This window comes from Lissotriton vulgaris, unplaced genomic scaffold (genome assembly GCF_964263255.1).
Source record: "Lissotriton vulgaris unplaced genomic scaffold, aLisVul1.2 SCAFFOLD_1781, whole genome shotgun sequence".
Classification (NCBI taxonomy): Eukaryota; Metazoa; Chordata; class Amphibia; order Caudata; family Salamandridae; genus Lissotriton; species Lissotriton vulgaris.
Window position 1 is genome coordinate 58 of NW_028250225.1, and position 72,089 is coordinate 72,146.

Genomic DNA, 72,089 nt, shown 5'->3' on the forward strand with positions numbered 1-72,089 from the left:
TGCACACTAGTTTTGTTAGCGCATTCCGTTGGGCCAGTGATAAGTTCCATTGTTTATTATTAGGTTTTGAGGATCTTTTAGTTCTTAAACTGTTAACCGCTTCCTCGAAAACATCGATTGCATTATGTGGCATCAAGGGAATGAATTTAGATGCTGGTTTGAAATTAGTAGTAGCTCTGATTTGAGATACACCGAATTGTTCAGCTATATCTGCTAGCTCATTGATTGTTTGGTCTGAGTCACTTCTTTGGCTAGCAATGACTTGCATTAAATCCAGATCAATCATTTCCAAATCAGTGGATTGATGAACATTTCCCGATTGCGGATCCACGCTCATGACATTCTTGAGACTGTGGAACTTTTGAAGTTTTAAGAAAATGGCTCTCCGAGGTAGATAGACTTACAGTGCTTGATGCTGTACTTGTTGTGGCAGATCTCTCATCCTCCGACTGTTCTGCATCGGTCACATCCGATTCTGATGTGGCGGGTTCAGGTGTGGTTGCTTGGACCACCTTGCTTCTTAAGGTTTTTATCGGGCGTAAATATAAAACATATATAAACTTTACAGAAACACACAGTCACTGGATGATGTCATTTGAGATATCATCAGTGATGTCACTGAGCATATCATGAGTGATGTAATATGTGATGTCATCAGCCGTGCATTGCAGGGTCGCGAGTTATACTTAGCTCAACTAACTATAATTGTCGAATTTCATTGGTTTTGTACGAATGAAATGTCCAACTACCTATAATGTCCCTGAAACCAGTGAAAATATATTTATATATATATATGTATGTATACATATATATATATTCACTGAAAAAACCATAGGTTATAGACCATATATAGTTAGGAATTAGCATTTACAAAACCTTGAAAATTCACTGAAAAAACCATAGGTTATAGACCATATATAGTTAGGAATTCGCATTTACAAAACCTTATTTTACTCACACAAAACCATTGAAATTCCATATATAGTTAGTTGCACTAACTATATATCGCGCACCCGCAATCCACTGCTGATGATGTCACATATTACATCATTCATGACATGGTCAGTGACATCACTGATGACATCACTGATGACATCTCAAATGACATCACTGATGACATCACTGATGACAACATCCAGTGACTGTATGTTTCTGTAAAGTTAAAATATGTCTTACATATTGAAGAATGAGTGGATGTATAAGTGTCTGGATGAAGGATTTAGTAGGTGCATGACTGACTGTATGAGTGAGTGATTAAATGTGTCTCACTGAGTGCATGGGTTAGTGACTAAACTGTCTTAATTGGTGCATCATTATGTCTGTTGTTCTGTAAACTGTTGTATGTGTTGATAAGTAGCTATATGAGTAACTATATGGGTTATTGATTGGTTGCCCAAGTATTTGTATGGGAGACTGAGTGTGTGTGTGGGTGGCTGGGAGGTGTATGACTCTGTGCATAGATGTGTGAGCAGTTGATTCACTAGATGTATGGTTTCAAAAGTGCATGTGGAAACAGCTGTATGGGCGGTTGACTGTGTGCATGAGTGTATTGGTGAGTGAATGGATATCTCAGTGCTACATGTCAAAGTAAGTACATATGTAAAACACAGTACATGTGAGAGTTAACATATATAAATAACTGTGCATAAGAGCCAGTGAATGTGTGAGTGGCTGTATGGATCATTGTGAACTTGTATCAGGGCTTGTATAAGAGAGTAAATATGTGTTAGTATATGTTTGAATAAGTAAAGTTTGTATAACTGTATAGTTGAGGAAATGGAGGTGTGATTGATTCTTTGCATGACTGACTAGGTGTGTGAGTAACTCCATGGATGAGTGACAGTCTGTGAGTGTATGTTTACACTGATTGTATCTAAGGTTATATTAGAGTCTGAAGAGGTTCATCGTATTATCACATGAATGATATCATCAGTGATGTGATCAGTAATGTCAAATGAGATGTCATCAGTGATGTCATCAGTGATGTCATTTGAGATGTCATCAGTGATGTCATTTGAGATGTCATCAGTGATGTCATCAGTGATGTCACTGACCATGTCATGAATGATGTAATATGTGACATCATCAGCAGTGGATTGCGGGTGCGCGATATATAGTTAGTGCAACTAACTATATATGGAATTTCAATGGTTTTGTGTGAGTAAAATAAGGTTTTGTAAATGCTAATTCCTAACTATATATGGTCTATAACCTATGGTTTTTTCAGTGAATTTTCAAGGTTTTGTAAATGCTAATTCCTAACTATATATGGTCTATAACCTATGTTTTTTTCAGTGAATTTTCAAGGTTTTGTAAATGCTAATTCCTAACTATATATGGTCTATAGCCTATGTTTTTTTCAGTGAATATATATATATATACATACATATATAAACATATATCATCTGTATATCTATATTAATACAAACATAAATGCATGCATACATATACTTATATGCATACAGATGCATGTTATTTACATGAAAGTTGAAAAAACACTAATAAAAGCAAAGCTAAAAAGCCACCTCATTACAAACAGAATGGGTTTAACTTAAACGAGGGCGAGATCTATTGCATTTTCAATGCTTGTTTACTTTGGTTCCATCAAGAAGGCATTCAAATGTGTCACACATTTGCCATAAATTCTGAATGTTAGCACTCTAGTTGCACATTAGATCACTGTAGTAAAGCTACTGCTCACCAGGGACATCTGCTGCTGGTATTCAAAGTGCATGTTTCAGTCTGCATGTCAAGATTTTTTTAATGAAATAGAAGAGGATTTGAGAAGTCACTCAAAATGATCCCTAATTTTTCTTTCTGAAGCACTAATCATACTTTCTACGGCAAAATTAACCCTCTCATGTTGTTCCTTTTTAGATTGAGTGTTTTCAGACTTACCACTTCATTCCAATCAAGATGGCTTCTGGTGTGCCATACTTTTGTCATAAGTAAGACTGTTAGCGCTCTAGTTGTTCTTTAGAACACTCTGGGACATTCTGTCATTGGGCTATACTTGGGGTACATCTGGGTGATATTTGGGCTACATTTAGGCTCTTTTGTCTCTGGTGGCCATCTTGGGAGACTGTATGTCAGAATTTTTAATGAGATTGAAGAGGGTTTGAGAAGTCACTCAAAATGTGCCCTAATTATTCTTTCTGCAGCACTAATCATAATTCATATGGCAAAATATACCCCCTCATTTTGTTCCTTTTTAAATTAAATGTTTTAAGAGTTACCACTTTATTCCAATCAAGATGGCTTCAGGTGTGCCATACCTTTGTAATAAGTAGGACTGTTAGCGCTCTAGTTGTTCTTTAGAACACTCTGGGACATTCTGTCATTGGGCTATACTTGGGCTACATCTGGGTGATATTTGGGCTACATTTGGGCTCTTTTGTCTCTGGTGGCCATTTTGGGAGACTGCATGTCAGAATTTTTTAATGAAATAGAAGAGGATTTGAAAAGTCACTCAAAATGTGCCCTAATTTTTCTTTCTGCAGCACTAATAATACGTTCTATTGCATAATATACCCCCTCATTTTGTTCCTTTTTAAATTAAATGTTTTAAGAGTTACCACTTTATTCCCATCATGATGGCTCCAGGTGTGCTATACCTTTGTAATAAGTAGGACTGTTAGCACTCTAGTTGTTCTTTAGAACACTCTGGGACATTCTGTCATTGGGCTATACTTGGGCTACATCTGGGTGATATTTGGGCTACATTTGGGCTCTTTTGTCTCTGGTGGCCATTTTGGGAGACTGCATGTCAGAATGTTTTAATGAAATAGAAAAGGATTTGAGAAGTCACTCAAAATGTGCCCTAATTTTTCATTCTGCAGCACTAATCATACTTTCTATGGCAAAATATACCCCCTCATGTTGTTTCTTTTTAAATTAAATGTTTTAAGAGTTACCACTTTATTCCAATCAAGATGGCTTCAGGTGTGCCATACCTTTGTAATAAGTAGGACTGTTAGCGCTCTAGTTGTTCTTTAGAACACTCTGGGACATTCTGTCATTGGGCTATACTTGGGCTACATCTGGGTGATATTTGGGCTACATTTGGGCTCTTTTGTCTCTGGTGGCCATTTTGGGAGACTGCATGTCAGAATGTTTTAATGAAATAGAAAAGGATTTGAAAAGTCACTCAAAATGTGCCCTAATTTTTCATTCTGCAGCACTAATCATATATTAAATGTTTTAAGAGTTACCACTTTATTCCAATCAAGATGGCTTCAGGTGTGCCATACCTTTGTAATAAGTAGGACTGTTAGCGCTCTAGTTGTTCTTTAGAACACTCTGGGACATTCTGTCATTGGGCTATACTTGGGGTACATCTGGGTGATATTTGGGCTACATTTAAGCTCTTTTGTCTCTGGTGGCCATCTTGGGAGACTGTATGTCAGAATTTTTAATGAGATTGAAGAGGGTTTGAGAAGTCACTCAAAATGTGCCCTAATTTTCAAAAATCCCATAGAGAAAAAATCCTAACTATATATACCTACTGGCGACTGCCAGTAGGTAATATATATATATATATATTCACTGAAAAAACCATAGGTTATAGACCATATATAGTTAGGAATTCGCATTTACAAAACCTTATTTTACTCACACAAAACCATTGAAATTCCATATATAGTTAGTTGCACTAACTATATATCGCGCACCCGCAATCCACTGCTGATGATGTCACATATTACATCATTCATGACATGGTCAGTGACATCACTGATGACATCACTGATGACATCTCAAATGACATCACTGATGACATCACTGATGACATCTCATTTGACATTACTGATCACATCACTGATGATATCATTCATGTGATAATACGATGAACCTCTTCAGACTCTAATATAACCTTAGATACAATCAGTGTAAACAGACACTCACAGACTGTCACTCATCCATGGAGTTACTCACACACCTAGTCAGTCAATCAAAGAATCAATCACACCTCCATTTCCTCAACTATACAGTTATACAAACTTTACTTATTCAAACATATACTAACACATATTAACTCTCTTATACAATCCCTGATACAAGTTCACAATGATCCATACAGCCACTCACACATTCACTGGCTCTTATGCACAGTTATTTATATATGTCAACTCTCACATGTACTGTGTTTTACATATGTACTTACTTTGGCATGTAGCACTGAGATATCCATTCACTCACCAATACACTCATGCACACAGTCAACCGCCCATACAGCTGTTTCCACATGCACTTTTGAAACCATATATCTAGTGAATCAACTGCTCACACATCTATGCACAGAGTCATACACCTCCCAGCCAGCCACACACACACTCAGTATCCCATACAAATACTTGGGCAACCAATCAATAACCCATATAGTTACTCATATAGCTACTTATCAACACATGCAACAGTTTACAGAACAACAGACATAATGATGCACAAATTAAGACAGTTTAGTCACTAACCCATGCACTCAGTGAGACACATTTAATCACTCACTCATACAGTCAGTCATGCACCTACTAAATCCTTCATCCAGACACTTATACATCCACTCATTCTTCAATATGTAAGACATATTTTAACTTTACAGAAACATACAGTCACTGGATGTTGTCATCAGTGATGTCATCAGTGATGTCATTTGAGATGTCATCAGTGATGTCATCAGTGATGTCACTGACCATGTCATGAATGATGTAATATGTGACATCATCAGCAGTGGATTGCGGGTGCGCGATATATAGTTAGTGCAACTAACTATATATGGAATTTCAATGGTTTTGTGTGAGTAAAATAAGGTTTTGTAAATGCGAATTCCTAACTATATATGGTCTATAACCTATGGTTTTTTCAGTGAATTTTCAAGGTTTTGTAAATGATAATTCCTAACTATATATGGTCTATAACCTACGGTTTTTTCAGTGAATTTTCAAGGTTTTGTAAATGCTAATTCCTAACTATATATGGTTCATAGCCTATGGTTTTTTCAGTGAATATATATATATACATACATATATAAACATATATCATCTGTATATCTACATATAAATACAAACATAAATGCATGCATACATATACTTATATGCATTTTAGGGTTGTTAGGGCGTTTTCGTGTGTATTATGTTGCTTTTTTAGGGCTTTTGGGTCAATTAAGTAGGGTTCCCGGAGCCTAGGGCTGAGGGGCCGGTTCAGTTTCGTGCGTATTGGTGTTGGCAAGGTTTTGAGGGATTTTGGCGGTTTTTGGTCGAGATTTGGCCGTTTTATGGCTTTTTTTGTGTTTGCGGGGGGCACGTATTCGGGTTGAAATTCGTCCCCGTTCCAGTGGATGGATTGAGCTGATTTTTGGTGAGATGTTAGGGAATCGCTGGAACTAGTGTCCAGCCAAGTTTGAAGCGGATCGGAGCAGTGGAAGTGCTTTAAAGAGCAATTTTTGTGCGAAGTAGCGAATTGTCATGTTATTCAATGGGAGTTTTTGGTGCGCATGGAGAAGGTGAATTTGGGATGTTCCAGTTGCGCTAGAGGGACGGGGCTTGGGTGAGCTGTAGGGAGAGTGGATCGGCAGGTGTGCCGAATTTTTGGGATTTGTTGGCCGAAGGGAAGGGTGTGCTTGGGCAAAGTCGATTTGGTGAAAACGGTGCGTTATTTACATGAAAGTTGAAAAAACACTAATAAAAGCAAAGCTAAAAAGCCACCTCATTACAAACAGAATGGCTTTAACTTAAATGAGGGCGAGATCTATTGCATTTTCAATGCTTGTTTACTTTGGTTCCATCAAGAAGGCATTCAGATGTGTCACACATTTGCCATAAATTCTGAATGTTAGCACTCTAGTTGCACATTAGATCACTGTAGTAAAGCTACTGCTCACCAGGGACGTCTGCTGCTGGTATTCAAAGTGCATGTTTAAGTCTGCATGTCAGAATTTTTTTAATGAAATAGAAGAGGATTTGAGAAGTCACTCAAAATGATCCCTAATTTTTCTTTCTGAAGCACTAATCATACTTTCTATGGCAAAATTAACCCCCTCATGTTGTTCCTTTTTAAATTGAGTGTTTTCAGACTTACCACTTCATTCCAATCAAGATGGCTTCTGGTGTGCCATACTTTTGTCATAAGTAAGACTGTTAGCGCTCTAGTTGTTCTTTAGAACACTCTGGGACATTCTGTCATTGGGCTATACTTGGGGTACATCTGGGTGATATTTGGGCTACATTTAGGCTCTTTTGTCTCAGGTGGCCATCTTGCGAGACTATGTCAGAAGTTTTTAATGAAATTGAAGAGGGTTTGAGAAGTCACTCAAAATGTGCCCTAATTTTTCTTTCTGCAGCACTAATCATAATTCATATGGCAAAATATACCCCCTCATTTTGTTCCTTTTTAAATTAAATGTTTTAAGAGTTACCACTTTATTCCAATCAAGATGGCTTCAGGTGTGCCATACCTTTGTAATAAGTAGGACTGTTAGCGCTCTAGTTGTTCTTTAGAACACTCTGGGACATTCTGTCATTGGGCTATACTTGGGCTACATCTGGGTTATATTTGGGCTACATTTGGGCTCTTTTGTCTCTGGTGGCCATTTTGGGAGACTGCATGTCAGAATTTTTTAATGAAATAGAAGAGGATTTGAAAAGTCACTCAAAATGTGCCCTAATTTTTCTTTCTGCAGCACTAATAATACCTTCTATTGCATAATATACCCCCTCATTTTGTTCCTTTTTAAATTAAATGTCTTAAGAGTTACCACTTTATTCCCATCACGATGGCTCCAGGTGTGCTATACCTTTGTAATAAGTAGGACTGTTAGCGCTCTAGTCGTTCTTTAGAACACTCTGGGACATTCTGTCATTGGGCTATACTTGGGCTACATCTGGGTGATATTTGGGCTACATTTGGGCTCTTTTGTCTCTGGTGGCCATTTTGGGAGACTGCATGTCAGAATGTTTTAATGAAATAGAAAAGGATTTGAGAAGTCACTCAAAATGTGCCCTAATTTTTCATTCTGCAGCACTAATCATACTTTCTATGGCAAAATATACCCCCTCATGTTGTTTCTTTTTAAATTAAATGTTTTAAGAGTTACCACTTTATTCCAATCAAGATGGCTTCAGGTGTGCCATACCTTTGTAATAAGTAGGACTGTTAGCGCTCTAGTTGTTCTTTAGAACACTCTGGGACATTCTGTCATTGGGCTATACTTGGGCTACATCTGGGTGATATTTGGGCTACATTTGGGCTCTTTTGTCTCTGGTGGCCATTTTGGGAGACTGCATGTCAGAATGTTTTAATGAAATAGAAAAGGATTTGAGAAGTCACTCAAAATGTGCCCTAATTTTTCATTCTGCAGCACTAATCATACTTTCTATGGCAAAATATACCCCTTCATGTTGTTTCTTTTTAAATTAAATGTTTTAAGAGTTACCACTTTATTCCAATCAAGATGGCTTCAGGTGTGCCATACCTTTGTAATAAGTAGGACTGTTAGCGCTCTAGTTGTTCTTTAGAACACTCTAGGAGGCTGCAGTAGAACACAAAGGAATCAACTGACAGTCTCTGTCCTTGTTGGATGTACATGTTTTACTGAGAATGTCAGACTTCATTTTCACATGACTGAGAAAGATAATGTGAATTTACAGAAAATATGCTTTCAGTTTAGCTTATAGATCCCCTTCCAAACCACTGTGGGAAAATCATGAGATATTAGTTTTCTTTCAAACAATATTCATGATATCACAGCAGAAGGTTTTTTCACATGGTAAAATCACCTTAGAACCCACCACAATTCCTAAAACGAGTATGGTACCATCAACAAATGATTTATAATGTAACTAAAGTCCTAAAACCCTCTATTAACTACAATGCTTTTTAATGAGGTGCTATCATGTATATTGGTCCCAAGATGGCTGCCAACACTTCTTGGATGAAGTGCTGACAGCCAATCAGATCAGATGTGTGGTTAGGCTCCGCCCAGATATATATATTTTTTTGAACCTAAATTACTCAAAATCCACTGGAGCACATATATTGAGACCTAGCAAAGGCACATCAGGCTAACAGTCCCTACAATTTTGCCAAGTTTCGTGCAAATCCATTCAGCCGTTCGAGCTAAAAGTGAGGCCAACCGCCCTATGGAAATTAACATGGGAAAAATGCGTTTTGGGACCCCCCTTTTTTCTCGGCCCCCCCTTGATGAAACCCCCCCAAATTGTCAGGGGCTGCTCAGAAACAAAATGTTCCATTTTCCTGAAAATTTCAGCCAATTCCGTCCACAAACGCCAAAGTTATTAGACATAGAATTTTCAAAAATCCCATAGAGAAAAAATCCTAACTATATATTACCTACTGGCGACCGCCAGTAGGTAATATATATATATATATATATATATATATATATATATATATATATATATATATATATATATATATATATATATATATAGATTCCAACCGGAAAGTTCGTGCGACGCTTCCACACCGAACCCAGAGCGCAGACACAGGTGAATAAATCCGCAGCCAGACTTACTTAGGATATTTCTTCGTCCTTTATTGCATATAAAGTGCAGAGGTGCAACACACTGCCAAACAGACGCGTTTCGGGCGTGAACGCCCTTGCTCACTGTCAGCGGGTAAGCGGTAAGCATGAGCGAATTTTGCGGATCTCGCGTTCGCGAATTTTGCGGATTTGCGGATTCGCAATCCGCAAAATCCGCGAATTCCCGCGAATTTGCGGATTTTTTTTTTTTTTGTGTTCGCCCGTGTTTCTGCCAGTTCGCGAGGGTTTTGTACACTTTCGCAAATTGCGAACTTACCTGTCGGGTCGCAAGTTTCGCGAACTTGTTGTTTCTACGTGTCCAGCCTGTTTGGGACACTCTTCTTCATCACTGCCACTCTCTGTCACCACTGCCACTCTCTGACTACTCATGCCACCCTCTGGCCCACCCATGCCACCCTCTGTTTCATCACCACACCCTCTGGTTGTCCAGTGTACATTATTTTCGGCAAAGCAAAGCACACCTTCCCTGCCTCAAGTGACCTGAATTAATTTGGGGCTGATTCATGTGTCACAGAATATTTTTTTAGCTGGCACCTGCTTCCTTAGTGCGCCCTGATTAGTGATCTTTTGCACTTGCTAAGTGCTTTCATTGTTGCAAAATTAGTTACAACACCTGCCCTGCCCCAACTGACAATAATGAATTAGGGGCTGATTAATGGATTTTAACTTCCAGCCTGGCTCCTGCTTGTCTCCCTTAGCTGTAATTCAGGACCTTTGTGGCATATGTGTAACTATTCTGAGGTTCAGAGCAGGGTCACATACTAGTTTCAACTGGCAACTGAACTCTGGAGGGGCCCCTCAGGAAGCACTCCAGGAAATGGCTACTAATGATGAGCCTGAACTTTTGAACCTGGTAAGTAGTTACTTTCAGTTTTGCTAAAATCGTATTTCTGCAATTTTGCACTTATTCGCGGGGCGCGAACTCACGCGAACAGTGCGAGCAGTGCGAGCAAAATCCGCTGCTCGCGGATTTGCGGATTTTGCGGGAAATTCGCAAATCTCGCGGATTGCGGATTTCCCGAAAATCCGCAAAATCCGCGAGCGGAACGGATTTTCCGCCCACGCCTAGTAAGCGGTACATAACTCATTTAAATACATTGGTTAATTGCATTAACGCGCCAAAAACTCCTCCTTCAGTTTCATTAAGCTAGAAAGAGGACTATGGTAGGCACCCATCCATATTGTGCATAATTAATGGTTCAGCCATTTTACAACGGAGCAAAGTTGAAAATTTGTATGACATACATAGGTAAAATTTGAAAATTTGTATGACATATATAGGTAAAATACAAACTAGTAGAGATATTAACATTCCTTATAGGATTGTGGTGTAACTTATTGCAGCAAACGCAAGGAATACATTATATAAAGTGCAAATGCATAGCAGCCGTTATTGTGCAAATATCACGAGTGCAAATACGCAAAATTATTAACTGTGCAAATACGCAACATATTAATCGTTCAAATACATTAGTTAACAAATAATGGCATTTCATATATATACACAAATCTGAAGTCATATCCTAACGTTCGATTGCTTATACCACAATGTATGTTGTAAATATAATTCTTGACCAAAACATTTGGAAAATATGTAAAGGTTCCATAGTATGTCATAACTTCGTCAAATGAAAATTCATGTTTTCTATTATTGAGCTCTATTAGATGGGTTTCCACAGTCATGATAAGAGATCAATGCTTAAGCACGTATAGTGTATATCCAATTAAATTAAAAGTGAGGCCAACCGCCCTATGGAAATTAACATGGGAAAAACGCGTTTTGGGACCCCCCTTTTTTCTCGGCCCCCCCTTGATGAAACCCCCCCAAATTGTCAGGTGCTGCTCAGAAACAAAATGTTCCATTTTCCTGAGAATTTCAGCCAATCCCGTCCACAAACGCCAAAGTTATTAAACATAGAATTTTCAAAAATCCCATAGAGAAAAAATCCTAACTATATATACCTACTGGCGACTGCCAGTAGGTAATATATATATATATATATATATATATATATATATATATATATATATATATATATATATATATATATACCTACTGGCGGTCGCCAGTAGGTAGTTATAGTTAGGACCTAGTTTCCATAGGAAATCCTCAACATTCTATTTGGAATAACTTTGGCCCTGGTTGAAGAATCTTAGCGAATTTCTCAAAGAAGATGGCTCGGTCCGCTGCGCTCCTTCCCTAAAAGTTTGGGGGGGATTGGTCAAGTGGGGGCTGAGATAAAAGGGGGGTCCCAAAACGTGTTTTCTCCATGTTATTTTCCATAGGACCTTTAGACTCGGCTACAGGTCGAACGGGTGAATGGATTTATAAGAAATTTGGCAAAACTGTACAGTCCGGCTCGCAGATTACGCTTTTTTTGGAATGGTGTAAATCCGTTCAGTAGTTGCTGAGGAAATTAAAGTTAAAGTCAATTATATATCTATACTCGCGCTCATGTGCGCGCACCCAAACGGCTGCGCGCGCGAGCGGAATTTTGTTGCGTGACGTCTGTTAACGTTCGATTCGAAGGAAATCAGGAAGTGTTGACCGCCATTTTGTCATTGCGAGTAAATATATTGTTGATTTCAAAGCGTTGGAATATGGAAAGTGGAGAAGGTAGAGATTGTTTTGCTGCGTAGGTTTTCTCAGGGTGTGCAGTAAGGCCCTTAAAGGCGAAAATATATATATATTTTTTTTTTAAAGTTGCGTGGTGCGCGCACTCGGTTGCGCACACCTTTTTACAAGAGTGTGAAAATGGAGATAAATCAGAAGTTTGAGTGCTTAGATATAAGGTGGCTCTGAAAAGAGCCATTGTGTTAATTGAGTGTTTTCTGCATTTATAAGTAAGTACCGATGCAGAGCCTGATGTTGCAGAGGAAGATTCTGTTTCCCTCATTCGTGAAATGAACACAGTCTCTCCTATAGACGTCTTGCATGTGGTTTCGCAAGTTGTTGTGGTAAATAGAACCCATGCTATAATCTCTGAGGAACGCAGAAACAGATTTATTTACATGTCTCCTTGCTTTCTCAAATTGTGCACAATGGTGATTGGACCAATTCCATTTCTGTCTTTGGCATATATTGGAATATACCAAGGCAGATCGAGGAAAAAGTGTCATCAATTGTCGAAAGGTGTCTTTTAGAAGCATTTCCAGACCTACCCCAGTGATTGTGCCTAGATCGTTTCCACCACAGTGCACAATTATAAGGTCTGGTTCTGGGAGATGCATAAAAGTTTTCACCAATGGAATCAATTGGTGACATTTCAATCCTCTTTTGGAAATCCATGTTATGTGTACATTTGGTAAGCTGAGGTTGCAAATTTGTCTGCTTACTGCATATTTTTCACTCCAGTGAATATAACTGTGTCCTATTAGCCAGACCTTCATTTTCAAGGGATTTGTAGTCGTCCTCCGATCGGTTCTGGAAGTGGAATGGTAGTTAGAAGTTGAAATTCTAAATAAAGAAAAAGGAAGAGGCTGGGTGTGGTTTAAAAAATAAAAATGATTGGTTGATTGTAAGAAGTGGAGATTGAACAGTACGTTGCATGTTAATGTTTATGTTAAACGAAAAGTACTATTGGGTGTGAAAAAAAAGACATGTAACAGAGCTGTGGATTGGCAGGTGTTTCTGGAGGGAAAACAGTGTTGTTACTTTGCTGTAGAACATTGAGATATGAACTTTTGACCTGTGCCTTCAGCCAGGTGCAGAATGAGGTGTTACCATGGAAACAGCCAGAGATGGCAGTGGGTGATGGGTGACTTTTATGTGACATTGAAAATATTGTGAGGGAGAACCAACTGAAATGTAATTGCTTACGTTACGCACTCCGCATTGCTTCCGGGAAGCTGTGCTTCGCGCCTCGCGCACCGGAGCCCTTCCGGGTGCGCTAACGCGGCGCGTCATATGACGGATTACGCAAGAACGCGATACGTCGTTGGGGCTCCACCGGAACTGATCGAATTGGTAGTCTACAGTGTTTCTAGATGTTTCAGACTGAAGCTGGCGTCAGCATGAGAGCACCCCGTGGCTACGTCGTGGCCATTCCGCGAGCAATCATGGCAGTCGCTCCCCACCGGAAGTCTGCAGGAGTCGGGGGCCTCGGTGACTCCTGTAGAATCTTCAAGGCTGACGGGACGCTTTTGGGAATGGGGCTCATGCCCTAGCAGTCAAGCGTCCGAGTTCCAGGGTTGCCCGGAGCCATCCTTGCAGGCCAGGCCCAAGTCTGTGGAGCCGACCGCCATTTCCTGAGCTCCGTGGCAGCCGCCTGTCGCTGTATTGGAAGAGTGGGTGCAATTCAGCCGGATGGCGGGTGAGACGGTGTAAATGTGATGGTTGGACCAGGGCACCGCAGGACGTGTCTTCAGGTCAAACGGATTGTGGGACAAGGTCCAGAATGGAAGAGGCATCAAAAGGCAAGAAGTTCCGCCTGACCCCGGGAGCCGGCCGCCTATGTCGTGGGCAATCTCAGGCCATACCAGGGGAACAAGACTTTGGGAGGGGGCAGGAGCCAAGCGCCCCCTCCGAGTCCGCGTTTCTTGGACCCTGAAGTATGGCACTCAACATCCAGAACTTATGACATTTGTGCAAGGCAGGGACATCGAAGCCTCTCAGGGACCAAGTATATCCAGAGTCCTTCCTACAGAAGGTGGTGGGGGTGGCGGCATTAGCAAGGCATCCCCCCACACAACTTGTCGGACCCTGAAGTATGGCTCTCAACATCCAGAACTTATGACATTTGTGCAAGGCAGGGACATCGAAGCCTCTCAGGGACCAAGGATATCCAGAGTCCTTCCTACAGAAGGTGGTGGGGGTGGCGGCATTAGCAAGGCATCCCCCCACACAACTTGTCGGACATGAACTCTGGATGTACTGGGTGTTCAATTTCAGAATTGAAACTACTAAGAAGCAATTAGAAGTGTTGTTTTCATGTTGCAGTAGGTTCCATGTAAATAGTTATTTAATAAAACGTTTTATCCTGTTACTTTGCTGGTGTGTTGTATATATATATAATATTTGCATAGTGTTTGTCGTTATTTTGGGCGGGGTGGGTGGCGGAGCCGAACTGTCTTGCAGCCATCATGGCGTCGAGCTCGGTTCCTCTCTCTAGTTTCATGTTTTTTCTAACGATTTATATGTTATAGTTTGCTAGCACGATACAGCGGATAGTCCGCATTTTATATATATGTCCTTTTTATTAGGGGGGTCCTTCGGTGGAGTCGGACGATCTACCTCTAATAAACGGTCCGGGTTGAACCAACTACCAACAAACGGGGCAGAGATAGGCATGACGGGTTACAAAGGGGACAAAAGTGTGCACTACCTATCCTTCACTATCTGCAAAAACTAAATAGAGTATTGCGACTTTATGCTTATTTGTGAACAGAGAATGACCCAAAGAGAACCAATTTTGAACAATCATAGGCTATTGGCAGTGGGCAGAGAGGCCATGACACAGAAAATGGCTGTTACTTACGTGCATGATGGGGCCTAAAAGGGACTAGATGGCGTGGCCACTGTTTCGCGACTTTCACTTTACTTTTAACAATGGCTGTGGTGAACATAAATGAACGCCGCTTATGTATACCTAATTTTAGTCATTTTCCACAAAAAAGCTTTTGATATTTGCTATTAAAAAACCAAAGAAAAACACTGAAAAAACCATAGGTTATAGACCATATATAGTTAAATATCTGAAGTCCATCTCTGCACTCGATGGAGATACAGGTCGTCGATCAGAAGATGTGCTGGCCACCTCTAATGGTAATAGCGTGGTCAGGGCTTTTGTCGTTGCCTCTGCAAATTGCACAGAGTGCACTTGTTTGACATGCCGCACCATGGTATGTATGGAAAAGAAATATTTTTTTGCTGGATTTCTTCTTGAGAGAACCAAGTCACATATCGTGCAGGTTACTTTTGGTGCATTCACTTTCTTTTGATCTTCAGGATAAGTGAAAAATTGCCAGATGAAAGATTTATTTTTTCTTATTAAAGGTAGTCGATCATTTTGGTCAGATTCCGAAGATGAATGAGATACGGTAGCCATTTCACCAAAGTCTTCCGAAAGATGTAGGACGTTGTTGTCTCTTGAGAGTAGAAAAGATAGTGAGGGAAGTGGGTGGAGTGCTGCGTTTAAATTTCAGAATTGAAACTATTAAGAACCAATTGAAAGTGTTCTTTTCATGTTGCAGTAGGCTGCCATGTAAATAGTTATTTAATAAAACGTTTTACCCTGTTACTTTGCTGGTGTGTTGTGTATCTTTATAATATTTGTCGTTATTTTGGGTGGGGTGGGCGGCGGAGCCGAGCTGTCTTGCAGCCATCATGGCGTCGAGCTCGGTTTCTCTCACTAGTTTCATATTTCTCATGAGGGGTTGTTCCTAATTTTTCTATTTTAGCGAGGTCAAAAAAAGATCTCATCAGTGGCCTACTGATTTTGCTCGATTCCTTTTGTTTTTTCTAACGATTTATATGTTATAGTTTGCTAGCACGATACAGCGGCTAGTCCGCATTTTATATATATGTCCTTTTTATTAGGGGTGTCTTCCGGTGGAGTCGGACGATCTACCTCTAATAAACGGTCCGGGTTGAACCAACTGCCATCATGATTTTGTATATCTTCTGAGCTGGATTTGAGCACACAATTGTTAAAGTATGAAACGTTTTATATTTCTAAAAAAAAATACCAAGGTGTGTACATCCGGTAACGCACGAAAGTTTAAAAAGACATTCGGCTCCATTTACTGAAAAGTTTCATAAGAATAAAAAAGAAGTCTAGGTACAGTCTCTTTGACGTACTATAAGTTCTTTGAGGGGTGTATGAAGAAATTCAATAAGTTCAAATCGCAAGGTTTTTACGAAATATATAGGCCTGTGCGCGCACTCGGTCGCGCACGAAAGCCTGGAAATGCGATATCCATTTTATTGACAACTATTGCCGAGAGTGCGCACACCGGGTCGCGCACGAAAGTTTAGTAAGGCTATTTTTATTTACAGACAAATTTTAATGTGTTTAAAAAAAGGCAAGGTACAGACTTTCGAATTCTGTATTGCTTTACAAGGAGTCTCTATGCAACTTGAACAGTTAAGAAAACGGCTTGTTTTCGAAAAAAATATTGCCAGAACTTTATTGCCAAAAGTATAGGTTGCATACACGACATTTTTCTGAATTAGCATTTTAAAAACCAATGAAATTCACAGAAAAAACCATAGGTTTTACACAAGTTATAGTTAGGAAGTAGCATTTAAAAAACCTATGAAATTCACTGAAAATACCATAGGTTTGACACATGTTATAGTTAGCTGGAAATTTTACTGACATAAAACCAATGAAATTCCACGTTATAGTTAGTTGGACTCACTATAACTTGCGCGTGCAATGCACTGCTGATGACGTCACATATTACATCATTCATGACATGGTCAGTGACATCACTGATGACACCATCCTTGTGACATAGTGACAGACCTCCTTTCACTGTAATGTAACTCTTGAAACACATACTCAAAAATAGAAACTGAAATTTAAAAAAAAATGCAGATACCCATATCAGTTACAACAAGTAATTCAGTAATTCCACCATCTATATACACATCCACTCATACATATACTCACTCATCATATGAAATGATACACCTATACATCCTGTTACACACCGACAATCATCGAAAAGTTACTCACAGACATACTCACACGTGCAAATAAACTATTGAACATCCATTTATTTGAATACAGAGTTATGCACACACTTCCACCTTACTTCTATTGAAAATTACACATATTTATTCTCTTAAACAATCACTTATAGAAACACATACTTATTTAAACAGGAACTCTTTCAATCTCTTACTCTCACATATAATCACTTATATACATCAATATTCACATATACTAGATTAAAACATATGTCGTTACTGATAAAGACACTAGTGAGACAGTCATTCACTCACTAACAAACACATATACACACTCATCCACCCATACAGTCCTGTACATATGTTGTCTTCAAAACACATACAAACAAAGAGTCAGTCACTCATGCATCTATGTGCTAAGTAATACCCCCACCAAACCATATAGACACTCATACTGATACTAATAAAAATATCTAATAACCCATATACATACACATGAGTGGATGTGTATTAGATGGTGGTATTACTGAATTGGTTGTTGTAACTGGTATGGGTATATCCACTTTTTTGAAAATATTAGTTTCTATTTTTGAATATGTGTTTCATGGGTTACATTACACTGAAAGGAGGTCTGTCACTGTGTCACAAGGATGGTGTCATCAGTGATGTCATGAGTGATGTCACTGACCATGTCATGAGTGATGTAATATGTGATGTCATCAGCAGTGCATTGCACGCGCAAGTTATAGTGAGTCCGACTAACTATAACGTGGGAATTTCAATGGTTTTATATCAGTAAAATTTCCAGCTAACTATAACTGGTGTGAAACCTATGGTTTTTTCAGTGAATTTAATAGGTTTTTTAAATGCTAATTCCTAACTATAACTGGTGTGAAACCTATGGTTTTTTCAGTGAATATATATATATATATATATATATATATATCACACCAACACTTCCTCACTCGAGAAAGATTACCACGGACACCTCACATGGATTGCAGAAAGTTTAATCATATAAACTGCACAGCAACACGTTTCGACTTAACGTCTTGATCACTGGTTTCAGGGACATTATAGGTAGTTGAACGAATGAAATTTGACAAATATAATCATCTTTTTTATTTTAAATCCTGCTGGTGTGCGGCCCTATTGCTTCCGTTGTGGAGGTGTTGTGGACATATATATATATATATATATATGTGATCAAGGTCCGAGAGGGACCTAAACGCGTCATGGCGGTGGTGTTTGGGCGATTTATGAAATAAAGGAATACTTGCACGAAATCTGGGTCTGCATCGTCTCTTTGGATTCGAAATCCTGTGTACTGGAGGCGAAATCAGGGATATATATACATATATATATATATATATATATATATATATATATATATATATATATATATATATTAACTGAAAAAACCAATGGTTATAGACCATATATAGTTAGGAATTAGCATTTACAAAACCTTAATTTACTCGCACAAAACCATAGAAATTCGCATATATAGTTAGTTGCAATAACTATATATCGCGCACCCGCAATCCACTGCTGATGATGTCACATATTACATCATTCATGACATGGTCAGTGACATCACTGATGACATCACTGATGACATCAACCAGTGTTTGTATGTGTGTGTAAAGTTAAAATATGTCTTACATATTGAAGAATGAGTGGATGTATAAGTGTCTGGATGAAGGGTTTAGTAGGTGCATGACTGACTGTATGAGAGAGTGATTAAATGTGTTTCACTGAGTGCATGGGTTAGTGACTAAACTGTCATAATTTGTGCATCATTATGTCTGTTGTTCTGTAAACTGCCGTATGTGTTAATCAGTAGCTATATGAGTAACTATATGGGTTATTGATTGGTTGCCCAAGTATTTGTATGGGAGACTGAGTATGTGTGTGGGTGGCTGGGAGGTGTATGACTCTGTGCATAGATGTGTGAGCAGTTGATTCACTAGATGTATGGGATCAAACGTGCATGTGGAAACAGCTGTATGGGCAGTTGACTGTGTGCATGAGTGTATTGGTGAGTGAATGGATATCTCAGTGCTACATGTCAAAGTAAGTACATATGTAAAACACAGTACATGTGAGAGTTGACATATATAAATAACTGAGCATAAGAGCCAGTGAATGTGAGAGTGGCTTTATGAATCATTGTGAACTTGTATCAGAGATTGTATAAGAGAGTAAATATGTGTTAGAATATGTTTGAATTAGTAAGGTGTGTATAACTGTATAGTTGAGGAAATGGAGGAGTGATTGATTCTTTTCATGACTGACTAGATATGTGAGTAACTCCATGGATGAGTGACAATCTGTGAGTGTCTGTTTACACTGATTGTATCTAAGGTTATATTAGAGTCTGAAGAGGTTCATCGTATTATCACATGAATGATATTATCAGTGATGTGATCAGTAATGTCAAATGAGATGTCATCAGTGATGTCATCAGTGATGTCATCAGTGATGTCACTGACTATGTCATGAATGATGTAATATGTGACATCATCAGCAGTGGATTGCGGGTGCGCGATATATAGTTATTGCAACTAACTATATATGCGAATTTCTATGGTTTTGTGCGAGTAAATTAAGGTTTTGTAAATGCTAATTCCTAACTATATATGGTCTATAACCTATGGTTTTTTCAGTGAATTTCAATGGTTTTTTAATAGCAAATATCAAAAGCTGTAAAATGTCAAGTACGTGGTAGGTAAAAACATTTTCGTATTTATGCACGCTGATGTGGTTTGAACGCTGCCCCCCCCCTTCTCTTTTCTTTTAGGAGTATTCTCTCTTTGCAGATAGTGAAGGGTAGGGAACGTAAGCCTTTGCCCCCATTGTAACCCGTCGTGCCTGCTTCCCTCTACATTTGATTGATTGTTATTGAAGCATTTACTGTTTTAGAATTGGGTGCTCTCATGCTGACGCCAGCTTCAATCTGAAACATCCAGAAACACTGTAGACTACCAATTCAATCAGTTCCGGTGGAGCCCCAACGTGACCCGGTAGAGAAGAACTTGCCCTCCCCTCTTTGACTGATTGTTCTTGTTGCCTGTCCCTTCTGTTGTCATTTAACAGAACTTTTTGGACTGCTGAAAGGGGTTGTATTCCGACCGCTGGTTGGTGGAGACATTTTGACTATATTCTGGACCTGCGTTGTCGCGTAATGCGTCATATGACGCGCCGCGTTAGCGCACCCGGAAGTGCTCCGGTGCGCAAGGCGCAGCTTCCTGGAAAGGATCCAGAGCGCGGCGCGCAGCGCGTAGCATAAGCATAACAGGTCATGTGACTTGTTAATAAAACTTTTCATTGGTTCATTTTACTTTTGGTTTCCTAATGATGGAAGGCTTGATCATATGACCTAAAAATATCACTTTTCATTGGATTAAAACATTTTTTTTTCCCAAACGATGAAAGCCCCACCTTGTTTCTAGATGTTTCAGACTAAAGCTGGCGTCAGCCTGAGAGCACCACCATCTCGTGGCTCCGTCGTGGTCATTCCGCGAGCAATCATGGCAGCCGCTCCCCACTGGAAGCCTGCAGGAGTCGGGAGCCCCCAAGACTTTTGTAAAATCTTCAAGGCTCAGGGGACGTCCGAGTTCCAAGGTGTCCCAGGGCCATGTTAGTGGACCAGGCCCAAATCCGAAGAGCCGTCCGCCATTTTAAGACTCCTGTGGCAGCCGCCTATCGCTGCACCGCAAGAGTGGGAGCAACTCAACTACATGGTGAGCGAGACGCTGTAGCCGCAAGAGCGGGCGGTAAACAGCTGAATGGCGGATGAGGCACAGTGTAGAAAAAGCGGGCGGAATGGCAACTGAAACGGTAAAGGGGCGCCCCACTACAGCAGACGAGCCTCCACCTGGGGAGGCCCGTTCACGCCGCCTCCCCCCCCCCACCCCCCCGGGGCGCCCCACACCGTTTTTCGGAGCAGCATTGTAGGATACCAAAACCAGTGTGGCAACTTACTGGACATCACCTGGGTGCCGTCCAGATCACAGCGCGTTCTGCTGCCTTGGGACTACATATGTTTTAATCTAGTATATATGAATATTGATGTATATAAGTGAGTATATGTGAGAGTAAGAGATTGTAAGAGTTCCTGTTTAAATAAGTATGTGTTTCTATAAGTGATTGTTTAAGAGAATAAATATGTGTAATTTTAAATAGAAGTAAGGTGGAAGTGTGTGTATAACTCTATATTCAAATAAATGGATGTCCAATAGTTTATTTGCACGTGTGAATATGTGTGTGAGTAACTTTTGGATGAATGTCGGTGTGTAACAGGATGTATAGGTGTATCACTTCATATGATGAGTGAGTATATGTATGAGTGACTATATAGAACTGTTGGTGAATGAGTGGATGTGTATATAGATAGTGGAATTACTGAATTGCTTGTTGTAACTGATATAGGTATCTCCATTTTTTTTTAAAATTTCAGTTTCTATTTTTGAATATGTGTCTCAAGGGTTACATTATAGTGAAAGGAGGTCCGTCACTATGTCACAAGGATGGTGTCATGAGTGATGTCACTGACCATGTCATGAGTGATGTAATATGTGATGTCATCAGCAGTGCATTGCACGCGCAAGTTATAGTGAGTCCGACTAACTATAACGTGGGAATTTCAATGGTTTTATATCAGTAAAATTTCCAGCTAACTATAACTGGTGTGAAACCTATGGTTTTTTCAGTGAATTTAATAGGTTTTTTAAATGCTAATTCCTAACTATAACTGGTGTGAAACCTATGGTTTTTTCAGTGAATTTCATAGGTTTTTTAAATGCTAATTCCTAACTATAACTGGTGTGAAACCTATGGTTTTTTCAGTGAATTTCATAGGTTTTTTTAATGCTAATTCCTAACTTTTTATTCATACTCATACCTATGTGTTTTTTAGTGAATTGCTAAAGTATGTTTTTGTAAAAATGAACACTATAATGTATATTGAGATAATATTTTTAATTTAAAATATATATTTTTTTATATTTCACTTCGGTGCGCTTTCGGTGCGCGCACCGGTGCGCGTACCGTCAGCGCACTAACAAAAAAAAAGAAAAAAAAAAATGAAGGAGGGACTGTGTAATAGATAGTAAGACAGATAAAAAGTGTAAAAGGAAGTAACTGAGAAAAGAAAAATGAATAAGGGAGCAAAAGAAAGAAGAAATAGGAAGAAGACTAAAGCAGAGGTTAAGGGAGAATGTAAATGGATGTTGAAAGTAAAAAGAAGGACAGTTAAGTATGGGAATGTCAGGTAGTGACGGAATCAGAGGAAAAGAATAGCAGTGATTGAGGGAAAGTAAATATCAGTGAATATAAGTAAAGAGGGGTGAAAGAGGGTACATGTAAGTGAATAAGGGTAACACATGGGGAGTAATAGAGAGAAAGAAGAGAGAGAGTAAAAGAAGGACTGTCACAAAGGGACTAAGTGAACCAGTAAAAAAGGTAAGTGAAGGAGTGTGCATAGGCAGAAGTACTGAAAGAAATTGAATGTGGTCGGAAGTAAACATGGAACAAAAGAATAAGTGAGGGAAGCAAAGTAAGGAAATAGGTGTGCGGTAGGGTGACAGAAAAATAGTGAAAATAAAACAAAAGGTGATAACAAAAAACATTTTACAAACACACTTACCATATAATCTATGCAAATTTGTATCTGTGAAAGATAAAGGAAAAAACATGTTATAATTACATAAAAATGTATAATAAAATAGAAGAAACAGTTCATGAGGTTTAAAAATCTACAAAAGTTTACTTAGAAATGAAGCAATAGTGAAGGATACAAAAACAGAAAGAAAGTAATGTAGAAAGAAAAAAAAAAGGAAAAAGAAATAGTTGGAGAACAAATTCCTAAAGGTAAAAAAGATACTAAAAGAATGTAAAATATCAAAACAAAATGAGTAAAGATAAGAAACTAAAAGAAAAATGATTGAAAAGGAGAGAAGTCAGATTGATAAACTATAAATAAAATAGAGGAATAGAAGATGATTGAGAGTGAGTGAAGTGAAGTCACAGAGTGAAGGGATGAAAGAAATGAAGTTATTATAGAACGATGGATAAAACAGGAGTGAGAGAGTAAGTACACAGAAAGACAAAAGGAAGAACTAACTGAACTACAGTACAATGAGTGTGAAAGAAAAAAAAATGGAGAAAGAGAAAGAGTGTTAGGAAACTAAAGCAGAGGTACTAAGAGAATATGAAAAAGATAAAAAGTGGTGGAAGGAACAGAGGAAATGCAGATAGTTCCTATCAGATTAAGAAGTTGTGAATGAAGTGCAGTAAAGAAACAGCGATGAAAAAAGAGTGTAAATTAGTAAAGAGAGGTAAATAAGGGTGAAAAAGAAAATGAGTGTATAACAATGTGAACACAATATAAATTACACAATGCAAACTACACAATAACTTCTACAATATGTTACATTATTTATTTTTGCTGTTCTCAGAATATATTGAATTCCACTTAAATTAGTGAGTTCAAAGTCTTCATCATATAACAGCGGGAAAAAAAAACCACAATCTAAAAGATTGTGTTTAAAAAAACCCATTCAAACATACATCTCATATATGTACACTAATCTTTGATTCACTTACTTTTCCATGAGGCCAAATAGAAGATAGTGAAGGTCCTTTTGGTGGAAAAAAAGTCTGCTGTTCCTTATAAGTTCCATTTCATCGACTTCCTATGAAAAAAGATCTAAAAACATCATACCTTACACAATCCTCACGGCCAATTTGTGTCTGATATATCAGTATTTTTTACTTTGAGATCCACTTAAAGTATCTACATGAGATAAATAATTTAAAATATTAGATTAACTAACTAACTAACTAACTTTTATTAACTATTCCCGTCTTCAAAGGCCAATTCCCTTTACTAAAACTTTGGTTTTAAAAACACTAGATAAGAATTTGTAGAGTCATAAGGCAAACGTTGTTTATAAGTTAAATGAGAATCATTGCAGTAACTCCATCCATTTTCAGATTTTAAGTAGCATGTATAATGTCCTGAGGTGGTCGAAGATCCATCATGATAAATAATAGCTTCAGTTGTAAAGGTCCTTCCAGAAATTGATAACTGAGAAGCCACAAAATTTTTGATAGAAGTTGTCAATTTAGTTCCATCAGGTCTACATCGTTGGAAAACTAAAATAATATACTGCCCATACCTTTGTATAAATAATGTGGACAGCATTGTACAGTTACATTGGGTACACACCATATTATGATCTGCTGCTTTAACTAGATTTTTAAAAGACACTGATTTACAGTCTGGTAAAGTCAAATATATAAATCTTTCAGTATTCTAGTAGTACTTGATAAACTACAATTGTGGCAGTCATGCTGCCATTGATAAGAAAGACTGAAAAGATTATCTACATCTACACCTTCATCTTCCAAAACACCAAACATATACATAAAAAATTCCTGACAATCCTGCTGAATGTTCTGTGAAAATTTATCTTGACCAGAACACAAATCTAAAATATTTCGAATTTCTGTTACACTTTCTATTTGTGCTGTAACACTGCTACATTTCTGAAACACAGAATTCAATAAACCACACAATCTTTGATCCCGATTTTCAACAATCTGTTCTTGTAAACTTTTAAGAAAAAAAACAACATTAACCACTACATTAGCATAGCAGTTGACACCAGAACTATTTTCAAACTGAAATCCAACAACATTTTCTCCACAATTCTTTTTCTTCCTGTTTTCAATTACAGTTTTCTCTACTTTTTGTCTTTTTGCAACTACCTCACTACAATTATCCTCATTTCTTCTTTTTCGGCCTACCACACGTTTTTCAAACAGAGGATATTGAGGCAAATGTGGAGCATACTCTCTTCTTAACCTATTGTATTCTTTAACACAATCTAGATCTGCAGAAATCTTTGTCTCATCACACGCAATCAAGTACAATCCTGATAAAGTTCTGACTCGAGATAATGCCACATATGCCATACCCTCTTTAAACACAGATCTTCCAATGTTCACCAATGCACTATCTACACTTAAACCTTGAGATTTATGAATTGTCACCGCATACGCCAAACAAACAGGAAACTGTTTTCGGCGAACATATAAGTCTTTTACAAGTAAAAATCTAGCAGAACAACAACTTATTTGTTGTACTTGTTCAATGCCATCAAATTTTATTTTAAAAAATTCAATTCCATCTCTATTTCTGTAATTCACAAAATCAACAACATAACCCATTGCTCCATTTACCAGACCGCTTTCAACATTTAAATTCCTTCTCAAAATGATACGACAATTTAAACACACATTCAGAGTCTTTTTAAAACCAGCTGTTTTTGAAATACTTTTCTCCAATGAATGCAATTTAGTTTTCAAATTTTCTGACAAAACAATTGTTGCACCCATATGCTCTATTTTATCTATTGCTTCCAGTTTCACAATCTCTTCATTTTCTAAGTCTAACATTTTTTGGTTGAAGATGGAACATTCTTGCAGAGTTGGCATCAAACATATCCCAGATTTCTTCTCAGTCATTTTTTTAAAAATATTCTCTGGAAGAATGTTTTCATTTGGATACAAATTTGAAATTAATCGACTATGCAAAGCTTTTTTCCCTTTCTCAGTCATTTTTCCAATTCTTACATCTTGTAGAATATTTTTATAATCTTCATCCTTGGCCTGTCGCATATTTTGAAGCAGTTCAGCATATTTAAAATTTAGCCATATATTAACATTTCCAATGCTTCCAAGGGACTTCCTGGTATCTTCATGCGTGAGCATTTTAAACACTGGTTGTCCTTTTACTGGAGTCAACTGCAATAGATCTCCAAAAACAATAATGTGTTTTCCTCCAAATAACACATCATAGTCTGTTTTAAGAATTTCTTGCATTCTCAAATGCACAAAAGCAAGCATTAGATTTGAGACCATGCTTACTTCATCTATGATAAGAAGTTTCATTTTCTTCAAGACTCTTGAAACTTCAGAAGACGCATCTCCAGATAGCTTGTTGTAATGCAATTTATTATCATGTTCAACTGGCAGCATCAATAAACGATGTAGAGTAATCCCTTTAATGTTATGTGCTGCCAGACCAGTTGGAGCAGTTACAACACAAGACAGTGGTGAATCAGTCCTTTTCTGCAGATAACTTGCAACGGCTTTAATTAGAAAACTTTTTCCTGTCCCCGCTTCTCCACTTACATACAGTCGGACAGGGTCAAATAATATACATGAGCACTCTTTTTTCTCATGTCTGAATCCATGTTCAATCTGCTCTGTGACTTCATCATATATCTTTTTCTGCTCAATGTTTAGTTGCTTTACCAAATCTTCTAAGTTAACTCCATCCTCTTGAGCTTGTTCCATAGCTCTTTCCACCTCATCCATGGCAGTGGCAGCTTCATTTTGGATAATTGGTCCTCCTAGTGGATCCTGGCTCAATGAAGTAGAACTCTGACTATCTTGAGAACTGTTTCTAGCTATCTCTTCAGCAATTGTGGTTTCTTGCTCCATTTCTTCATTCAACATTTGCAGATAATTTAGAAAAATAGGACATTCTATGGTATCCTTAGTTGCATTAAAAGAGTCTTCATAACAGAGAAAATCTCCAAGTAGTTCCTCTTCTGTACGCCATGGCTTAAAGAGTTGCAAAAGAGCTAAATAGTAAAATTCTCTTTTGTCTGGAACTTCACAACTCAATTTTCGATGATTAATCAAATGGCCTTTTTTCTGCTTCACTAGACATCCTTCATAGCCAATGAGTGCATATTTTCCATTATTGATATCTTCTGTGATGTTCCTCTTATAACTGTAGTTTTGAAGAACTTCATACAAACATGTGTTCTCAAGGTGAGTACTTCTATTTGGATAGTATGTATCCAACATATTTGTCTTCAAAATATCTGTACTGTTTGGTTCTTTTTCCGCCAAATATTCAATTTCTTGTACAGATTTCAAAACTCGGTTTCGTGTTGCAGCAAGACCAAGACTCACCCAAATGATTGTTCTTGATTTGGCATAGAGACTTGCTGATGATAACCGATCAGAACATTCATATGCTCCAATTTCTCGATGCGACAACATCTTCAGACTGAAACTGTATAATTTCTTGCTTAGACTCTTTTCATGTGAAATGTCCTCCCACATTTCCTTCAGTTCTGTCTTTTCTTTTTTGGTGATGTAAGATGTCACATATCGAGCCACAGCAATAGAGTTGTCAGCAACGAACTGAATATCCATGTTAGCATTCCACATGGACAAAATCACTGGGTTGTAATCGTTGATGTACTTAGATTCTTCATTTCTTTTCAAATTATATGTGTTTTTGGGAGATTTTCTCGTCACAGTATGTCGTAGAGATGACATCAAATTATTTACTCTTCCCTTAGAAATCACTGGTCGAGGAAATGCAAAACGACATTTCGTGTAGTACTTTTCCTTGTTTTTAAATTTTCGACGACAGTACTTTCCACAACGATGAGATTGAAAACGTAAAACTTGTTGCCTTAAATTGTTTTCTTCAGTAGATTTTGGAACAGCACATGTTGAATACTCTTCAATGAAACTCATCACTGTTTCATCTGAATCTGATCCAAATTTGGGTGCATCTTTAATCCACAACAACATATGTATATGAGGAGCACCTCTCGCTTGATATTCCTTCCTCCAAAAGAAATCCAAAACCTCTCCAAGGGGAGGATTTTTTTTGTTGGTAATAAAAGACATCATAGCTTCAAATCTATGATTAAAATATCTGCAAACATTCACTGGATCTAAAGAACACAGTTCTCCTGGTGTTTTCAATTCTATATTTGGTATGTTTTCATTTGCCTCTCGTAGAAATTGAAGTAAATCGTCCCATGCATACTCAGGACAGCTAAGAGTGAGGAACCATGTAGGAGTTCCTAAGTTTCTTAGCATACATTTCAATTCTCCATGACGACGAAACCAATACTCGTTGGTTCCACGTTGACATGCCATGAGATTGATTAGCTGAGATTCCAAAATACTGTCTTGCAGATTAACTTTCTCCATAAAGTCCCTTGCACAAACATTCTGCAAATGAGGTCCACTTTTTAATATATGATTAACTGCATAAGAAAGCCCAGACAAATCACTTTCAAACAGTAGATGAAAAAAATATGGAATGCATTGACGAAACCTTGGATCTTCTGCATATAATCTTAGAGTCCGGTATTCAGCTGCAGGAATTTGAACTGGTCGATCATCATATCGTCCACCACAACCTGTTGGAAATAATTGTGGAAAACAACGAGCTTCCAAACTTTCTTCCCATACACTAATGGGACTTCCTTTTGCTGCTTTCATTTGAAACAAGTCAATTGCATTTCCCATTACTTCTTTGGAATGCAAAGGATGAACAGTATAATGTTCATATATTTCTTCAGTTCTAGACACATCAACTTTTTCAATTTGACCAACTGAAGAATCACTATCTTCTTCTGTAGCTGTTTCCTCTACTCCAACACTTACATTTTTGTAGTACTCATTGTTTTTGACTAAATACAACGTTGCCTTCTTGACTTTTTTAACATCCACTAAATCTTGCCAAATTTTCTTACTCTTTGTTGGAACCCCATTAACTAGAATAACTAAAGGATCTTCTTCTACTCTTTCTACACCAATTGTATTAATATTTTTCTTTACATCTAGAGGCAAATAAACAACTCTTCCCTTTAATCCTCTCAGTAAATCTGATGGAGGCAATTTCCCTGTCTTAGGCTCCATGCGTACAATAGCCTGAAAAGGATGGACACATTGAATCAAAATAGATTCATAAGTATTTAGATCCATCAATTCAGAAGGAATATCTATCAACTGAAGATTATTATAAACTGTTCTTGCAGGCATTCTATTTTCATTTAATTTTTTCAAACAATAATTGCAAATACGCTGATCCAAACTCAAATCAAAAGAATTCTCCACCAACAAATAACTTACAAAATCCTCTCATTCACTATTATTTTCCAATTCACTTTTTGCATATAAATCAACTAACCTAGTTTGAATTTTATAATGAGTCCGTCGACAACACACACAAGTTAAATTAGGCCTCTCACTTGATTTCACCTTAAACTTGATAATTTCCTCATCAAACTTTTCAATACTTGAAATTTGTCCATTATCTTCTGCATTACCATCCATTACTATATCTATTTCTACACTGTCCTCTTTGTTCCCAAAATAACAAAACTCAATTTCTTCACAAATAGTCTTCACATCCACTTCAGATCCATGCAAAAGAGCACTATTTAACTGTTTAAGCTTAAGTGCAGGACTTTTTGCATAATACAACTTCCTCACTAATTTCCTTACGTTATTATGATGCACTGCTAACATCCTAAAATGATAAAAAACACTCCGACAAACTTTTCTAGAAAGACATGCTAGTGAATGCCCTTGCAAACCTGTGCTTTCTCTCACTCTGCAAGGATCTAACTCTTGCAGGATCTTCATTTTTTGTTTGAGACTTTTTTTACTATATGTACGTAAGAAATTTTGAAGCAAATCAATTGATTCCTGTCGCACACTACAAATACTACTGCATTTCCATGTGTACACTGGACCCTTAGTACGTCTCCCTAAAACTTCATCAGCTAACACCTCTTCTGCATCTCTAGATACAAGTTTCTCTTTTTCCATCACACAACTATCTTTCACCTCATATGCACGACCACTGGTGTCAACTGCATGCACCAAATCATTTTCCTGAAAGTAACTCTCCTCATTAAAAAAAGGCTCAGAACTTGAACTATGCATCCATTCACCAGAAAATACTTCACAAAAATTACTCCGATTAATAATTCTTTTCCATCTACTGTTCGATTTGAAAACATCCATTGCCTTATTAAGTATCCTAATTCTATTGATTATTAAAATAAATAATTTTTTCTTAACTTCAAAAGCCTGATCAACAATCTTTTCTACACTTTTCTTTTTCTTGTAAAAAGCAGCTTTTAGTTTACTTTTCTTATCATTTTTTAGCAAATTTAAAACTACCCTATTGCGAAACATTCGCCTACGAATGTCCCTAAAAACATTTACCCTTCTATTGCTAACCATTCTCTTCTCTCCTGGTCCAATGGAAACATTTTTTGTGGGCTTCTCTTTCCTTTTTAGATTTGTTGACTTTTTCTGTATATTCACATTAGCAATTTCATTTTTTTTCCTACGACATATGTTGCAAAGAAAAGACTTAATTGGCTTACCAGAAGCTTTTCTGGTGTTTTTTGAAGTACTTGTTGAAGAGGATTCCATAAAGTCTGTTGTTGATGTTCTCCTTTTCCGTATGGTATTTTTGATATTTCTTTGCCTTGAAGGCATTTTTGCTTCCTTTTCAGAAGTTGATTTGAATCTGTTGTTCTGTTAAAAAAACACATGAAAGACCACTATTAGCAAACAACAAAGTAATGTTAAAAAGCAAACAATATAAAGAATAAATTGCAACATATTTAAGTTTATACAATAGCAACTCATGGCTTTATTTTTAAAGGCCTTGCGCCACCAGTGCGTCACTTATTACCCATGTTTAAAGTGATGCATCAGCTGCACATGGCATTCATAAATAAGGGCCAATTACATATACCAATCAATTGCACCCAAAAATCGATTTTTGAATAACATGTAAGAAACACTGCGCAGAACCTAAGTACAACCACTCAATATCATCAAACAAAGTCAGGGTCTGATTTATAAAGGCCTTGCGCCACCAGTGCATCACTTATTACCCATGTTTAAAGTGATGCATCAACTGCACATGGCAATCATAAATAAGGGGCAAATACATATACCAATCAATTGCACCCAAAAATCGATTTTTCAATAACATGTAAGAAACACTGCGCAGAACCTATGTACAACCAATCAATATCATCAAACAAAGTCAGGGCCTTATTTATGAAAGCCTTGCGCCACCAGTGCGTCACTTATTACCCATGTTTAAAGTCATGCATCAGCTGCACATGGCAATCATAAATAAGGGCCAAATACATATACCAATCAATTGCACCCAAAAATCGATTTTTCAATAATATGTAAGAAACACTGCGCAGAACCTAAGTACAACCACTCAATATCATCAAACAAAGTCAGGGCCTTATTTATGAAAGCCTTGCGCCACCAGTGCGTCACTTATTACCCATGTTTAAAGTCATGCATCAGCTGCACATGGCAATCATAAATAAGGGCCAAATACATATACCAATCAATTGCACCCAAAAATCGATTTTTCAATAACATGTAAGAAACACTGCGCAGAACCTATGTACAACCAATCAATATCATCAAACAAAGTCAGGGCCTTATTTATGAAAGCCTTGCGCCACCAGTGCGTCACTTATTACCCATGTTTAAAGTCATGCATCAGCTACACATGGCAATCATAAAAAAAGGCCAAATAAAAATACCATTCATTTGCACCCAAAATCGATTTTTAAATAACATGTAAGAAACACTGCGCAGAACCTAAGTACAACCACTCAATATCATCAAACAAAGTCAGGGCCTTATTTATGAAAGCCTTGCGCCACCAGTGCGTCACTTATTACCCATGTTTAAAGTCATGCATCAGCTGCACATGGCAATCATAAATAAGGGCCAAATACATATACCAATCAATTGCACCCAAAAATCGATTTTTCAATAACATGTAAGAAACACTGCGCAGAACCTATGTACAACCAATCAATATCATCAAACAAAGTCAGGGCCTTATTTATGAAAGCCTTGCGCCACCAGTGCGTCACTTATTACCCATGTTTAAAGTCATGCATCAGCTGCACATGGCAATCATAAATAAGGGCCAAATACATATACCAATCAATTGCACCCAAAAATCGATTTTTCAATAACATGTAAGAAACACTGCGCAGAACCTATGTACAACCAATCAATATCATCAAACAAAGTCAGGGCCTTATTTATGAAAGCCTTGCGCCACCAGTGCGTCACTTATTACCCATGTTTAAAGTCATGCATCAGCTGCACATGGCAATCATAAATAAGGGCCAAATACATATACCAATCAATTGCACCCAAAAATCGATTTTTCAATAACATGTAAGAAACACTGCGCAGAACCTATGTACAACCAATCAATATCATCAAACAAAGTCAGGGCCTTATTTATGAAAGCCTTGCGCCACCAGTGCGTCACTTATTACCCATGTTTAAAGTCATGCATCAGCTACACATGGCAATCATAAATAAGGGCCAAATACATATACCAATCAATTGCATCCAAAAATCGATTTTTGAATAACATGTAAGAAACACTGCGCAGAACCTAAGTACAACCACTCAATATCATCAAACAAAGTCAGGGTCTGATTTATAAAGGCCTTGCGCCACCAGTCCATCACTTATTACCCATGTTTAAAGTCATGCATCAGCTGCACATGGCAATCATAAATAAGGGCAATATACATATATCAATCAATTGCACCTAAAAATCGATTTTTGAATAACATGTAAGAAACACTGCGCAGAACCTAAGTACAACCACTCAATATCATCAAACAAAGTCAGGGCCTTATTTATGAAAGCCTTGCGCCACCAGTGCGTCACTTATTACCCATGTTTAAAGTCATGCATCAGCTGCACATGGCAATCATAAATAAGGGCCAAATACATATACCAATCAATTGCACCCAAAAATCGATTTTTCAATAACATGTAAGAAACACTGCGCAGAACCTATGTACAACCAATCAATATCATCAAACAAAGTCAGGGCCTTATTTATGAAAGCCTTGCGCCACCAGTGCGTCACTTATTACCCATGTTTAAAGTCATGCATCAGCTACACATGGCAATCATAAAAAAAGGCCAAATAAAAATACCATTCATTTGCACCCAAAATCGATTTTTAAATAACATGTAAGAAACACTGCGCAGAACCTAAGTACAACCACTCAATATCATCAAACAAAGTCAGGGCCTTATTTATGAAAGCCTTGCGCCACCAGTGCGTCACTTATTACCCATGTTTAAAGTCATGCATCAGCTGCACATGGCAATCATAAATAAGGGCCAAATACATATACCAATCAATTGCACCCAAAAATCGATTTTTCAATAAAATGTAAGAAACACTGCGCAGAACCTATGTACAACCAATCAATATCATCAAACAAAGTCAGGGCCTTATTTATGAAAGCCTTGCGCCACCAGTGCGTCACTTATTACCCATGTTTAAAGTCATGCATCAGCTGCACATGGCAATCATAAATAAGGGCCAAATACATATACCAATCAATTGCACCCAAAAATCGATTTTTCAATAACATGTAAGAAACACTGCGCAGAACCTATGTACAACCAATCAATATCATCAAACAAAGTCAGGGCCTTATTTATGAAAGCCTTGCGCCACCAGTGCGTCACTTATTACCCATGTTTAAAGTCATGCATCAGCTACACATGGCAATCATAAAAAAAGGCCAAATAAAAATACCATTCATTTGCACCCAAAATCGATTTTTAAATAACATGTAAGAAACACTGCGCAGAACCTAAGTACAACCACTCAATATCATCAAACAAAGTCAGGGCCTTATTTATGAAAGCCTTGCGCCACCAGTGCGTCACTTATTACCCATGTTTAAAGTCATGCATCAGCTGCACATGGCAATCATAAATAAGGGCCAAATACATATACCAATCAATTGCACCCAAAAATCGATTTTTTAATAACATGTAAGAAACACTGCGCAGAACCTATGTACAACCAATCAATATCATCAAACAAAGTCAGGGCCTTATTTATGAAAGCCTTGCGCCACCAGTGCGTCACTTATTACCCATGTTTAAAGTCATGCATCAGCTGCACATGGCAATCATAAATAAGGGCCAAATACATATACCAATCAATTGCACCCAAAAATCGATTTTTCAATAACATGTAAGAAACACTGCGTAGAACCTATGTACAACCAATCAATATCATCAAACAAAGTCAGGGCCTTATTTATGAAAGCCTTGCGCCACCAGTGCGTCACTTATTACCCATGTTTAAAGTCATGCATCAGCTACACATGGCAATCATAAATAAGGGCCAAATACATATACCAATCAATTGCATCCAAAAATCGATTTTTGAATAACATGTAAGAAACACTGCGCAGAACCTAAGTACAACCACTCAATATCATCAAACAAAGTCAGGGTCTGATTTATAAAGGCCTTGCGCCACCAGTCCATCACTTATTACCCATGTTTAAAGTCATGCATCAGCTGCACATGGCAATCATAAATAAGGGCCAAATACATATACCAATCAATTGCACCTAAAAATCGATTTTTGAATAACATGTAAGAAACACTGCGCAGAACCTAAGTACAACCACTCAATATCATCAAACAAAGTCAGGGCCTTATTTATGAAAGCCTTGCGCCACCAGTGCGTCACTTATTACCCATGTTTAAAGTCATGCATCAGCTGCACATGGCAATCATAAATAAGGGGCAAATACATATACCAATCAATTGCACCCAAAAATCGATTTTTCAATAACATGTAAGAAACACTGCGCAGAACCTATGTACAACCAATCAATATCATCAAACAAAGTCAGGGCCTTATTTATGAAAGCCTTGCGCCACCAGTGCGTCACTTATTACCCATGTTTAAAGTCATGCATCAGCTACACATGGCAATCATAAAAAAAGGCCAAATAAAAATACCATTCATTTGCACCCAAAATCGATTTTTAAATAACATGTAAGAAACACTGCGCAGAACCTAAGTACAACCACTCAATATCATCAAACAAAGTCAGGGCCTTATTTATGAAAGCCTTGCGCCACCAGTGCGTCACTTATTACCCATGTTTAAAGTCATGCATCAGCTGCACATGGCAATCATAAATAAGGGCCAAATACATATACCAATCAATTGCACCCAAAAATCGATTTTTCAATAACATGTAAGAAACACTGCGCAGAACCTATGTACAACCAATCAATATCATCAAACAAAGTCAGGGCCTTATTTATGAAAGCCTTGCGCCACCAGTGCGTCACTTATTACCCATGTTTAAAGTCATGCATCAGCTGCACATGGCAATCATAAATAAGGGCCAAATACATATACCAATCAATTGCACCCAAAAATCGCTTTTTCAATAACATGTAAGAAACACTGCGCAGAACCTATGTACAACCAATCAATATCATCAAACAAAGTCAGGGCCTTATTTATGAAAGCCTTGCGCCACCAGTGCGTCACTTATTACCCATGTTTAAAGTCATGCATCAGCTGCACATGGCAATCATAAATAAGGGCCAAATACATATACCAATCAATTGCATCCAAAAATCGATTTTTCAATAACATGTAAGAAACACTGCGCAGAACCTATGTACAACCAATCAATATCATCAAACAAAGTCAGGGCCTTATTTATGAAAGCCTTGCGCCACCAGTGCGTCACTTATTACCCATGTTTAAAGTCATGCATCAGCTACACATGGCAATCATAAATAAGGGCCAAATACATATACCAATCAATTGCACCCAAAAATCGATTTTTGAATAACATGTAAGAAACACTGCGCAGAACCTATGTACAACCAATCAATATCATCAAACAAAGTCAGGGCCTTATTTATGAAAGCCTTGCGCCACCAGTGCGTCACTTATTACCCATGTTTAAAGTCATGCATCAGCTGCACATGGCAATCATAAATAAGGGCCAAATACATATACCAATCAATTGCACCCAAAAATCGATTTTTCAATAACATGTAAGAAACACTGCGCAGAACCTATGTACAACCACTCAATATCATCAAACAAAGTCAGGGTCTCATTTATAAAGGCCTTGCGCCACCAGTGCATCACTTATTACCCATGTTTAAAGTGATGCATCAACTGCACATGGCAATCATAAAAAAAGGCCAAATAAAAATACCATTCATTTGCACCCAAAATCGATTTTTAAATAACATGTAAGAAACACTGCGCAGGACTTATATACTAACATACAATTTCACTTCTAAAACAAAACTATCTGCTTCCAAATATTCTCCATAGAGCAAATAAATCTCTATCTAAATTAAATGAATCATTACTTACCTTTACAAATGCTTTTGGAGATTGAAAACAGTGTCAGACACACACACCAATTTTTCTTTAGCAGAGGAAAAGGTGTGCTCTCAATACACTGAAACCAAGACTGGCATAGAAAATCTCTATCTTTGTACACATATGCCTTAATTCAACCAATGAAAACTCTTCCCTCACTATTTTCAAACCAACACCCATCCCCCTCTCAAACCTTTCTATCTGTTACTATAGCAACTCCCTCCTAACTGAACTGTAAGGTTCAAAAGTTTATCTTACAATGTTGCAAATTAACTCAGTAAGGATGTTTGACCTCTCAATACAGCAGCCTATACAGGGTATTTTTGCTTTTGGTGACTTTTTTTAAACCATTCAAATTGCTTCTTTCACACAACATAACCATGCACCCTAACTTTCAGTTTTCAACTATCTGAATCCACCAATCATTGCTTGTGATTCAAGAGCAGAGAAACTCCACAATTATATTTTTGTGAACTCCTACTGTTCCAACTGCCATTTCATTCCCACACTTCATCTGACTGGACCAGAACCTTCTCACATCATGTACTCTGTTTGGATTATTCGACATAGCTACATCCACTGGGCTCAAAGGTATGCAGCTAGCAGAAATTTTCATAACCTTGATTTATCAAATGTGGAAATCAAGTGGATTGGCCACAGAGGATTAAAATGTCACCAATTGATACCATTGGTGAAAACCTTTTTGCATCTGCCAGAACCTGACCTTATAATTGTGCACTGTGGTGGAAACGATCTAGGCACATTAACTGGGGTAGGTCTGGAAATGCTATTAAAGGACACCTTTCATCAATTGATGATACTTTTTCCCCACACTGCCTTGGTATATTCCAATATATGCCAAAGACAGAAATGGAACTGGTCCAACCAATTTGGTCCACAATTTGAGAAAGCACGGAAACATGTAAATAAATCTGTTTCTGCTTACATGAGAGACTATGGAATGGGTTCAATATACAATAATAACTTGCGTTACAACATGCAAGACATCTACAGAGGAGATGGAGTGCACTTCTCAGATGAGGGGAATAGAATATTCCTCCTGAATTTAAGAATGTGTATTGGAACCTACTTGTAGGTACCTAAATCAACCACAGAACCCAAAAGCTCTTCTCAGAGCTACCCTACCTCTGATCATTCAAAGCGTTTATTTTTTTCTAACTTTTTTCACTATTTTTCACCAAAGTACGCTTTCGGGAACGCTTAACGGTGCGCGCACCGGGCGCTCCCCCCGTGGAAAATTAATTTTTTTTTTTTTTTTTTTTACGTTTATGAGCCTCCTAAGCCCCCCTCAGAAAACCTAGAGGGTCAAGAAGTCTCTACAGTGCCCCCTTCTACCCATACCGAACATTGTTTACCCTCCATCTTGTGTCTCGATTGTACCGAAACACAAAATGGAGGACTCCCGTAACGCTGCCAGTGCGCGTAAAGGAGCGCGCACCGCTAAGCGCTCGATAAAAAAAGGTGGGAAAGCAATTTACAAAAAAACCACTGGAGACACTTTCATCAAATATAGAATAGGCCCTACTACATAGCAGTCCCTCCAATTTACCCAAATTTGGTGAAATTCCATTGAGACATTTAGGCTACAGGCCTCTCTAAATATCCTGAGGTAAATTACATGACAAAAACACACTTGTAATGTTAGAATTTACAACCAATTAAAAAGTATCTTTCATTTTCTACGATTATTTCCTGACGTTTGATTGGTTAAGTACAAGAATATATATAAAAGAAGAGAGGGAAACACAGCCATTTTGACTGACAACTTCAACTGATTTCTCTAAGGTAAGTTCTAATTATGGAAGTATATTGTACACTTTAAGTTAATTTCTGAAAAAATATTCTGTTAGTGATATGCTATCCCTCTTTAATAGTTAGAGATAGAGATAGACTTCTCTGTAATAGTTATGGATTGAGTTAGGCTTCTCTGGTATACAGTACCCTAACTCTACTAATATAGTTAATTTGTATGCAATTTTCAGAAAGAAAACGGAAGGAGAAAATCAGGCAAATGATACTTCTATCAAAGTAAAGGTGGAAAAACCAGAAGATCAAAAAAAAGAAGTTGATTTCATTGATGACTCTTTGGATGAACAGTTTATAGAATGTTTGGAAGAAATGGAATCATGTACATATAATTATGAGGAAATTCCGGACAATATTATGTTAGAAATTTTATTAAATTATGAAAAAGAATCAGAGGAATAAATTTATCTTTAATAATTTCAAATTGTTTCAGACAATATTCTTTTTTATATGTAATTCATAAAGTATTACCAAAAATGTTTAAAATATAAAGTGAGACTTATAGTATACTGTTCAACTATTTTTCTGTTACATAGTAAGTTTACTCATAGTTACTACCTTTCTCCCACTATATTATCTCATATGAATATTTTACACCTCATTTTCATAAGTGAGCAGGATAGACTACTCATGATCCCCTAGAAATTCTCAGGGAGTGCTTAAAAGATCTGTTTCTCCTTTCCAGACAGACTATGTTATGAATTCCATATACCACAAAAACATACAATAACAACATGCAAGATATCTACAGAGGAGATGGTGTACATTAAATGAAAGTCTCTGCATTGGTACCTACATGTAGGTACTTACATAAAATAAAAAAAAAACAATTAATAAACATACAATTTTTTAAAGTGATTATTTTTCCATAGTACCCTCCTTGGAGCGCTTCCCGGTGCGCGCACCGGGCGCTTCCCCCGCGAAAAACGCAAAAAAAAAATTTTTTTTGAGGCCCCGCGGGGCCCTTTAATGGCCCCCATATCAAACCTAGGGGGTCAGGGGGGGTCTACCCTGCCCCCTTATGGTCAATTCCACCCTTTGTTTTTGCCACCTCTTATGACTAGATTTTACCGATAGACAAGATGGCGGCCGCTCCGGACTGTTTAGAATGTTTACAGACAACTGAGAGCCAATCAGCTTTCTGCGCGCAAGTCGCGTGTCGCGCCTGGAGCGCTCACTGGTGCGCGTACCGGAGCGCGGCTACAGATATATATATTTTTTGGGACGTTAATTTCTCAAAATCCACTGAAGCACATATCTTGAGACATAGCAAAGGCACATCGGGCTACCAGTCCCTACAATTTTGCCAAGTTTGGTGGAAATCCATTCAGCCGTTCGGGCTAAAAGTGAAATCGACCGCCCTATGGAAATTAACATGGGGAAAACGCGTTTTGGGACCCCCCTTTTATCTCAGCCCCCGCTTAACGTATCCCCCCCAAACTTTCAGGGAAGGACCGGAACCCCGCAAGGCCATTTTCAGGACATTTTCAGGCAGATTCGTCAACCGGCGCCAAAGTTATTCCAAATAGAATTTTCAGATTTAACATTGAAAAAAATCCTAACTATAACTACCTACTGGCGACCGCCAGTAGGTAATATATATATATATATATATATATATATATATATATATATATATATTCAATGAAAAAACCATAGGTTATAGGCCATATATAGTTAGGAATTAGCATTTACAAAACCTTATTTTACTCGCATAAAACCATTGAAATTCCATATATAGTTAGCTAACTATAAGCGCTAACTATATATCGCGCACCCGCAATCCACTGCTGATGATGTCACATATTACATCATTCATGACATGGTCAGTGACATCACTGATGACATCACTGATCAAAACAACCAGTGATTGTATGTGTCTGTAAAGTTTAAATATGTTTCACATATTGAAGAATGAGTGGATGTATAAGTGTCTGGATGAAGAATTTAGTAGGTGCATGACTGACTGTATGAGTGAGTGATTAAATGTGTCTCACTGAGTACATGGGTTAGTGACTAAACTGTCTTAATTCGTGCATCAGTATGTTTGTTGTTGTGTAAGCTGCTGCATGTGTTGATCAGTAGCTATAAGAGTGGCCATATGGGTTATTGATTGGTTGCCCAAATATTTGAATGGGAGGCTGAGTGTGTGTGTGGGTGGCTGGGAGGTGCGTGACTCTGTGCATAGATGTGTAAGCAGTTGATTCACTAGGAGTATGAGTTCAAGAGTGCATGTGGAAACAGCTATATGGGCGGTTGACTGTGCATGGGTGTGTTGGTGAGTGAATGGATTTCTCATTGCTACATGTGCAAGTAAGTACGTATGTAAAACACAATACATGTGAGAGTTGAGATATATAAATAACTGAACATAAGACCCAGTGAATGTGTGAGTGGCTGTATCGATCACTGTGAGCTTGTATCAGGGATTATATAAGAGAGTAAATATGTGTTATTATATGTTTGAATAAGTAAGATGTGTATAACTGTATAGTTGAGGAAATGGAGGTGTGATTGATTCTTTGCATGACTGACTAGGTGTGTGAGTAACTCCATGGATGAGTGACAGTCTGTGAGTGTCTGTTTATACTGAGTGTATGTAAGGTTATATTAGAGTCTGAAGAGGTTCATTGTATTATCACATGAGTGATGTGATCAGTGATGACAAATGAGATGTCATCAGTGATGTCATTTGAGTTGTCATCAGTGATGTCATCAGTGATGTCATTTGAGATGTCATCATTGATATCATTTGAGTTGTCATCAGTGATGTCATTTGAGATGTCATCAGTGATGTCATCAGTGATGTCACTGACCATGTCATGAATGATGTAATATGTGACATCATCAGCAGTGGATTGCGGGTGCGCGATATATAGTTAGCGCTTATAGTTAGCTAACTATATATGGAATTTCAATGGTTTTATGCGAGTAAAATAAGGTTTTGTAAATGCTAATTCCTAACTATATATCCACTATAACCTATGGTTTTTTCTGTGAATTTCATTGGTTTTTTAATAGCAAATATGAAAAGCTTTAAAATGTCAAGTACGTGATAGATAAAAACATTTTCGTATTTATGCACGCTGATGTGCTTTGAACGCTGCCCCCCCCCCTCCCCTCTTTTGCCTTAGTAGTACTCTCTCTTTGCAGATACAGAAGGGTAGTTAACGCAGGCCTTTACCCCCGTTGTAATCCGTCGTACCTCCTTGTCTCTCCATTTGATTGATTGTTGTCCAAGCATTTACTGTTTTAGAATTGGTTCTCTTTGGATCATTCTCTATTTACAAACAAGCACAAAGTCGCAATACTCTGTTTAGTCTTTGCAGATAGTGAAAAATCGTGTAAAAAAATAAAAGTAATCGAGCAAAATCAGTAGGCCACTAATTGGATCTCTTTTTGACCTCGCTAAAATAGAAATATTAGGAACAACCCTTCTTGAGAAATACGAAAATAGTGAGATGAACTGAGCTCCACACCATGAGGGCTGCAAGACAGCTCGGCTCCATCACCCATCCCGCACAAAATAATGACAAACCCTATGCAAATATTAAAAATATAGACAACACACCAGCAAAGAAACAGGGTAAAACATTTTATTAAAAAACTATTTACATAACGTTGGTTTATAAGATGATGTCAGTAGTGGACCGATGTGTGAATAGATCGAAAACAGCACAAGGCTCCAAGATCCGGATAGCAAGCTCCTGGATGTTGGGTGCCATAGTTTAGAGTTCTGAATTTCAGCCTTTTTCAATGCCTGTGCTTTGTTGAATCAAAATGGCGGCTTGACACAAAGCTGACTCAAGCGTTGTTACTGATGCTATGCAGACCAAAACTGGTTTTCAGTTTGTACATTTTTCTAGATTTTTCAATCCAAGTTTGGTTGACTTTGTAGAACGATGGCTTCAGATTTTCAACATACGGTGTGGTGGCGCTGACTGGGAGGGGGCGCTTCGCTCCTGCCCCCTCCCCAAGTAAGATTTTCATACGTGAAAGTACGTTAATGGTTTTGGTCCCTGAGATGCTTCGATGTCACTACCATTCTCAAATAGCATAAGTTCTAGATGTTGGGTGCCATAGTTAAGAGTTCTGAGCAGCGCTTGTAACACTGTCTGAAGCTTATTTCCACCTACTGCAGCTTCACTATTCTCAAAGTAAGTGAGTGTCGTTTGTGGACCTGACTGCATTAGAAAACAATGTGATATGTTACCTTCCTAAACAGCTTGACGGAGGCCCCTGAGGGGCGCTGTGATGGCCATGGACTCGGAGAAGACGCTTGGCTCCGACACCCTCCGCAAGTCTTATAGCACTGGTGTAGCCTGAGATCGCCCCCGACATAGGCGGCCGGCTCCCGGGGTCCGGCGGTACTTTTTGCCTTTTGATGACTCTTCAATTCTGGACCTTGTCCCACAATCCGTTTGACCTGAAGACAAGCTGTAGTGAGGCGCCCCTTTATCGTTTTAGTTGCCATTCCGCCCGCTTTTGCTACACTGTGCCTCTTCCGCCATTCAGCTGTTTTCCGCCCGCTCCTGCGACTACAGCGTCTCGCTCACCATGTAGTTGAGATGCGCCCGCTCTTGCGGTGCAGCGATAGGCGGCTGCCACAGGACTCTCAAAATGGCGGCCGGCTCTTCGGTTTTGGGCCTGGTCCACTAAAATGGCCCTGGGACACCTTGGAACTCGGACGCTTGTCTGCTAGGGCTTGGGTCCCATTCTCGAAAAGCGTCCCCTCAGCCGTGAAGATTCTACAAAAGTCTTGGGGGCCTCCGACTCCCGCAGGCTTCTGGTGGGGAGCGGCTGCCATGATTGCTCGTGGAATGGCCACGACGGAGCTACGAGATGGTAGTGGTCTCATGCTGACGCCAGCTTTAGTCTGAAACATCCAGAAACACTGTAGACTACCAATTCGATCAGTTCCGGTAGCGCCCCAACATGACCCGGAAGAGAAGAACTTGCCCTCCCCTCTTTGACTGATGGTTCTTGTTGCCTGTCCCCTCTGTTGTCATTTAACAGAACTTTTTGGACTGCTGAAAGGGGTTGTGTTCTGAACGCTGGTTGGTGGAGACATTTAGACTATATTCTTGACCTACGTTGTCGCGTAATGCGTTTTATGACACGCCGCGTTAGCGCACCCGGAAGTGATCCGAGGCGCGGCGCGCAGCGCGTAACGTAAGCATAACAGGTCATGTGACTTGTTAATAAAACTTTTCATTGGTTCATTTTACTTTTGTTAATTTAATGATGAAAAGCTTGGTCATATGACCTAAAAATTACGCTTTTTATTATTTTCGAACAATATTTTTTTTTCAAACATATGTTATAATATTCCAGGCTAATGTACTTTCCCGGAAAATTTACAACTGTCTTGCAAGTAAAATATATTCCTTTTTCGAGAAAAAGGGCGTTTCTTCCTTCCATGACGGAGCCGTTGAGTAAAAGAGATTCGGCCTGCTGTCTTAGTCGCCGATACGCCTGATTATCAGATTCTTATCGATCACTTTATGTTGCAGACATGAAAAACACAACTGCCCTTGACCATTTATCTTTACTGCGTTCCTACATATTATACCTTTTATCCGTCATGTAATTGGACTGCTTTATTTCACTTGCCTTTTACTGATTCGAAAACAGTCACTAAAAGTAAAAACTTTACAAATGAAAATACTACTACCGTGTTTTGTTTTAAAAACCTTTATTGTGAAAATGTCAGTATACAAATACGGGCCTATAACCACGTGGGCCGGCCACGGAGCAAACTCAAATCGTATATGATGAGGAGACATTTACACTGTAGAAGAACGTAACGAGCGGGCCATTAGGTGACAAGAACAAAGGTGTCTAACAGTTGCGGAATCGGTGGACGTACATTTTGTAATTAAAATACGACAGGGCCACTTACAATAACATTTTCTAGATATACATTTGCGGGCAAAGAGTTACGAGTCCCATTTATACCGGCGCCATTTTGGGCGAGGCCGGGCAGGTCCAAGATATAGTCAAAATGTCTCCACCAACCATCGGCCAGACCAGAACCCCTTTCGGCCCTTTATGTTACAAGATGGTGTCTTCCATTCAGAAAATATTGGTGGCAGCATTTTGAAAGGAAACAGAAACAGCCGTTCTCCTAGTGAGTTTCACATTGTTACATTTAGGAAGAATGTTGAAGAGTAGTATGTGGAAAATCTACAAACTCTCAATCAGACTTGGATGGAAAAAAAAACCTGAAGAATGTACAAACTGAAAACCAATTTTTGTCTGTATAGCACCAACAGTAACGCTTGAGTCAGCTTTGTGTCAAGCCGCCATTTTCATTCAATCAATAGCGTCCCCCTGCACACATTCAGGGACCTGGTCGTGTCTTCAGATGAAACGCATTGTAGGAAAAGAAGCAGAAAGGAAAAGGAAAAAAGTTCCGCCGGACCTAGTGAAGCTGCAGCAGGTGCAAATAAGCTTCAGACAGTCTTACAAGCACTGCTCAGAACTCTCAACTGAGGCACTCAACATCCAGGACTTGCCATTCGGATCTTGGCGCCTTGTATTTTTGTTTTGTTTTTGATGGAGGGGAAAGAACAAAAAACAGACATTGAAAAAGGCTCAACAGTGCAGGGCGCCTTGTGCTGGTTCCGACCTATTCACACATCGGTCCGCTACTGACATCACCTCATAAACCAACGGGGCACCCCACGCCGACTTTCGGCGCAGCATTGTAGGATGGCCACACCAGTGCGGCAATTTGCTGGACACCACCTCGGTGCCATCCAGATCTCGGCGCGTTCATTCATTCAATAGCGTCCCCCTGCACACATTCAGGGACCTGGTCGTGTCTTCAGAAGAAACGCATTGTAGGAAAAGAAGCAGAAAGGAAAAGGCAACAAGTTCCGCCGGACCTAGTGAAGCTGCAGCAGGTGCAAATAAGCTTCAGACAGTTCTACAAGCACTGCTCAGAAATCTCAACTGAGGCACTCAACATCCAGGACTTGCCATTCGGATCTTGGCGCCTTGTGCTGGTTCCGACCTATTCACACATCAGTCCACTACTGACATCACCTCATAAGCCAACGGGGCACCCCACGCCGACTTCCGGCGCAGCATTGTAGGATGGCCACACCAGTGCAGCCACTTGCTGGACACCACCTCGGTGCCATCCGGATCTCAGCGCGTTCGAGTCACTGTGCCGGAAGAGTGACCGGAACTCAGCTGAACACGCCGTCTTTCGGCGCAGCATTGTAGGATGGCCACACCAGTACGGCAATTTGCTGGACACCACCTCGGCGCCATCCGGATCTCGGCGCGTTCGAGTCACTGTACCGCAACAGTGACCGCAATTCAGCTGGACACGCCGTCTTTCGGCGCAGCATTGTAGGATGGCCACACCAGTGCGGCAATTTGCTGGACACCACCTCGGTGCCATCCGGATCTCGGCGCGTTGTGCTGCCTTCGGCCTATTCGCACATCGGTCCGCTACTGACGCCGCCTCACGTGCCAACGGATTTTCTACGCTTTTTGTAGCCCTATGTCGCATAACAGGTCATGTGACTTGTTTATAAAACTTTTCATTGGTTCATTTTACTTTTGGTTTCCTAAAGATGGAAGGCTTGGTCATATGACCTAAAAATAACACTTTTCATTGGTTTAGAACATTTTTTTTCCCCAAACGATGAAAGCCCCACCTTGTTTCTGGATCATTCAGACTGAAGCTGGCGTCAGCATGAGAGCACCACCATCTCTTGGCTCCGTCGTGGTCATTCCGCGAGCAATCATGTCAGCCGCTCCCCACCGGAAGCCTGCGGGAGTCGGGGGCCCCCAAGACTTTTATACAATCTTCACGGCTGAGGGGACGCTTTTCGAGAATGGAGCCCAAGCCCTAGCAGGCAAGCGTCCGACTTCCAAGGTGTCCCAGGGCCATTTCAGTGGACCAGGCCCAAAACCGAAGAGCCGTCCGCCATTTTGACAGCCATGTGGCAGCCGCCTATCGCTGCACTGCAAGAGTGGGAGCAACTCCACAACATGGTGAGCGAGACGCTGTGGCCGCAAGAGCGAGCGCAACTCAGCTAGATGGCCGCCACCTGGGGAGGCCCGTTCACGCCGCCTCCCCCCCCCCCCCCGGGCCGCCGCACGCCAATTTTCGGAGCAGCATTGTAGGATACCAAAACCAGTGCAGCAGTTTACTGGACATCACCTGGGTGCCTGTCGTACATGTTGTGTCAGCCATGTGACACTGGACACAGACCGCTACTGACGAGGCCTCCCCCCGCACCACCCGGGACGCCCCACGCTGTTTTTCTGTGCTGCATTGTAGGATCCCTAAACCAGTGCGGCACCCAGGCGACATCACCTGGGTGCCGTCCAGAACTCTGCACGTTGTGCTGCCTTGGGACTATTCGCACAACAGACCGCTACTGACGAGGCCTCCCCCCGCCCCACCCGGGACGCCCCACGCCAATTTTCGGAGCAGCATTGTAGGATCCCTAAACCAGTGCGGCACCCAGGCGACATCACCTGGGTGCCGTCCAGAACTCTGCACGTTGTGCTGCCTTGGGACTATTCGCACAAAAGACAGCTTCTAACCATTGTTGCTTTTTGTGTTAATAAATGTTTAAATGTTTTTAGTTTTTGTTCTGTTCATTATCGTTAAAAGTTAATAAAGTTTTATAACCTTAATTTGTTGGAGTGTTATCTATTTTTTGAAAAACGGGTGAATGGGGCCTTGAATCGGGTTATTGTCATGTGTGGGCTTTGGAAGTGTGCTGCTGCAGGATCGGACATTTCAAACTCAAATGCACGTTCTTTTTCTTACCTTTCCGAAGCATGGAGCGCAATAGCAGGCAGAGAAAGGGTGATGCACGTGTTGAACACTACCTGACCTGGCAAGTTGCTGGCAGTGCCCCCCCGCCCGCTCCTGAAAGAGGGCACACACACACCGCCGCCCGAGTACTTCACAAATCTTTAAAAGACCATGCGCTTGTTCATGAGGCTTAAATGGTTTATCACCTCTTCTAGAACCCCTACATCGACCCTCTGACGTTTCATGGAAAAATTACCATGTAACACAATACCAAGCCCTGTCAGCTGAAACCCCCAAGGAATCGTGGGGCATATTATCAAGGGGGTTTATCTCCGCTTTTTTGGCTTTAAAAACCATGAAAGCGGAGATAAAATTATTTCCCTATTATCAAGCTGTCGCTAACACCAGTTAGTGACACCTAAAAGGAGATAGCGACCATCTTGGGCCCGGCTTTGCATGTCAGTGATACTTATCACTAATGACATGCAAAGTGGCGTGCCAAGATGTTAGCGACTGGAAACAGTCCCTAACATCGCTACCTTCTATTACCAACTTTTGGAGATATTCGCGCTAAGCGCGAATATCTCCAAAATCTAACACCTGCCCTGAGCAGTTCTTAGCCATGTTATCCAATGGGAGGTGGATAACATGGCTAAGAGCATTAGGTCGATAATACATGAATATCGCTGACTTTTCTGCGATAATAGCAAGGTTTATCTGCGATAAAAATCGCCGATGTGCGGCGATAATTTTTGTCTCTAAACAAGTTATAGACAAAAATTATCGCTAGTTGTTCGTAATATGCCCCCGGGTTTTTGCTTGCAGAAATCGGGAGGCAGGAGACTAGCACTGAAATCAGTACTCACACGCCTGAATCAGGAGGATTGGCATGTCTGAATTCTCTACAGCTGGGGCCATAAACTACATCCGCAGGGGTAGGTGATAGCCTGGGACCAGCCTGGCATCTAAAATGGCTGCCGTGCACGACAAAATTGTGGCATTCGAAAAAAGGCAAGATGGCGCAGCCGCTGGAAGAGATATATCAACATATATCAGCCTCCTCAGCCACCCTCAGGAAACATAGGGGATTAGGATATGTCTCCCGCACCCCCTTATACCTAGTACTTTAATTAACGAAGCACAAAATGGCGAATTCCCGTTTCGCTACCAGTTTGCGGCCCAGTTCGCGGCCCGTGAAGCGCTTCTACCGTGAAAAATCATTTTTTTTTTATTTTCCCCACGGGACCCTTTAATAACCCCAACAACATTCCTAGGGGGTCAAGAGGGGGATACCTTGCCCCCTTTCATTAAATTCCCCCTTAGTTTTTCACCTTTTCTTCTCTCTCGATCCTACCGAGAGACAAGATGGCGGCCGCTCCGGACTGTCACGCAGCAAAAAAAAAAAAAAAGCTCACGCACAGCCGCTGGAAGAGATGTATCAACATATATCAGCCTCCTCACCCACCCTCAGGAAACATAGGGGATTAGGATACGTCTCCCGCACCCACTTATAACTAGTAATTTAATTTACGAAGCACAAAATGGCGAATTCCCGTTTCGCTACCAGTTCGCGGCCGCGCTTCTACCGTGAAAAATCATTTTTTTTTTATTTTCCCCACGGGACCCTTTAATAACCCCAACAACATTCCTAGGGGGTCAAGAGGGGGATACCTTGCCCCCTTTCATTAAATTCCCCCTTCGTTTTCCACCTCTTCTTCTCTCTCGATCCTACCGAGAGACAAGATGGCGTCCGCTCCGGACTGTTTAGAATGTTGACAGACACCGGAGAGCCAATCAGCTTTCTGCGCGCAAAGTTCCGATAAGCGAAAAGTAAGCGGCCCGGATCGCTGCCCAGAGCGCTGTTACAGATATATATCTTGGTTTGAACGTTAATTTCTCAAAAACTACTGGAGCACATATATTGAGACCTAGCAAAGGCACATCGGGCTAACAGTCCCTACAATTTTGCCAAGTTTCGTGCAAATCCATTCAGCCGTTCGAGCTAAAAGTGAGTCCAACCGCCCTATGGAAAAATGAATGGGAAAAACGCGTTTTGGGACCCCCCTTTTTTCTCAGCCCCCCCTTGACGAAACCCCACCAAATTTTCAGGGGCTGCTCAGAAACAAAATGTGCCATTTTCCTGAAAATTTCAGCCGATTCCGTCCACAAACGCCAAAGTTATTAGACATAGAATTTTCAAAAGTCCCATAGGGAAAAAATTCTAACTATATATACCTACTGGCGATAGCCAGTAGGTAATATATATATATATATATATATATATATATATATATATATATATATATATATATATATATAACGAAAGCAGTCCTAGTCCCGTCAATGAATGGCGGAACCTAGTAGGTCTGGACCTCCAGAGCCAAACGCAAAGCAGCGAAGTAGAGCCCAAAAAACGATAAATCCTCAAATGGGTAAGCAGGGAAGACGGTTTATTCAATACAGATGACGCGTTTCGCTCCACAAGGGAGCTTGTTCACAACATAAATATATATATATATATATATATATATATATATATATATATATATATATATATATATATATATGTCCACAACACCTCCACAACGGAAGCAATAGGGCCGCACAGCAGCAGGATTTAAAATAAAAAAGATGATTTTATTTGTCAAATTTCATTCGTTTGCCAAACACAGTGTAGACAAAAGCCCACGCGTTCCGGTATATCGCAATACCTTGTTTACTGCTAACGCATTTTTTTCTGTGTTCTCATTTTATTTCTTTAACATACAGGAAATTTAAATTACATCATTTCCTGTGACTGCTGCTTGACCCCGCAGCGGTCATGCGCAGCGGGTGCGCCGATTGCACGCCGAAGGCGCGCCAAAGGCGCGCCAAAGGCAAGCCCGTCTACGCCCGTCCACGCCTGGACCACGCCCAACGCCAGAACCCCTGTACTTCACCGGACCCAGACCAACTGACTGAGTTATGACACCGCCGCCCTCAACGCACTCAACACCGGACTAACACCCACCTTCTATACAGCCACCCCCAAGCACACCCACGGACCCTTCACCTGACAAGCCTGCAAATTCACCTGCCTTCAAACCCGTACCACGCCCGCCAAACCAAGCAGCAATGACAACCAACTCAAGTGCATCCTCCTCAACACCCGCTCCGTACACAAGCACACCATCAACCTCTGGGACCTTCTCGACACAACAGCTCCACTAGACCTCTCAAAGAAAGAATTCAGGAACATATACGAGCCATTCGTAATTTTAACAGAAGTTATCCCTTGGCAGTTCACTATAATACAGCTCATGCCGGTTCTGAAATAATTGCGATCAAATTCCACGGCATTACTGAGGTGAAAGCCAATCCGAGAGGAGGTGACAGAACCAGTGCACTTAGAAAATGTGAATCTCAATGGCTTATTAAATTACGAGCGGTAGATATGGGACTTAACACTGACCGCGAGCTTCATGTTTTTCTCAAAGATTGAATCATTATACTTATCCTGACTACTGTTTACCATCTTGGATTATAATGTCAATCATTGCTTCTTGTTCATGTATGGATGCTTATATATACATCTCCTCGTTTCTAAACATATGTGTAAGTATCTGTACAAACTATGCACTATAAAGACTGTAACATGTTGATGCACTGTACATTATATTAACTTTAGGGTCGCTATTGTTTAGCATCAATACTTTGTCTTTTTCATGGTGTAGCCTGCTTATAATATGCCTTGCTATGTTCCTAGCTCTCCTGTAACCCATTCCAATATGTCTGCCACAGGTTTACTATAACCGGAAGTTCTCATAGTCGTAGTAATATTAGATTTTTCTAGAATATAACGAAACTGATACTTGCGTCCAAAGTAAAGACCCAATGCGAAATCTAAAACCTGAGGCCAGGATAATTCATGCAACTCTTGTAAGGCACCCGACGGTCAGCATGTGTGCTTACACCTCGACACTCCAAAATGGATGCCACTCCCAAACGGGAAGCCTGTTGTTGTACGAGCAAGTCCCTTTTCCACCTTTACGCCTAGTGGCCCATGTGTGTGGCGACGAATTTAATCTAGCGGCTAGTGTATATAATGCCGCCTGTCGACACATATAGTTTCTCGACACGGGGACCGTTTGGGTGAGGAAATGCGATAGCCTAACTTTTGGTAAGCTGCCTACTAGTTACTAAAATGCTCGGTACCGGTTGGTTAATAGGGATAGTCCGGTCACTTACTTCGTATTTTTACTTATGTCGTTTCAGCTTAACAACTTATCATGGTTGCAAGTTCTACTATTTGAGAAACACAGGCCTACTTTCGAGTGTTCGTTCTAATGAACCTGATACTAACAGACGTGTATTTACTTATTGACTAAACGTATAGCTAGGTGAGTCTTTCCAATATCATGAACATGGATGTTTTTCATCTATATATAGGTTGACATGTCAGTATGATATCGTAGTAAGTCTAGTCCTTCGACTTTATTACCTGTGTGTGCACAAAACAGGGCAGACATGTTTTCTCTTTTATTACAAATATAGTATATCATGTGAGTTCTGCTGCCTCCCAATGCGTACACCGTGTGGGTATTGAATGGTCAACTGCTATTTTGATGTCTCAGAGAGGGACTTGCAAACTTGCCTTTTTAACATGTCAGGCTCGTTTTACCAAGTACTACTTTTCTCACTGGCCGGGTTCATTTTCACTTATTTGGCGCGTTAGTTTACATGAGTCTCAACTTATCGGGCATTGTTTGATATACTTCTTTTCCTTCTTTCTATTACATGACCTCTAATAGCTTATGAGCTGTGTCGTATTTGACTATCGTGACTGTTGCTACAGACCGGAAGGCTTTCCTCATTTCGTACTCTGTTTAACTACCCTGCCATCTATACTATTGGTGAGTCTTTTGGGATTTTAACTATCTGAGGCATGTGTGTTCCATAATATGCACACCGATAGCATCGCCTATGGTATTGTTAATATATGTATAAATAAGCACTTCTGAAATTTCTATGTGCGCGATTTATATCCCCTTGGGTACTAATACACTACTATATGAGGACTTCTTCATAGCCTCATTATCTATTTATGATACATGCAGTATCTCAGATTAAATGAGATATGATCTCGTTTCTTTGTGGTCATGATTAATACAGGTTGCTAATTTGGACACATGTATCAGTGGGTCAAAATACTTAATTTGGATTTTTTGTGCTCTATCTCCTCAGATATTATACTTCATTGCTCAATCACGGCTTATTTCGTTCAACTTGATGTTCAATACATATCTCAGTTCACCGTGTTCATGGTGGGTGTATATATATATATATGTTTTAAATGTATATATGGATAATGTGTGTCATAATTAATGTTTTTAGCCGCATTGGGATCCACCCCTATTAGAAAGATATCCTTTTGGAATCTGGGATATTTCTGTTCTATATTGTAAATAGCTTATACTATATTACATGCCACAATGTGAAAAAATGTACCACACGATATATACAAACATAACATCATATGTGGTATTGTGTCACGTAGGCTCTAGGTAATGTTAATATGTATAAATGCACTAATGTATATATTTTAACTTGTTATCACATTGTACATTGTTTGAATTTTTTCCAGCCTTGAAAAAGTCCTTGTGTAGGACGAAACACGTGTTGGTGATCTCTGTTTTTGCTGGGAATATCTGTTTTATGGAATTGAAAATAAAGACTGAAGAAAACAAACTAAGTGGACTATACTTTGAAACTTTCTTTGGAAATCCCCATTGAATATAACCCTGTCATTTGCTTCTCTTGGAATACTCTATTACTAGTAGAGTGTGGTATATTGAAGGTCTATAACTCCTGCCCGGATTATTAGAATTACTAACTCTCAGGAGTGCTATTAATGGATTCTCAAAATTTGTTTACAACAGCACCTGACGTTGCCTTCCTCACGGAAACTTGGATGAATGCCTCCTCAGCCCCGACATCGCCACAGCCATCCTGGACGGCTACAAAATCACCCGGAGGGACCGCATCAACAAAACAGGAGGAGGAATTGCCATCATCTACAGGAACACCATCAGCATCACCACCAAGACCGATGACACCATCCCCACCGCCGAACACCTACACTTCCAGATCCACACTGACCCCCAGACCACCCTCAGAGGAACGCTCATCTACAGACCCTCAGGACCATGCGCACAATTCAGCGAAACCATCGCCGACCTCATCAGCCCGCACGCCCTAGCTTCACCAGAATACATCCTCATTGGACCTGAACTTTCACCTGGATAACAACAACCACAACTGCGCCTGCCTCGGAATCAAGCAACTAGTGGACTCCCCCACGCACCTTGCCGACCACACCCTCAACGCCATCTTCTCAGCCAGTAACTGGAGTTCTGGACTTTTTGGTTCCGTCCAGAGGTGTCAGGGATAACACCCGAAGAATCCGGAGTTCTACCTGTCTCGGTGCACAAATAAACAGAAACACGGGCTTCTCGATGGTGGCGTCAAAGACCAAAGGTTTATTACTGCAGGGACACAGAAGTCACAGAAACTACACATGGGCAGTATCTAGGAGCCTGTTCGATTTGTACAAGAAAGGTTGTTCCTTATATACTAAATATTGGCCTTCAGGCAAATTCTTCACATGTTAGTACATTCCCAAACCTTTGTGTCCTAAACAATAAATATTTGGCGTTGCACAGGAATCGTCGATAATATCTGATGTCAAACATTACGAAGAGGGGTTCCCACTATTCCATCACAATCCCATGTCAACATTTCATTCAAGAGCCGGACCTCCTCATCGTAAATTTCGTTACCTCCCCCTAATAAAGGCCCAGAAAGAAAGGAGCGGAGCCAGGTGCAGAAGATAGAAAAGCAGGATAAGAGATGTTTGTGGGTCGTAAATGGGCAAGGCTATCAGCTTCGGCCGCCTAATCATGATCAGGCCAACGAACACGAGAACCAGTATAGCAGGACTGGCCTCAGGCAGAGGAGGCAGCCTTTGTCGAGTCATGCAGCCACGGCGTGTTCTGTTCTAAGGTGCATGTGTCACTAGAGAGGTGAATCTCCGGCTAAGCCTATGTGTCCTTAATCGAAATGAAGTAATCAGAGGTCATTGCGTATCCATTGTCTATGTGAGGGCAAGAAACACAAAATGGCTGCCATGATCTAAGATGGATGCCATGGGTAGATCAGAAATGTGTTTGTAACAGGAGTACTCTTGCTCGTAGCATAGCGAAAACACCAGGATATGCTAGATGGATCATTTGCGGTTCACTGATACCAAAATTATGTATTTACGACAATGTTGAAAACACGGGTTCAAATCGTCACGGAACCTCAGCCCCTCCTTTTGCCCTTACATAGGCAATTACTCAGTCTATGTCAGAGTCTAACTCTATGCTCATCTGGTCAGTGACATGCTGTTGTATCATCATCTTTCTCGCGCCTTTTCTCTAAACGCAGGTGGTTTTCTGAGACAGGTTGCCGCACAGAGACTACACAGAGCGGGACCACACTGGATAATCAGGCAGCACGAGAACAGGAATACCAAGATGACACCAATGACCATCAGAACCTTCAATCCCCACGCTGATATCAGAGTCCAAAACCACTCCATAAAGGACCAGTTTCCCTGGTCTACGTGTATAGAGTCGGAAATCTTGTGTAGCTTAGAGATCGCCTCATAGACAGTTGGAGCATTATTGGGAATAAAAACACAGCAGCTCGATTGGATCATTCTGCATACCCCACCTCGATCTGCAAGTATCACGTCTGGAACCATACGGTTCTGCAACGTCATGAGTCTATCCGCCTGAAGCTCAGCTGTCAAGTTGCTAAGGGCACCAGCAGTTTCGGTAATAGTAGATTCAACTACCCGTGTTAGCTGACGTATGTTTCTACTATTGGCCATAGGCCCCCAGAACGGAAGGAAACCTTTGAAGAAGTCTCCAGCTTCCTGACCAGTGGTATCTTCCTTGCTGAAGACACCTCTTGCTACTCTGGTCTTGTGATAATCAGAAGAAGCAGTGTATGTTGGAGGCAACAATCGAGCAATATAACATGAACCTGAAAAGTCAGCAGGCAACCACGTATATGCTCTGTCTTGACAGATGAAGTAGGTACCCCTAGCAGTAAGAAAGGCAGGGGAAGAGTTAGACGGAAACACATAAGTCTCAACGCACTCACTCCTCCCTAGCTGAGCTCTCGGATTTCTCCCATTTCCTTGCAAACAGACCTGACCTCGGTGAGGCACGACCCAGATTGGAGTTGAGCTTTTACGCTTGCTTTCTCCCAAACTAAGGCGATACTCTGTAGAGTTCCAACTCAAATATACCCGTAATTCATCTCTAGGGTAAGATGGAGTATTATTGACGTCCTTGATCATGTCAATAATTCCCTGGACTAAAGCTTTGTTGGCAGAGTTGTATTTAGTGGAACGTGGTGGACGCGGAGGATAGGTTTCGAGGGCATAGGCAAAAATGGTCTGAAGGGCCTGAAATGATCCATTATAGCTAAAAGGCAAAACTAGATAGGGAATGCCTTTATCCATAGTGTGGGGTATCAAGCCACACACCCAGCAGTCTGTAGTGTTAACTACCAGTTGGTGTTGGTGCAAGAGCTGTACAAAAGTGTTGTTAATGAATTCTGAGCGTCGAGCTTGCTCATGTTCAGGAAACGAGTGAAAAGAGTGCATAGAAGAAGCAGTAGAAGTAGCAGGATCAAGGGGAGGTACTGTAGTTACTGGCATAAAAATCAAATTCACACCAAAGACGATTCCACCCACCAACGTTATCAAAACAATTAAAAATGTAATAGCACATTGCATCAGAAAGCATTTGCTGTGAAGAATTCTGTAAAGTCTATTTCTGCGGACATAAATCACATTTTCTCGTTGCAGTGCAGGAAGCTCCATCTTCTACAATCCGCTCGCGACCACTGATGATGTGTACGTAGATGAAAATGCCTCTATCAGCCCTGGGAGTTCCCAGAACTAACAGAAAGATCGACCTTGTGTCTGACCCCCGCAGATTCAACTAGGCACACAGCCACGACCCTACGGCTACCCAGACGGCAAGGCAATTTAAAACAATAAAACAATAGCAAACTTCCTGGCTGAAGGCAAAAGTGTCAAAATTCAAATGTTACAATAGGCAGTTTCCTGCTTTATTTGTCCATATTCCGAGACCGTAAATTGTATCTCAGTTTTGCAGGAGCTGTTTGATCTGGAAACAGTGTATTATCAGCAGAGGTTGCAATGTTCAAGTCCGCAGATGGCAAAGTTTCTTCTGATGCAGAGGGCAAATGTTCAGAATTCAAAGGAACAGTTTCAGGAGGAGAGCCAGAGTTTGATGTGTCAGTTACCAGTTCGGCATCGCTGAAAGGGATAAACCTGGGTGTCCGTTCAAACTCAGAGGCACCAATTCCCTTCTTCACCCAGTTATCGTAAGGAAGCGGCGGGGGCACACGTTTGACATGCGTCGTGTGTATCCAGTTCTTCCTACCGGCCACACGAATAGCAGTTCTCGTCGCTAGCAGCACTTGGTAGGGGCCGACAAATCTGGATTGAAGATTTTTCGTCCTTGCAAAGTTCCTGATGACGACGTGATCCCCAGGTTTCAGCTGATGACCTGGACTCTCCGGTGGCTTTGGCAATGCATCGAAAACCTGTTGGTGAATAAGACTCAATTTAGCAGTCAAGTCGTAAAGGTAATCAATCAACATTGGATATTCCAGAGAACAGAATTCTTTTGGCCTTGGCACTCCCCAAATATTAGCGGGACGACCAAAAACTATCTCATAAGGACTAAGCCCTACTCTAGAATGTACAGTCGCTCTCGTTGATAACAAAGCCAAGGGTAGTGCATCTGGCCAGGACAAACCCATGGATGCTTGTATTTTAGCAAGTTTTAGCTTGAGGGTGCCATTGTAACCCTCAACTAAACCAGCAGACTGGGGATGGTTTGCACTGTGAAATTTCTGCTTGATCCCTAAACCGGCACACACACTCTGCATAACTTTCCCTACAAACTCACTTCCGTTATCTGACCATACAATCCGTGGCATTCCATACCTAGGGAAGTATTCTTTGAGAAGGATTTTAGCAGTTGATAAGGCAGTGTTGTCCTTCAGTGGATATGCTTCGATCCATCTGGAAAAAGCACAGACTACCACCACGACGTATTTTAGGTTGTTGCAACGATCCATGTGAATGAAGTCTAACTGAATCACTTCAAAGGGGCAGGAAGGAGGAACGAAGTGTCCAGCAGGTGTGGGGACTCCCTTGCCAGGATTATGCATCAGGCATACCATACAATTTTTCACCACTCTCTCTGCACACTTACTAATCCCATCATTCTTCCAGACTGGAGCCAACATCTTACAAATCCCTTTAGAACTGATGTGTGCTACTCCATGTGCCATTGTTACCACTGCAAGCACGTACGCATCAGGCAACATCCATCGCTGTTGTTCCGACAAATCAATCCAACATCCACTCGAGTCCAATTTACCCGTACTCTCTTTCCATGCAAGCCTTTCTTCCTCAGTCGCCTCTTTCTGAATCTCTTTCACACTTTCCACTGTGTCCTCACACATTCCAGACTCGGAAATCCATCTAGCAGACGTAGCAACATACATTCTACTCGTCATATTTCTAGCTGTCTGTTTAGCGGTTTCATCAGCAAAAGCATTTCCACGACCAACATCATCCGTGATTGCTTTATGAGCACTGCATTTCACAATCGCAACTTCAGTCGGCAAGGTTAGAGATTCCAACAAGTCGTTAACTAGCTGACCATGTTGAATCTTAGTCCCATGGGACGTAATGAAACCTCTTTCTTTCCACAAACGGCCAAAACTATGGGCCACGCCAAACGCGTACTGACTTTCTGTGAAAACATTCACTCTCTTTCCCTTTGCTAAAACACACGCTCTCGTTAGAGCGATTAATTCTGCAGCTTGGGCAGAATTCTGACTCACTCTTGCAGTCTCCACAATCGTACTCAAAGTCGTTACTGCGTAAGCAGCAGTCACATCACCATTCTCCAATTTAAAGCATGACCCATCAACATACAACGTGCCATCTGGATCTGACAACGGAGTGTCTTTTAAATCAATCCGTCCTTTTGTCTCCTCCTCGGTTCTGAAACAGCAATCATGGGGTTCAGAATCACTCGACTCTTGATTAGTCGGCAACAATGTTGCTGGATTCAATACATTGCATCTCTTGATTTGAATATGACTAGCTAACAACGTCAGCTCATAGCCTGATAATCTAGCACTAGTAAGGTGTTGCGTCTTGGTTCGGTTCATGAGTGTATCCACAGCATGAGGAACCATGACCACTAGCATGTTGTTAATCACCAAACCAGCAGATTGTCGAATGGAAGCCGCAGCTGCTGCTGTCGCTCTCAAACAACTAGGTAACGCTCTAGCTACCGGATCTAATGTTGATGAAAAATACGCACAAGGGCGTTGTTTATCACCAAATCTCTGTGTCAGAACACTCAACGCGCAACCTTCTCTCTCGTGAACATAGAGCGTGAATGGCTTACTGTAATCGGGTGTACCCAATACAGGAGCTGAACATAGTGCATTTCGTAACTCAGAAAAACTCTCCTGACATTCAGCAGACCATGGCACCGGACTCGGAACACCTTTCCCAGTCAAAGCTACCAATGGTTTTGCCAAAAGAGAAAAATTTGGGATCCACTGCCTACAGTACGAGGTAATACCTAAAAAGGCACGTACTTCTCTCTGTGTTCGGGGAACACTCATCTGTGTAATTGCTTTTATTCTCTCTGGGGTCAACTTCCTTCCCTCCTTTGACAAGAGATGACCTAGGTAGGTCACTTCTTGGCAGCAGTATTGCATTTTCGAAGGTGACACCTTATGATTCAAACTAGACAAATGATGCAATAACGACATTGTAGCTGCTTTGCAAGTTTCCTTGTCATCGGCAGCCACCAGAAGATCATCTACATACTGCACTAGAGCAGAACCAGGAGGAAATACAAAGGAATCTAACTGACTTTTTAATGCCTGACTGTAAATGGACGGACTCTCACAATAGCCTTGTAGAGCACGTTTAAACCTGAAGCTTCGACCTCCTAGAGAGAAGCCGAAAATATCTCTGCTTTCTTCGGCTATCGGAATGCTGAAAAAGGCAATCTTCAAGTCGATAACTGAAAACCATGTGGCTGTTGCAGGAATCAACGTTAACAATGCAGTAATGTCTGGAACCACAGGAAACTGCGGAACCACAATTTTATTAACCTCTCTGAGATCTATAACAAACGTATACACTGGAGGCTTTGAAGGATCAGTACGTTTCAAAATCGGTAATACAGGACTGTTACAGACATTACCTCTAGTTTCTTCTATCACACCTTTCTTAATCAAATCTTGTACAATCAATAAAAGTGCACGTTCACCTTCACTAGAAATCTTGTATTGAGGAATTTGTGGAAATTTGACATTTGCTTTCAAAGTGACCACATATGGTGGTATTTTCAAAAGGCCTACATCATTAGGACCAGTCGCCCAAAGAGTATCAGGGAGCGAACGCAGCTCGGGCGGGAGTGCATCCATTGACAAGTACATCGGAGAGGTGATTCTTTTACCCAATGTAAGCTGCACTCCTGACGGAGAACAGTACAAAGCCGCATATAGGCGTTTTAACAAGTCTAAACCAAGCAGATTTTCATTACAACCTGTCGTCAAAATCAGGGGTGCCTTCAATTGACACGGTCCAACAGAAATAGACAAAGGACCAGATACGGGGTTGTAAACAGGGGCGCCTGAAAAACCTACAGAAACATTTGTTAAGCCGGACAAAGGTGCGCTAGGGAGTTTCGCATGAATGATAGAATTTTTTGCGGCACCAGTATCCAACAGAAACGGTTCGACTACACCTGATGTTGCTACTGCGACATAAGGCCCACTCTGATCCACTGGAACTGATACTACTCCCTCTCTCTGTCCATGGCTGTCCTAGTATTCAGTTTGTTGAAATCCCTCATCTACTTCACAATAATCCTCAACATGATACTGTTGAGATCTATTCTGTTGGGCAGACTGTCCATTTCGCTGATCAAAGTGATTAGAAGGGCGATCGTTCGTTTGTGGAGGCATAGCACCTCGTCCTCGACCTCTAGAATTTTGCATGGAACCACCACAACCTCTCTGAGCTGCTGCAGCATTGTTTTGCGCTAAGATCGGACAGTCATTCTTATAATGACCCTCTTTCTTACAGTAGGCACACTGGTTCCATTGATATTGCGGCCTTGGTGAACTATAATCTGTCCTTTGATATGACCCTTGCTGCATATTAGTCTGATTCATACGAGGAGGATATGCCTGTTGCAAAAGAACTTTAGTCTTTAAATCTTTCGTTTTCTTATCTGATTTCTCTTTCTCCTCTTTATCCCTATTTTCATAATACTGTGCAGTTGCAAGTATTTGCGCAGTTGTAGAGACAGCCCACGCACTCTCGGAATCTTTCAATTTATTGCAGAGCTCTGGTAGCAGATTGTGTACAAATTTATCGACAAACAATCTCTGTCCTCCTTCTGTGCTCATATCCTGACCACTGTGATCTACAAAAGTCTCTTCGAACCTTGTGAAAAAGTCGGAGACACTTTCGTCTTTCTTCTCCCTGCATGCGGACAACTTGTCCCAGTTAACGCGTAATGCTGGCATCAGAGTCTTCATTAAGTCAATTATCCTACCTGGAAGATTAGCAATTAGAGGTTCGGGTTTGGAACCACCTATTTGCTGACCATCTGCTGCTATGATAGCTGCCCAATCACCACCTAGGGCAACTGGATGATTCTCTTTACGTATTTTGGCCCAAATTGGTTGCGGAACTACATTCCCAAATAACATGTCAATGTCCGCTAGATTCATCACACAAGCCTCAACTGTCTGCGCTAACTCCTTATAATATCCGGCAGGATTTTTACGCGGATCTGGCAAGGCCTGCTTCACTGCTAGCACTTCGACTCGCTTCCACGGAATGTGTATCCACACTCTCTGGAATTGCGCCGGAGCGGCTGCAATACCACGGACTGCATCAGCTTGCACAGCATCGCGCCAAATTGGAGGAACCTCCCTCATTGGATATTGGCGATTCTGCCTAGTACTATGTCTTTCTAACTCTCTCGGTGAACGAAGAGATGGATCATTCCTATAGCTTAAAATGAGCTCCATCGCTTCCTTTATATCTTGACCAATGATCATACCTGCAGCAAACTCTTTCTGAACATTTATTAATTCTTCTAAATTCGATTCAGAGTCATCTTCTTCTAATTCCTCACGTAAAAGGGAGCACATTTCGTCGAACACATATCGTTGTGTTGGTTCTTTCCACTGCATAAATGTATCTAATACATCTCTAGTACTATATCTTCTACTCTTTGAAATCCATCTGAGAGCCGTGGAATCTAAGATTCCCCGTTCCTCAGTACTTGGGAGCTGACTACGTCTCTGTACAGAGTCAGAAGTAGGAGTCTTAATTAAAGTTTTATAGAAAGGAGACAGAATATTAGAGACAGAATCAGTGATTCTTCGACGAACAGAAAGCGGAGTCATAATACTAGCAGATGTAGAAAACAAAGTAGCAGTTGGAACAGATAGACCAGAAACAGTAGGAGTATCAGGCAAGGTAGCCTGTGAAACAGCAGGTATAAGCGATACAGGTATAGGCAAAGAAGCCGGCAACCCAGGAAGAGGGGGTGCCAAAGGAACATTCACATTGACCACAGGAGGTACAGGAACTTGATTCAGGGGAGCAGGAGCAGGAATACCAGGTTGTCCAGCAACCAGCAATTGAACATTCGGTAAAGGCGGAGCCGTAGCACCCTGTGCATACGGTGGGGGTGACTGTAACAAGTAAGACAACAGGGGATCACTTTCGGGGTCCTCTACTATCTTAGCTGTACTCGATGGCAAGGCAGGATAGCACTTGTCTATCGCTAGATTACGCTCTCTAGTAGCCACCTCTATTGCCTTCTCAGACTCGTTGACTTGCAGCTGCTTAGCAGCCTGTTCTAAAGTCAACTCTTGCTCTTTCTGTTCTTTCTTTAACCTTTTAATTTCTCTCTGTTTAGATTCTTTTCGCCAGCAACGGAAAGAATCAAACATTGCCGGCCGGGCTTTCTTCTTAAACAATTTCACTTCTAAGTTGTCAAGGACTTCGGGTTCAAAACTACCATGCAGTGGCCAACTAAGGACACCGTCTTTTTCCGTATATCGGACCCACACCTCATTATAAGATATAGGACCCACACCATGTTTACAATAAAGATCATATAGAGGAGTTCCAATCGGAGGAACCAAACATGAGTCCTCCAACCGGGAATCACTGTTGCAACCAAAACACGACAACATACAATTTTTCCGACTTACCATTTTGTAATCCGAAACACAGAACGAACAAAACACAAACAGAAATGTGCACTCCGAACCAAGAACTTAGGCCTACCAAAAGCAAACCAATGTATCGATACCCAAACTAAACCAATAGATTATCGTAACCAGAACAACCAGTGATAATCTTACGAAACCAAACCAAACCAAGAACTAAAAAAGGATTTTAACAACCCTTACGAAGTAACCAACTAGCAACCACTAAATACTTAACTGAGGCACTGAAGACGTCACCAAGGAGAAACCCGTCTCGTCTCGCCGTACTAAGGACTGCACCACGGGTCCAAGACAGGGCGACGGTCAAGGCAACGGACCACTGCAGCCGTCCTGAACGGGAACCCTCGTGGAAGAGAACGTCGGGCCACTTTTGCGATATGCCGGGATCGATGAAGTGGATCGCCTCTCTCAGGAATCTTCACACGAAGCTTCTCGAACTCTTCAGGCTTTTGGACCGGTACCGAATGACGTCGCCCTACGTTGGGCGCCAATTGGAGTTCTGGACTTTTTGGTTCCGTCCAGAGGTGTCAGGGATAACACCCGAAGACCCCGGAGTTCTACCTGTCTCGGTGCACAAATAAACAGAAACACGGGCTTCTCGATGGTGGCGTCAAAGACCAAAGGTTTATTACTGCAGGGACACAGAAGTCACAGAAACTACACACGGGCAGTATCTAGGAGCCTGTTCGATTTGTACAAGAAGGGTTGTTCCTTATATACTAAATATTGGCCTTCAGGCAAATTCTTCACATGTTAGTACATTCCCAAACCTTTGTGTCCTAAACAATAAATATTTGGCGTTGCACAGGAATCGTCGATAATATCTGATGTCAAACATTACGAAGAGGGGTTCCCACTATTCCATCACAATCCCATGTCAACATTTCATTCAAGAGCCGGACCTCCTCATCGTAAATTTCGTTACCTCCCCCTAATAAAGGCCCAGAAAGAAAGGAGCGGAGCCAGGTGCAGAAGATAGAAAAGCAGGATAAGAGATGTTTGTGGGTCGTAAATGGGCAAGGCTACCAGCTTCGGCCGCCTAATCATGATCAGGCCAACGAACACGAGAACCAGTATAGCAGGGCTGGCCTCAGGCAGAGGAGGCAGCCTTTGTCGAGTCATGCAGCCACGGCGTGTTCTGTTCTAAGGTGCACGTGTCACTAGAGAGGTGAATCTCCGGCTAAGCCTACGTGTCCTTAATCGAAATGAAGTAATCAGAGGTTATTGCGTATCCATTGTCTATGTGAGGGCAAGAAACACAAAATGGCTGCCATGATCTAAGATGGATGCCATGGGTAGATCAGAAATGTGTTTGTAACAGGAGTACTCTTGCTCGTAGCATAGCGAAAACACCAGGATATGCTAGATGGATCATTAGCGGTTCACTGATACCAAAATTATGTATTTACGACAATGTTGAAAACACGGGTTCAAATCGTCACGGAACCTCACAACCACATCGCCTTCAACCACGCCACAGGACTACACTGGACCGACCACTGCTGCGTACACTGCACCTTCAAGAGGACCTCATCCCACCACCACATGCCCTGGATCCCTCACAGATGCTGGAACAAAATCACCACGGACCAGCTCACCACATCACTGAGCCGGAACCCACCTGCCGACACCAACATACCCGACACCAACATCGCAGCGCTCAACCTCGCACAATGTATCACCAACTGCACGGACCACCTCGCCCCAGTAAAGAGAATCCACAGTAAGACCCCCACCAGGAAACCCTCATGGTTCACAGACGCCCTCAAAGCCGCAAAGAAATCCTGCCGAACCCTCGAAAAAACATGGCACCAAGAACAGACAACGGAAAAAATGACAGCCCTCAAAATCGCCACTCGCAAATACCATCAACAGATCCGGAACACCAAGAGGACATCGCTCAAGGAGAGACTAGACAACAACACCCACAACAGCAAGGAACACTTCAGTATCGTCAAAGAGTTTTCCAACCCCAACGCCAGCAACAACGACATCACCCCTTCACAAGACCTCTGCAACTCCCTCGCATCTCCTTCCACTGCAAAATCGCAGACATACACGACAACTTTGAACCGCAAACTCCACCTCCGGACACCAGTCCAGCGAACCCCACCATCACCGTCAATGCCTGGACCCCCATCAGCATTGAAGAGACCATCCACTTCACGAGCACCATCCACTCCGGATCCCCCTCCAACACAAGCCTGCATCACATCTTCAACAGAGCCATCACCACCATTGCACCCCACCTGCGCAACGTCATAAACAGCTCCTTCACGTCAGCTACCATCCCTGAGAGCTGGAAGCATGCAGAGATCAACGCCCTCCTGAAAAACCCCACCGCAGACCCCAGGGACCTCAAGAACTTCCGACCCATCTTACTTCTCCCCTTTCCAGCTAAAGTCATTGAGAAGACCGTCAACAAACAACTGACTACCTTCCTTGAGAACAACAACTTGCTCGACCCTTCTCAGTCTGGATTTCGAGCAAATCACAGCACCGAGACCGCCACAGACGCCATCAGAACCCTATTGGACAACGGAGAAACAGCCGCCCTCATCATCCTCGACCTCTCAGCTGCCTTTGACACCGTATGCCATCGCACCCTAGTACACTGCCTCAACAACACAGGAATCCAGGGGAAGGCCCTGGAATGGGTCTCCTCATTCCTCACCGGCAGAACCCAGAGAGTCCGCCTCCCCCCCTTCCCTTCCGCTCCTCAGCCACCGAAACAATCTGCGGTGTACCTCAAGGATCATCATTCAGCCCAACACTCTTCAATATCTACATGAGTCCCCTCGCCACCATCGCACGAAAAACACAACATCAAAATGTAAAAAAAAATTACATTGATACTTGTATATAGCACGACTCACCTGCAAGGGTCTCAAGGCGCTTGTACGAATACCGCTGTGGAACCCGTCCCGGCTTTTCCCTGTGAGGAGTCCACTCCTGGGCACCCCCAGGGTGAAGGCCAGGCATCCTTAGCGTTGTGGGGGCCGTTGTGGAGATTAAGCAAGCTATTGCCCAGAGTTGCAGAGTGGGACTCTATGATTAGAATAGGCACTGAGGCGAGAATTATCAGGTCTGTGGAATTCTGAGCCCAAGACCCGCCGAGGCGGGGAATTGAAACCTGGTCCCGGGCTAGACCTCTGCATCAGGGTCTGCCGCTCTAACTATTGAGCCACACTTCTCCAGTTCTCCAACATCAACATCATCTCCTACGCCGACGACACCCAGCTGATACTCTCCCTCACCAAAGACCCAGCCACCGCCAAAACAAAACTCCAGGAGGGAATGAAAGAGGTAGCAGACTGGATGAAGCAAGCCGTCTCAAGCTCAACTCGGACAAGACGGAGGTCCTCATCCTCAGACAATCCCCCTCTGCTTGGGACAACTCCTGGTGGCCCTCAGCGCTGGGCACCGCACCGACACCCACAGACCACGCAGGCAACCTGGGCTTCATCCTAGACTCCTTGCTCACAATGACCAAACAAGTCAACGCCGTCTCATCCTCATGCTTCAACACCCTACGCATGCTCTGAAAGATCTTCCTATGGATCCCCACCGAAACCAGAAGAACAGTCACCCAGGCCCTCGTCACCAGCTGACTGGACTACGGGAATGCCCTCTACGCTGGAACCACTGCCAAATTTCAGAACCGTCTCCAGCGCAAACAAAACGCCTCCGCACGACTCATCCTCAACATCCCCTGCCGCAGCCACATCTCAACCCACCTGAGAAACCTCCACTGGCTTCCCGTCAGCAAAAGAATCACGTTCAGACTCCTCACCCACGCACACAAAGCACTACACAACATTGGTCCAGAATACCTCAACAGCCGACTCACGTTCTACACCCCCACCCACCAGCTCCGATCCACCAACCTCGCCCTCGCCATCGTCCCACCAACCCGCAGAACCACCGCCGGAGGACGATCATTTCCTACCTGGCAGCAAAGACCTGGAACTCCCATCCCACCCACCTACGACTGACCCAGGACCATCTCTGCTTCAGGAAGCACCTCAAGACCTGGCTCTTCGAGCAATAGCAGCGCCCCATCCCCCTAGCGCCTTGAGACCCTAACGGGTGAGTAGAGCGCTCTACAAAATGATTGATTGATTGATGTCTGAACTGGGGTGGCAGAGTGGGCTAAAGAACGGTGATGGATTAAACCCAGATCTTTTGACTGGGTGTGAGTGTTTGATTGGTTCAGATGCTCCGTCCATCACCACCCACTTTTGTAGCGCTTTGACATTCTGTTAGAGGCATTAATTTAGTGCTGAGATTTCATGTATCTAATGTCATGCAAGAATATCTCTCTTAACACAATAAACTAAACTCTTTTACAAACTCTTTTATAAAGTATTGAGAGTTTATAATTCAAGATACACTTTCTGTCATTTATTATAAATGTTGTACATTTTTAGGCACTACCAAGTTGAAAAGTCAAGTACAGGATGCCAAATGCATCGAACTTTGCAGATGTCTTCCTTTTTTTCTTCATTGGCCAAAGATGTAAAATGTCATAGTGATTCATTGTGGGGGTGAATAGAAAAATGGGGGGGGGGCCTAAAATACATTTTTTACCAATGTATTATCCATAGTCTATTGAGATGTTTGTAGTGCCAACATGCAAGTCGGATTTTTTTAAAAATTGGCAAGAATATAGTCTATGGGGTAAAAAAAGGTAATTTAGGAAGTAGATGTCATATGGTTAAGAAGTTTAAACGTTTTAAGGCACAAAATCTTAGTAATATATTTGGGAACAGTATACAGTAGCATTTTTGCGCTGTACCATGGAACATGCCAATGGCAAAGGTATATATAATTGGGTAATAAAAACCCTTACAAAATTTTAAAGAGCCATGTTGTTTAGCCCACACTTAGGGGCCGATTAGGATCTCATCGGAAGGCCTCCGACCTCTAGTCGGAAGCTTTCCGACCAACAGGTTCGATTTCCAGTTCGACCATCGAATTACGATGCCAGTTGTCGGGGCATGAACTGGCTGGTCATTTTGACATGGTTCCGACTGGCTCTCAGAGTCTTCTGGCTGGTCCGAACCGCACCGTAATCCCCATTGGACGGTGTTTCCACCATCGAGATTACGATTTCGGTTTTCCACAAGCTTTCCATGCCGGCCTTTCCAACACTGAGAGGTTGCCAGAAGGCGACTTTGGGGGCCCCTAGCAGGGCCCCCTTACTTCTGCGGCCTACAGTTGGTGATCAAAGAGGTACATAGGGTGCCCCTCTGTTAATCCATGCACAATTTGGCAGGCACCATGGAGTACCTGACACAGGGTGCAGTGTTTTAAACCCCTCGCCCATTTCTTCATGGGAGCCAGTATTACGGGTGGTTTATGGCCAGAACACATGATCACATTGAGAAATGTGAGTTTCCCACCGAACAGTGTTTGGTCACATTATAATCAGGCGATCATAACCTCCGACCCGAGGTCAGTCAGTCCCGAGACCGACATGGTGTCGGACAGAGACAACTTCGACCAACATCCTAATAAGCCCCTTAATCTGTGATTTTGGGTTGAAGTCAAATTGTAGTGTACTGCGGTTTTATTAGTACATAGGAAGGAATCAGGCACTCTAGGTAGGTCTGTAATTATAGGAAAAAGTAGTTTCCTTACTTTACAATTATTTTGAAAAGTTTAGAGTATTGTGGTATACTCTAGAAATTAACAAGGCAAGTAAAAACAAATTTAAAAAAGGATATACATGGAAAAGTTTAAAAGACATATTATTATACTATATATATCCCTTTGAAATCCAGAACACAGACTGTGTGGTCTAAACAATATTCACCCTTACAGAATTAAAAGGCAGCCATATTGTTTAGACCACACTGTCTGAATTCTGGCTTTTAAGAGGAAATGAAGGGCCAGATGTATATAGGTTTTTTGCGTGCTTAAATGGGTTTTAGAACTGTCTGTTTGCGCCCTCAAAACAATGGTGGTCCATGTACTAATCATATTCTGCGAGTCACAAATCACTTTTCAACTCGTAAAATAGGATTAGTGACCCGCTATTAGGAAGGGGCGTACCAAGGGCATCCCTTCGGAATAGCAACTCCTTAAGCTATGCAAGAATGTTTTGCGACTGCAATTGCAGTTGCAAAACACTAGTAGTTTATCACCCTTCTCATAAGGGTGGTAAAGCAGTTGCAAATGGGAAGGCATCACCAGGGGGCTCTTTCCTATTTGTGAATGCATGCACAAATATTTTAAGGGCAGGCAGTGTTCCCAGGGACTATTGCCTGCCTTTAAAAATGAAACTGAAAAGTTAAAAATTTATTTTTTTTAATGCATCCTGTTTTCCTTTAAGGAAAACGAGCTGCATTACAAAAATATATAACTACATTATTTAAAAGCAGTCTCAGACATAGAGATCTGCTGACCCCAGCATGCCACCTTCCCTGGGAGTGCCACCCATTCCCAATGGGGTCAAAAATTGCGACAGCCTCATTAATATGTGTTAGACTTGGCATCTTTTGGCGTGTTTCCCCTGAGTTTTTGCTTTCTGACCTCCCGTTTTTGACTCTGTTTTTGTAGGGGTAATGATTCTGCGCACTTTCCTCGCTGCTGTCCAGTGGTAAAGTGCACATGCTTCTGTATAAAATGTGTTATGGTTTGGTGTTTCCATGATTGGCCTATTTGATTTATGTGTCAGTCCCTAGTAAAGTGCACTGCGAATGCCAGGGCCTATGAATCAAATGCTGTTGGTGGGCTGCAGAACTGAATTGTGCCACCCATGCAAACAGCCCATAAAGTGTAATTCTGGCCTGCCATCGCAGAGCCTGTGCTCAGCATGGGGCTGCCATGTCAACTTTGCAAGTGCATACACTTGAAAGTCCCTAATCCTTCCCTTTTCTACATGTGAGTCGCCCCTAAGGTAGGCCCAAGGTAGCCCCATGGGCAGGGTGCATTGTATGTGAAAGGTAGGACATGCCCTGGTCTGTGTGGCATGTCCTGATAGTGTATAACAGCCTACTTTGTTTTTCACTATTGCAAGGATACCTATTCCCCATAGGCCAGAGTGGGCACTTTGATTATAACATCCTATAATCCTAACTGGCTCAGGGAACATGGTGGAAATTCGAGTTTAGTATGCCTGAATTTAGAATGATAAAATACATCTTTTAGTGAAGTTGGTTTTTACATTCTGTGTTTGAAAATGCCACTTTTAGAAAGTAGGTAGTTTCTGACCTAACCATCCAGCCTGCCTCTGCTAGCTTGTATATTGTGTGTCTGGTTTGAAAGTGACAGGGGCTGGAGGAGACTCCAGAAGACAGGGGGAGTCAGCACAGGGCTGAATAGGCACATCTACATAGGTCCTCCTTCAACCACATCCACGAAGCCGAGATCCTCAAACTAATCTCCTCCTCCAAGCCCTCATCACACAACCTGGACCCCATTCCCTCCCAAATGGCCAAAGAACTGAAACTCACCCTTGCAACACTTTGGTGCGAAATCATTAACAGCTCCCTAAAAACTGGCATCATACCAGACTGCCTCAAAGTCGGCCAAGTTACACCTCTTCTGAAGAAACCAGGCCTAGACAATAACGGCCTGAATAACTTCAGACCAGTCTCCAGTCTTCCCTTCCTAGCAAAAATACTAGAAAAAGTGTACTCCGCCAACTGAACAATCAGATTGACAATATGTATCTACTAGACCATCACCAATTGGGCTTTAGAAAAGGCTATCGCACCAAAACCGCAATCCTCAACATCGTGGACGACATCCGCAACTTCCTTGATTCAGACCATTGTTGCCTACTCATTCTCCTAGACCTGTCAGCAGCCTTTGACAAGGTAGACCACAGGCTGCTGATCAAGGCCCTCAAAGAGCATGTAACTGCGGATGATTTGGTCCTTCAATGGTTCTCCTCCTTCTTTCAAAATCGCTTCCAAAGAGTTATAATCAAATCCTTCACATCCGACCCTCTCCCCCAAGGATCCGTTCTCTCCCTTCAACTGTTCAAAATATATATGGTACTACTCACCACCATACAAAAAAAGCCAACATCCCTTTCCATCTCTATGCAGATGATATCCAGATCTACCTGGAAACCTCCTCCTTTAATGACATTCTAAGACTCAACTACACTCTCAGAGAAGTCCAAGACTGGCTAGCAATGAAATACCTTAAACTCAATCAAGGAAAAACCGAGATCCTCCTCATCTCTAAAAAGGAGGATAACCCGCAAATCATTTAATGGGTGAAAGCAATCGATGCCCTCAATGGGAATCTCACTCTGACTAACTTGGTAAAATCATTTGGAATCACCCTTGACCACAAATTATCAATGACTAACCACATCAAGAAATCCGCTAAGAGCGCCTTCCTCAATCTGAAGCTCCTCAATAAAATCAAACCGCACATTCCACCTAGGGACCTCAAACAAGCCACCCAATCACTGGTGTTGTCTAGACTGGACTATGGGAATGCAACCCTCTCCGATACAGCTCTCTCCCACCTAGCACCACTCAAAACTCTCAATGCAGCTGCCAGAATGGTCTACGGAGCAAAGAAATTCGACCACATATCTCCCGCACTGGCTGCCTTACATACAAAGCCCTGCACACAGGAGAAACAGAATACCTAGCCTCTAAGCTCAAGAAAGCCGGCCAGAGGTTCAATCTCCCTCCTACTCCTCCCCCTGAAAATGCACAAGCAAAAAACAATATCTACCGTATAACATTTCTAGTCCTTTCTTGCAAACTGTGAAACAAATGTAAATGTTATGGTTCAGAAAAGGGTAAATATATCAGTCAAAATGCAGTTCTCCATCTAAGTTAGCCTAGGTGACTGGACAACTCTTCCCCTGTATTTAATACTAACAGAGACTTAGTCCGAAGGTCTATGATAAACCTCAACTCAAGTTTCCTCATTTGTAACTCTCTGTTCCCTCCACGATCTTTAAGGGGTATTTAATCCAGACAATGGAATTTTAGGAGATTACGATCACTATTGTGTTTTAATGCAAAGTGTCTTGCTACGGGATAGTTTGGTCATTATGTTCAATTGCTCTAGCGTGTTCTAGAATTCGCTTTTTGACAGGGTGAATTGAGCTCCCGACATAGTATAGTTTGCACAGGCATTCAAGGCGATACACACAATAAGGGCTTGTGCAAGTGAGAAATTTGTTCATTTTCCTCACTGTTCCAGTGTCTGGGATTTCATATGTGGTAATTTTGCTACTTGACTGGCAGGCCTTACAGTTTTGGCAAGGGAAAAACCCAGTCAGGTTTCCCAGTCGTGGTGATCTTGGAATAGCATCAAAGTGGGTGTGTATTAGGGTGTCTTTTAGGGATCTGTTCCTCCTATAAGTGATTTTGGGATGTGATGATAATTGCTTTCCAATAACCCCATCTGTTTTAAGAATATTCCAATGGCGACTCATGATGTCATGAATCATAGAGGAGTCATTAGAGAAAGCCGTGATGAAGCGAGGAGTTTTATCTTCACTGGCTTCTTTCCCATTTGGGTGTTTAAACAGACTTGCTCTGGGGATTAAACACACTTTATCATATGCTTTTTTAAGTGTGTTGTCAGGATACCCTCTCAATTTAAACCTTGCCATTGAATCTTGTGCAGCTCGCTCAAAATCCTCTGTAAGCGTACAGTTTCTTTTGAGGCGTAGTAATTCACCAAATGGTATGCTGTTCTTTAAGGGTTGGGATGACAGCTGCTAGCTTCTAGAGTGGATTTTCCGTCAGTGACCTTCCGG